General features: G+C 37.3%; 1 protein-coding gene across 1 annotated transcript; it reads right to left on the reverse strand.

The window, feature by feature from the left end:
• Nucleotides 1-4,188: 4,188 nt before the first annotated feature.
• On the reverse strand, nucleotides 4,189-15,322 carry LIPF (lipase F, gastric type). Its single transcript, XM_005897707.2, has 9 exons — nucleotides 15,221-15,322; nucleotides 14,888-15,005; nucleotides 13,941-14,139; nucleotides 12,733-12,842; nucleotides 9,780-9,916; nucleotides 7,770-7,916; nucleotides 6,522-6,593; nucleotides 6,031-6,102; nucleotides 4,189-4,425 (listed from the first exon to the last, which is right to left on the reverse strand). Exons 1-9 carry the CDS (start codon nucleotides 15,320-15,322, stop codon nucleotides 4,189-4,191), a joined length of 1,194 nt encoding a protein of 397 aa, XP_005897769.1.
• Nucleotides 15,323-72,089: the final 56,767 nt, after the last annotated feature.

Here is a 72,089-nt window from a genome sequence, read left to right on the forward strand (position 1 = left end):
AGATGAGCTCGATGAAGGACAGAAATGGTATGGACCTAACAGAAGCAGAAGATATTAAGAAGGGATGGCAAGAATACACAGAAGAACTGTACAAAAAAGATCTTCACAACCCAGATAATCACGATGGTGTGATCACTGACCTAGAGCCAAACATCCTGGAATGTGAAGTCAAGTGGGCCTTGGAGAGCATCACTACAAACAAAGCTTGTGGAGGTGATGGAATTCCAGTGGAGCTATTCCAAATCCTGAAAGATGATGCTGTGAAAGTGCTGCACTCAATATGCCAGCAAATTTGGAAAACTCAACAGTCGCCACAGGACTGGAAAAGGTCAGTTTTCATTCCAATCCCAAAGAAAGGCAATGCCAAAGAATGCTCAAACTACCGCACAATTGCAGTCATCTCACACTCTAGTAAAGTAATGCTCAAAATTCTCCAAGCCAGGCTTCAGCAATATGTGAACTGTGAACTTCCCGATGTTCAAGCTGGTTTTAGAAAAGGCAGAGGAACCAGAGATCAAATTGCCAACATCTGCTGGATCATTGAAAAAGCAAGACAGTTCCAGAAAAACATCTCTTTCTGCTTTATTGACTATGCCAAAGCCTTTGACTGTGTGGATCACAATAAATTGTGGAAAATTCTGAAAGAGATGGGACTACCAGACCACCTCACCTGCCTCTTGAGAAATCTGTATGCAGGTCAGGAAGCAACAGTTAGAACTGGACATGGAACCGCAGACTGGTTCCAAATAGGAAAAGGAGTTCGTCAAGGCTGTATATTGTCACCCTGTTTATTTAACTTCTATGTAGAGTACATCATGAGAAATGCTGGACTAGAAGAAACACAAGCTGGAATCAAGATTGCCGGGAGAAATATCAATAACCTCAGATATGCAGATGACACCACCCTTATGGCAGAAAGTGAAGAGGAACTCAAAAGCCTCTTGATGGAAATGAAAGTGGAGAGTGAAAAAGTTGGCTTAAAGCTCAACATTCAGAAAATGAAGATCATGGCATCTGGTCCCATCACATCATGGGAAATAGATGGGGAAACAGTGGAAACAGTGTCAGACTTTATTTTTCTGGGCTCCAAAATCACTACAGATGGTGACTGCAGCCATGAAATTAAAAGAGGCTTACTTCTTGGAAGGAAAGTTACGACCAACCTAGATAGCATATTCAAAAGCAGAGACATCACTTTGCCAACAAAGGTCCGTCTAGTCAAGGCTATGGTTTTTCCTGTGGTCATGTATGGATGTGAGAGTTGGACTGTGAAGAAGGCTGAGCGCTGAAGAATTGCTGCTTTTGAAGTGTGGTGTTGGAGAAGACTCCTTAGACTCCCATGGACTACAAGGAGATCCAACCAGTCCATTCTGAAGGAGATCAGCCCTAGGATTTCTTTGGAAGGAATGATGCTAAAGCTGAAACTCCAGTACTTTGGCCACCTCACGTGAAGAGTTGGCTCATTGGAAAAGACTCTGATGCTGGGAGGGATTGGGGGCAGGAGGAGAAGGGGACGACAGAGGATGAGATGGCTGGATGGCATCACTGACTCGATGGACATGAGTCTGAGTGAACTCTGGGAGTTGGTGATGGACAAGAAGGCCTGGCGTGCTGGGATTCATGGGGTCGCAAAGAGTCAGACACGACTGAGCGACTGATCTGATCTGGTCTGATCATGGATCATGCATTAATTATATTAAACTCTCTGGCAGAGAGAAGACGTTCAACAGATAGTTGTTTAAAATGAATACAGAAATCCTCACAATGCTCTGAGGTTGAAATATAGATCCATATTTACTGTATACCTTGCTATTTTACCAACCTGTTATACATAGTTGACTTGTTTATAGTTTATTTCAGCTATAATTTAATATCTTTGATGAGGTTTTGCATACACTGTTATTATGAGCAACCCATCTAAAAGCTACTTAAGGTGGATTACCTAAGCAGACAGTCCTCATCTATATTTTAATTTGTTTCCCTAAGTGACTGCAGCCATGAAATTAACAGACGCTTACTCCTTGGAAGGAAAGTTATGACCAACCTAGATAGCATATTTAAAAGCAGAGACATTACTTTGCCAACAAAGGTTCATCTAGTCAAGGCTATGGTTATTCCAGTGGTCATGTATGGATGTGAGAGTTGGACTGTGAAGAAGGTTGAGTGCCAAAGAATTGATGCTTTTGAAGTGTGGTGTTGGAGAAGACTGCTGAGAGTCCCATGGACTGCAAGGAGATCCAATCAGTCCATGCTGAAGGAGGTCAGCCCTGGGATTTCTTTGGAAGGAATGATGCTAAAGCTGAAACTCCAGTACTTTGGCCACCTCATGTGAAGAGTTGATTCATTGGAAAAGACTCTGATGCTGGGAGGGATTGGGGGAAGAGGAGAAGGGGACAACAGAGGATGAGATGGCTGGATGGCATCACTGACTCGATGGACATGAGTCTGAGTGAACTCCGGGAGTTGGTGATGGACAGGGAGGCCTGGCGTGCTACGATTCATGGGGTCGCAAAGAGTGGGACAAGACTGAGCAACTGATCTGAATCTGATCTGAAGTGCTATTTTCAAAATAGGAAATTTTCAATATAGGAAATTCTAGAGTGGCATCCTCCTTGTATGCTTTAAATAATTTTTCCTGTTTTGTTTAGATTATACATGGCTTTTGTGATCTGACTTCTTTGAGTGGGGCTGCAAAAATGACCAGCTGAGACACAGCAAAGTAAAAAGTTTTGCATGTGAAAGCACAAATCCTTTCCTGTGTCTTCCATTATTTTCCATTCTTTACTTTTTTCTTGCCTCTATTCCTTCTCCTCCCTTCTAACATCTACTTAGCTACTTCTACCTTCTTTCACACTAGAAGAGAAAACTCCCATTGAAATGGCATTTTTCCCTTACTAGATGTCTATGTAGAGCCTAGTAACTCAGATATCCAGTAATAATCTGAGTAATACTTTATAAAATCCTAAGCATCACCTTGTTCCATTTCCCCTCTTAGATAACTCTAGAAATATTTAATTTGAAAATGCAACAGAGCTGTGTAATTAACTTTGTGCAGAAGAGTATTTGAACTAGAATATGTGGTTTTCAGCTCTGACAATGCCAATCACATATCCTTTATTAAAGTGCTCAACCTTTATGAACTTCAATATCCTCATTTGGAAAATGATAGGGATTAAACTAGGTAATGCTTAGTATCTTTTTTTTTTTTTCTTTTTTTTTAAATTGTATTTTATTTTTAAACTTTACATAATTGTATCTTTTAATTTAAGATTATCTTGATTTTTAAAAATATGAATTGCATCATATCTAATAAGTTTTAGATCACAACACAGTTCAGATATATTGGTCTTCCTGTGAGTTATACACAGAATATGAATACATACTTGTAACCCCAAAATAAATTAGACCAAATTTTGGAAGGGGATGTGAGCAACAATATGATGGTGCAAAGTAAGATGTATGTATGAGGCACAACTCAGGGAGGGTCTCTACTCAAGGCATCTGGGCAGTAGAGCCTAGGGATGGTGCTAAATATCCCAGAATGCCCAGGACAATAAAAAGAAATCTGTCCCAAAATGTCAACAATATTGAGGGTAAGAAATCCTTTACCTCCCAACTTCCTGAACTCGGGTTGCCAGTTGCTTCCTAACCTACTTGTGTTTTTTTCTCCCTAGAAAGGGAAAGTGAACTGACCTCAAGTCAACTCACAGTCTATTTTGCCCTTTCATGGAGTGTAACAGTCAAAAGAGCAAGTGATAGCCCCACTGCACAAATGAAGAGACTAAGCTTTAGCAACAGAAGATGATAGAAAACAATCTACTCAATCTCCAAGCGTGCCGAAGAGGCATCAGTAGTCAACCCCAGGACTGTCTCTTGGCAACACTCATGATTCAAGGCTCATTGTCTACCTGGAGTTTAGAAGAAACCTGAATGGGAGGATTGGAAGAGAAGTTTCTCCTCTCTGAGTTCACGGTCTCTCAAGAGTTTCTAGATACATTTCCAAGGGAAAAAATAATTTTAAAGCATTTTTTTCAATTAAAAATGACCAATGAAAAGTTTGTTGATGCTAATATATTTTGAAAGTCAACATTACAGAAAGAAGCATTGCATTTCAAACAGTACAGAAATCATGTAAGCGAGAAGAAACTATTTTGGAAAAAGTAAATGAAAAATTCTCTAAATCCAGAACTACTTTTTGTCTTCGGCCATCAAAGAAACAATTTCATTGTAAACTTCTTGAGGTGCATCCATTGCCCAGATAAAGTCCAAGTGATTGTAATTTGGAATTTCCTTGTGGTAAATGAGATTAGAGAGTTTTGAAAGCAGAAGGTCAACATCCTGAGGGTCAGCCAACAGGTCATTGTCAGCACTCCATACTGCAATTGGGACATTCATGGCTGTTAAATTGTAGATGGGAGGTGTGGGCTAAAACACAAGAGGAAAAGAATCAGAATTTTCATAAGTAAATTCACTTTAAACTCAATATCTTATTCAGTGGGTAAATCAGATATCACTTAAAAATTGAGATAATTTATAAATAACATTATATTTGTTGCAGGTGCACAGCAATGATTCCACACGTCTACACTGTGAAATGATGACAACAAAAAATCTAGTTAACATCTAACACCGTGTGTGGTTTTATAAAGATATATATATATATATATAATTATATATACTATATACATATATATATATATATAGAGAGAGAGAGAGTGGGAGAGAGAGAAAGAGAGAGAACTTTTAAGATTTACTGTCTTGGCAAGTTTCAAACGTACAGTGCAATATTAGTAACTGTAGTCTCCACACTGTAATTGCATCTCCAGGTCTTACTCATTTTATGACTGGAAGTTCATACCTTTTGACCACCTTCATCCATTTTGCCCACGTCTCTAGCAACCACCAATCTGTTTTTTGTATCTATTAATTCCAGATTTTTCATGTTTTAGATTCCACGTTTAAGTGAGATAATATAATATTTATCTGTGTATGAATAACTTATTTCATTTAGCATAATATTGTCAAGGTCCATCGTTGTTACAAGTGGCATGACTCAGTTTCATAATTAAATCTTAAGAATTTAAAGGCTCTAAAGGTATAAGCTTCTCAAAATGGGCTGAGTCATTTATGTTTACTTTGTCTGACTTCCTAGTATAGTCATTGGAAAGGTAGTCAGTTTGTTAAATGAGTTGTATTTTAAATACTTGCCTGATTTTTACTAAATATAGGTTCAAATTCTTAGAAAATCTATCAGTAGCCCCATTTCCTGTTTTGACAAAAATCACCATTCGCACAGATTTTAAAGGCAGACCAATGGGACAAGAAAATCACTACTAATTTTCCCACTGTTCACAGAGAATTTTGTTAGTTTTTAAAGATGATATTCTCAAGAATTCTGATTTAATACATTAAAATTTCTTTACCCTTATGTCATAGCCAATTCACAAAGAAATGTTTTATTATATGTATTTTTCATAATATTTTAATACTTTATTATGCTCCTTTATATGTTGGACAGAAGGGAAAAGTGTGGAGAATGCCCATGAGAATAAATCCACTTTTCTTCACTCATATGCCAATGTTAGAAGTGTTTTCCAGGACCAGCTTCTGGATCTTAAATCATCATCATTTCCCCAGTTAGCTGACACCATCCTGAGTTGTGTTTGGCTTGGTTGCAGGGAGCATGGTGTTGGGAGTGGGTGTTTCACCTGCTTCCCCGCCCAGGATGGAGTCTCTGGTTACTAGTGTTAAGAGCCCAGGACAAAGACAGCATCTGAGGTGCTGCTGGTTTCCGATTCTTCCCCAGAGCCTTCATGCTCTAGTGTCTGTGCTCATTCAGCTGCCCTCAAAGTACCACACAACTGCAGTAAGAAACTTCCAGAACTTATCACCCCTGGTGGCATTAGACAGACTTCTGAGGTCTGGACAACAACTTGACTTTGGAAAATACATGTAAAGTTATTGCAATTTCATCTTTAACCTTTTATATCTTTGTCTTTCAAAATGTGAATAACTACTAAAGATGCTTACCTGATGATAATGCATTAGGTTCTGATATGGGGCTCCCCAGTCAAAAGCTTGGAATTTCCCAGACTTAACAGCCTAATGGAGAGAAATTAAAAACACTAAGAAATTTTAAAAAGTTACTTGGCTGTGTGGATAATAACATACCAACATTTCCAAGTAGTTTACTTTTAATTTAAATATTATTTATTTTTTTCTCATTCCAAGAATGAAGACTATTAATCCTAGAGAACAATTTATTCAAGTTTAAATGCAGCTCTCCTTTAAATAATTTTTCTTGCCACTCAAGTCGTGAAAACCATTTATTTCTTGCTACCCAAAACTCCCATAGGTGCTTTTATAGGATTTTCATTCACATGGATTGATAATTTCACCTGGTAGTCCCAGGCCAGAAAAATTCCCTGCTAGGAACCTTTGAGAGACTATTTTAAGACTTTGCTTTAGGTAAATTGGTGATGGTTGAGGCCCACAATAGTTTTAACAGCTTGAAATGATACCTGTCTCCAGTGGAGGGTGTTTTGAACAGAAGTTCCTGCTGGATTATGTGCTATATACACATCTAAGCGACTCTAGAAAGCAAGCACATAAGCACACACACACACTTAGATATACGTTCAGTTTCTTGAAAACACCTAAGACTTAAATTTTTCTGATCCATATCAAGTTTTACCAGCAGCATTGCTGGCAGGATATGAGCAAAAGAGTTGTACATCACTTTATGACTTGCAAACTCTGATTATATGGGCTAATTTCAAGGATGTATAGCTAAACTAAACAATTTTGAGTGAGAAGAGTTGTCAATGTATAATATAAAACATGAAAAATACGATATACTTTGAGCTAGATTGTTTTGTTCTATGATCTACATATGTTGGGGCTTCCCAGGTGGCGCTAATGGTAAAGAATCTGCCTGTCAGTGCAGGAGACACAAGACACAGATTCAATCCCTGGGTCAGGAAGATCCCCTGGGGTACAAAGTGGCAACCCACTCCAGTATTCTTGCCTGGGAGATTCTATGGACAGAGGAACCTGGTTGGCTACAGTCCATGGGACTGCAAAGAATCAGACATGTCTGAGCACAGTACATACTTTACATATGTTAGCTCACTTAATCTTCACAATGACTCATTTCATGGATAAGGAATCAAAATGAAGGAGTTCAAGTGTGTTGCAAAGGTAGGATCTGAATTATGCTTTTAACCTGAATCCATATTTTTAACTTCTTTGCAATACTGCATTATGTTTTTAAGCATCCACTTGGTGCAAAGCAAATGAAATAGAAGGTAAAGAGTATGGACAAGATCTTACATAAAGAGTTGCTCTGAAAGAAGTTTTGGAAAGTTTATAGGGTTGACTATCGGCATTAAAATATTTTAAATACTATTCATCTAACATCTAGACGTATTTTTCCTACAGAGGAACTTGACAACGTGGTTCCATACCTCACCTCACAGAATTTAAATGTCACAACGATTTTCAGGTGATCAGAAGTGAGTGGCGAGTTTTCTGTTTTTATTTTTTCTACAAGCTGTTTACTTCAGAGCACAATGAGGTTATGGAAGGGACCTGGAGGCAACAAAACTAGGAGCCATGACTTGTGACTTCTCTTGGGCTTATCTGCATATTGGACAGAATTTTGAAGTGACTCCTGGTTCTAATAAAGTACCATTCCTAAGTGATGATAAGACAAGGAATTAAGAGTGTTGCTCAAAATAATCAGAATAGAAATTTCAGGGCATACAAACCATGTTGAAGTTTTTATTGTCAACTCCAGTAATGGCAAACAAGGCATTCTTACAAAGGACATCCAGTGTCTCACGGGAGCACATTTCAACACCAAGAAATTGTTCCAAAAAAGTGTGTGGGTAGAACATTTTGTCACCAAATATAATCTGAAAAATAAAAGCATCATTACAGATTTGCAAATAACAAGCTGCAGAAAAGACTTCTTAATTTGTATAGTTTACTGACAGAATATACATTATAATGTCTGTTTCAGTATTTCTATATATTGTCTTAGGAAGTTTAAATACTTTCTCTCACTGAATCCCAATGATAAAGATGTGGAATGGGCAGGGCAGATATGAATACTAGGTATTTTTTGTTGCATTGAGAACTGTACTGGCTGATGAAAATTGTAATGTGTAAAGAGGTACAGTCTAGTTAGGGTAATAGGAGCTATGGGATTAAATCATAAAACAACACTGTAGAATATCAAAAGTAAGTTCCAAGATGTGTGGTTTCAGCAATAAATGACAAAAAATCAGCAGGGAAAAGGATGACTTCAAGCCATATTTTCATGAAAACATTAAAAAGACAAAGAGGTTTGGTAGCTTAATAATTGAAAGGACTCACCCTCATTATTCTTGAGGAAGGTTGACACTTGGTTACCCCCATTTTATTTTATTCATTTTTTATTGAAGTATAGTTGACTTACAATATAATATTAGTTTCACTTATACAACTTAGTGACTCCATATTTTCAAAATTACACACAAAGTTTCAAAATTATACACATGCAAAGCTATTATAAAGTATTGACCGTTTTCTCTTTGCTGGACATTTTATCCATGTGACTTATTTATTTATTACTGGTAGTTTGTACTCTGTCATCCCCATTTTATACAGGAGAACAGAAAGCTAATAAATAGTCAGGATCTGGTCTAGTGAGAACTGGATTGCAGAATCCTGATCCAAGCCTCAAGGTTCAGACTTAATGTCTAATACTATCTTTTTTTAAACCCCTCTCTACACTGCCTGTCAGAAATTCTGAATACAAGTAAAAAATAAACATGTTCTGAATCTGTGCAGCCTGTAAATATATTCAGGGTCATCACACAATTTTACATTTTGAGTAAAAGTTTTACAAATATAGTTGCAGGTAAAAATCTTTTAGGTTTTAGACACCTGTGTTAGTTTAGTGAGAAAAAAATGAACAGCACACACCTGAGTGAAAATAAAAAATGAACAGCACACAACCATAGAAGACAATGGCAGCATTAAATTTTGTAGCCTGAGACAAACTGTTCTCCTAATGGAATGTACGTGTGTGTGTGTGTGTGTGTGTGTGTGTGTTGGTTTCAGTGGGTGGGAGAAGTTGGTGATTAAACTTTGGATAAAGGAAAGATTATTAAATCCCTAACATATATGCCTACATAATATCTACAGTTTATTGAAATCTATTCTACTGCCCTATGAAAGCTCTATTTAAAGAGTAAAGACCTCTTAGGAATAAGACTTGGAAAGCCAAGGGTATTTGATGAGGGCTCTCCAAGTTCTTGCTTTACTTCACCACTATCTTACCCTTTCTCTCCTTTTCCTTTCCCTTCCCTTTCTTTCCTGTTCTTCCTCTTCCCACTTTTCATGGACTAGGTAGTATTTTATTAATAAAATACTAGGAAGTATTTTATTTGATTCTTTTGTGTTGCTTTTAGCTCCTCTTCCCCATGCTGAGGGTGGAAACATAGCCTTGAAGACTTGTGTGGATACTTGGTAAAGAAACATCCATGAAGGAGCAAAAACACTCCCAGGTGTTGCTAGCACACAAAGAAATGGAGAATTAAAAAAAGTGGGGATCTCTTAAACTATAATGGGGATTCGAACATGGTGAGTGCTATTCAAAATATAATATAAACACATTCGTTTCCATTCTTGGATATAAACATGATTGTCCACCAGATTTTTTTTCTCTTTCTATCACTTTGAAATCCACAAACAATTCAATATATTAGATCCGGGTAAAGGGAAACACATACCTTGAAGAGGAAGTGAGGAATAAGTGCAAGTTTGTTAAACAGGCTCTTGGTGTACTTCACTGTGGCAACTGGGGCTAATGCATAGAAGACTTTGATTTTTTCAGCCAATGTGGGATTGGTAGAAAAGGCGATAAAACCTGAAACAGAACAAGGAATATGTGTAAAGGTAGGGATGTGTGTGTGTGTGTGAGCTTTACAAGTAGGACATCATTACTTTGGACTTACTAAGGGACAACCTGAAATCAACAAAATGGTCAGATTTTAGTATATTTTATTTTCGTAGAGTCTCTGGGGACATGAGGTTTGCTATTGTTGTTTAGTTGCTAACTCGTGTCTGACTCTTGCGACCCCATATACTGGGGCCCAGCAGGCTCCTCTGTCCATGGGATTTCCCTAGCAAGAATACTGGAGTGGGCTGCCATTTCCTTCTCCATGGGATTTTCCCAACCCAGGGATCTAACTCACATCTCCCATTTGGCAGGCAGATTTTTTACCACTGAGCTACCTGGGAAGCCCTGGACATGAGGTTAGAACTTTCAAAAGTTACATTTAACTCTTTTATCTGACTTTTGAAAACAAGCCAACTTTAGAATAATCACGTGGTAATAAAAGTATTATAACTTATATTACAACAGGTTTGGTTCAGTTTAAATTTATCTCATCTCATAAAAATGAGATAATTAACATTTAACATGAATAAGGTATATAAGTGGAAAGGTTAAAGCACAAATTTGAACTGTTGTTGAAACAGAGTTTGAAACTTAGTTCTGTGGTTTATTAGCTTTGTGACCTTGGAAAAGAGACCTAAATTCTAAAAGTTTTAGTTTCCTCATCTAAAAATAGGTATAATAATGAATACTTCCTTAGGTTGTTTAGGAAATAATTAAGTTGAATCGTGTAAAATATTTACCAGGAACTAGTCACATAGTAATGCCTAATAAATGAGTGGCTGAGATAATTCCAATATTTGTATACAATATTTTCAGCCCCTATCTACTTTTAATTGTTTTCATGAACAGTACCATATAAATAGACTGGGTTCTAATCAAACAATTATTAACTTAAATTCTTTACAGTTGAATTTCATAGGACAATCTCTCCTTACTGTTAATAATGGCATGTTGACTAGACTTAAGAGCAGCTTGAAACAAAACTTTTCAGATTTGTGCAAAACTTAAATAAAGCAAAAAAAAAAACCCAAAAACTTTTCAGGTTTATGCAACTCAGAAATACCAGCCTGACCCCACTGGAAGAAGAACATTCTTTCCAATAGCACTGTGTTGATTAAGGAGTTCTTTATCTGGCTTCCTAACTCTGAAGATAAGAGCCAGCAGGTCACCCAGAGCACGCAGGAATCATTCACAAGGAGAGTCAGTCTCCTCCTGCTAGAGTATTAGTAGCAGCATTACTGACACTGAGTGGGAGTCAGTAGGTCCATATAGGGTCGGACAGGTAATTTCTCAAAACAAGCTTAATCCCATTGTAGATGCAGTTCCATCAAGGATACTTCACTAAACTTCATGTACACAGCAGATTCACTGGTAGATATAAAATAGAAGGCGGAAACAACTTCCTGAAATTTATGAGTATGGTGACACAATGACAAACTGTCGACTGGTGAGTAAGAAGAATGGAAATGTTCAAAATTTAAATAGTCAAACGACCAGTAGCTTGGAGTGATTTTCTTTCAGGACAAGCGGTTCTATTTACCTCAATAAATCTTAAGGACATTTCTGCATTTCAGCTAAGTGCAATAATTGTATAACCCTGAATCATTGAGAAAAGGTTAAGTTTGTTCAACATGTTCTGTAATAAAGCATAGGAGTCAGTCATAAGCACCCCTCTGACGCTCCCCAATCTGACTCCATGATTTATTTTTCTCTTCATAGAAAATGCTACCATTATCTAGCATCGTATGTATTTACTTATCATTTTCTCTGCCTCCACCTGCTAGAGTATTCGTAGTAAAAAGACAGAGATTTTAAACTATTTACTTTTTTGCTGTAACCTTAGGATATCTTATATGAGACCCATAAATAGGATTGACTGAATGAAATAAACTGAGACCAGAGACCATGTGGTACAAAGTTTCAGAGCATTGGTTTGGATGTCAGATTTCTGGACCTGGCATCTGAGCTACCCTACTTATAATAGCTATGTTATCTTACACAAACTATTTCTTCACCCACTATTTGCTTGCCTATTTTTGGGCTCCAAAATCACTGCAGATGTTGATTGCAGCCATGAAATTAAAAGACGCTTACTCCTTGGAAGGAAAGTTATGACCAACCTAGATAGCATATTCAAAACAGAGATATTACTTTGCCAACAAAGGTCCATCTAGTCAAGGCTATGGTTATTCCAGTGGTCATGTATGGATGTGAGAATTGGACTGTGAAGAAAGCTGAGCGCCGAAGAATTGATGTGGTATTGGAGAAGACTCTTGAGAGTCCCTTGGACTGCAAGGAGATCCAACCAGTGCATCCTAAAGGAGATCAGTCCTGGGTGTTCATTGGAAGGACTGATGGTGAGGCTGAAACTCCAATACTTTGGCCACCTCATGCGAAGAGTTAACTCGTTGGAAAAGATCCTGATGCTGGGAGGGATCAGAGGCAGGAGGAGAAGGGGATGACAGAGAATGAGATGGCTGGATGGCATCACTGACTCGATGGACATGGGTTTGAGTGAACTCCGGGAGTTGGTGATGGACAGGGAGGCCTGGCGTGCTGCGATTCATGGGGTCACAGAGAGTCGGACACGACTGAGTGACTGAACTGAACTGAACTGATACATACAATGGGAATAATAATGGTCTTATATCAGTGGGCTGTTGTAGGCATTGCATTATATAATGAATGGAAAGCAATTAGCAAGCATGAAGACCAACATAACTGCACGACCACTGGTAAAGGATCTATACGAACTACACTATTTGCTAATTGCTTTTACCTACCAATGGTGGTGCCTTGGGAATGGCCAACATAGTGTAGCTTCTTCTGTCCTGTTCTCCTTAAGATGAAATCAATTGTAGATGGAAGGTCATATTCAGCCATTTCATCAAAGCTGTAAAAAAGACAAAATAAACTAAATACACATCTTTGTTATAATTTCTGTAAGTCAAACCTATTTAAGCTAAAGCTTCCTTTGAAAAATAGAAAACTGGATGCTCTAAATATTGCTGCTTATAGACTATTTGAGTGTCAGGGCTCTTTGGGGGTGACTTCTTTAAAGAGCTGACATTATTTCTAAAGCACAGCATGGTAGCTGCAATTTGATCCAATGTGAAACACCATAGTATTTGTAGTTGGGGACTACTTCCATCCCTGAGTCTGACTGTCAGATTTAATAATGATTTAATAATACACTAAATAATTGTATTTAGTGTTCCACTACCGTGAAATATGAATAATTTCTCTATTGTATTCTTTACAAGTCATCCAGAATAATTTTTTGAAAATGAGAACAGGCTATGCCCCTCCCTGTTAAAACGTTCCAGAGGCTTCTTACACTTAGAACGAGCTCCAAGGCCCTCATGGTGACCTACACTGCCCACCCTGATCCGGGCTTGTCAGCATCTCTAGTCTCCTCTTCTCTTGGTCTTCCTCATCCTCACTACGCTTGGGACAGATGAGCTTCCTTTCAGTTCCTAGAATTTTTAGAGCGCTTTTGTTTCTCAGTTCCATCAACCAACTTCTCTTCTGTTCTCCACTTCCACTAGTAATTCCCAGAAGTAAGGCACCAGAAGGCCAGTAAGAGAAAATCTTTGATAATCTCTCCATGGTGTCTGAATTTCATTGTCTCCCCCTCCATTTCATTATTGCTGATGAGAGATGTTGTCCATGAACCCCAGCTGGGTTTAAATCCATGTGGATGTTCCTTTAGAAATAGCTGAGGGTAACAAATTTCCTTGCTTACTCATTTTGCTCAATCCTTGTGGAAAAGCAGATTCAGGGAATCTTGTAATAGTGGGCACTGGGATCACAGTTAGGAGGAAAACGACCCTTGGAATGAGGTGTATGAAAAATCTAAGATAGATTAGCATCAAAGGACTTCCTTCTCCTCCTACTTAAAGTGTGATTTGTTAAGATACGACTGGATTGAAAGCAGCGAATACTGATGATTTTTAACTCAATGTTTATTTTTAATTCTCCCTTTCTTTACCTGAAAGCCCAGAATTCCGGGGAGTCTGGTGAATAGTATAAATGTTCCTGGGCCCAGGTGTTTCCTCTGCTGTTCCCCAGCCACACGTCATAACCAGCATCTGCCAGGAGGAAGCCCAGGCTGTTCTTGGGCAGGTTGGAAATCCAGTTTGTGGCTGATCCAAGAAGACCATGCTGCAGAAACACAACAGGTCTCTGACCTAAAGAAGAAAATTATTCAAACCTTTATAAACTCACTCCTTATTCTTAGATAAACATGAATATAGGAAGACTATAATTAAATAAGTTTGCTTGGTGAGGTGAATATTTTTTAAATTGTTATCTTAATTGCCGTGATATTTTCTCAGATGACAAAATATGTGCACCTGTATACTTTAAATTGGGTGCAGTTGGTTGCATGCCAGTTAAACTCAAAAAGCTATTGAAAAATTATATTATAAAGAAATTCAGCATACTGTTAATTAAGTGGATTTGTTATTCAGGGACTCTGAGTTCCCACCCAGCACAACAAACTAAAATTGTGGGCCAGTGTGCTTCACATCATAGAAGCCAATGTAAATCTGGTGTCACTCAGACCCTCAGCTTAATCTCAGAAGTTCAAGGTGGTTCAAGGATTTTTTTTCCCTGTGAATAACTTAATCTCATGTTTTAGAATTAGAATAAATTTGACTGGAACGTATTTGATTCAAGATTCGAGACACTCATCTTTCCCCTCATTCCAGTCCCCCCAAGCTTCCCTGGTGACTCAGTGGTAAAGAATCTGCCTGCCAACACAGGAGGTGTGGGTTAAGTCCCTGGGTTGGGAAGAGCCCCTGGAGAAGGAAGTGGCAACACACATCAGTATTGTTGCCAGGATACTCCGTGGACAGAGGACCCAGGCAGGCTACAGTCCATGGGGTTGCAAAAGAGTGGAGCACAACTTAGTGAGTGAACAACAGCCAGTCCTACCTAAATGATTAGCATTATTCTTTCCATGAGGAATCCGATAGACCTGAAGGATATAACCATCCGCAGTTATAACTTTATGCATCTCACTTGGGTAGCCCCAGTAGGAAATCATCTGACTCTGAATGGAGGAAAAAAACAAAAATTAGCTTCATGAGTTTACTGGGCCATTTTTATGATTCTTATCATAAAACTTCTTATTGATTGTTAACATATATTATGTAAAGAAATATTTCAAACTTTATAATGAAATATATTTTAAAAGAATTAATGAGAGCAAATAGCATTAATATCTTTGGAAGTGTTTTTAAAATATTAGTGATATGAATAACTTACAACATTCATACTGGCTTCAGGGTTCTTAGCAATTTTTCCAAGGAAACAAAATGCATTTCCAGACATGTGGATGAAACATACTGTTACAAGTAGCCACCACATTTTCAACCTACTAGGGGAAAAAAGTTATTACATTATGTGGTAAATACTACTATATAACATGAAGTCATGATATTGAGCTGCCTTGCTCTTTTATTCACATATTTTTCACTTATTACCTTCTCTGTCATATCGTTCTCCTGTTTCTCATCACTTTGTCAATTAGAAGACTTTTATAACACTTCTGCTATTCTGGTAATTTATTCAATTATGTACATGATTCTAGTTCTCCAAAGGACCTTATATCAACCTACCCTTGTAGATATTTGCTATTTACCATCAGTTATGGTTTGAGTTGGTCTCCCACTGACACCCCCAAAATAGATATATTGAAGTCCTCAATATCTCTGAATGTCACTGCATTTGGAAGTAGAGTTATTACAGATGAAATTTAAGTTAAGATGAGGCCATCCAGGAGTAGGGTGAACCCTTGATCCCATATGAATGGTCTTCTTCTAAGAAGACGGCCATGTGAAGGCAGAGAGAATGGAAGCCAAGGGGCAAAAGAGATTACTGGCAAACTACCAAAACCTAAGAAGAGACATTGAAAGATTTCTTTATATGTTCCAGAAGGAGCATAGCCCTTCAAACACCTTGGTTTTAGATTCACAGATTCCACAAATGTAAGATAATAATTTTCTGCTATTTTAAGCAACCCGCTTGTAGTACTTTGCTCCAGCAGCCCTAAGAAAATGATACGCCATCTGTCAGAAAAGGGAGAGAAAGCTAACACTCAGAATGGTTGTCTTTCTTGAAACTGTAAATAAAACAAGGAAGTCTGTCTCTTTTGTATGTGAAAACTTGCTTTAATCCCCTCAAAATGGCAGACCAAATGTTACTCAAACATTGACAATACAGATAAATTTTTATATTATTGTTTTAAAATATCTGGATTCAAAGATGACCTACTTAATAGCTCTTTTGTTCACCCACTGTATCTCACATGATAAATATGACAATCAATAACCACTGCTCTATTTTTAACTTTAGGTGTTCTGATTCCTCTCCATTCCTATTACAAAGATCACCATCAACTCTTCCCCTTTCCTAATGAATACTTTTCCCAAGGGATGCCTGCACTAACATACCCCTGCTCCCACCCCTACCTTGCAAATGCTCCATTGTGTTCCATTTGCAACCATGTAATTTTTTCAGTTTCAGACTTAACATTTTCCCCTAGGCTCTGTTCAAATACATCATAGCCAAATATGGCTGTAGGTTTCCACAGCTGCAGTCTTCTGCTCTAAACTTGACATGATCATTTGACCAAAAAAAAAAAAAAAAAAAAAAAAAGTGGCCCAAGGAAAACATGAAGGAAGGGCATGTTCTCTGCCTTCAAGGAACTTACAACCTAGTGATAGTTCAGTGGTACCAACTCTTTCTACTTGCTCTCTTGCCTGTACTGCCCATGCATTTCTCAGTCCCTTTCACTTCAGGTCAACTCAGGGCTTGCTTGCTTGCTCTTAAAATCCCATAGGTAAACTAAGGCTTTAGACTTTGTCAAACAAAAGGATGGCTGGGTAACAAGGTAGCTATAGAGCATCCTGCTCAGACCTTGGCTCAATAAGCATTTGTTGCTCAATAAATGAAAATTAATCATACTATTAGCAGCACTTTTCAAACCTAACTTTTTGTTAGCTCCGTAAGTGATTTCTAATAAGTGGGATTCCCTTGTGGCTCTGCTAGTAAAGAATCTGCCTGCAATGGGGGGGACCTGGGTTCAGTCCCTGGGTTGGGAAGATACCCTGGAGAAGGGAAAGGCTACCCATTCCAGTATTCTGGCCTGAAGAATTCCATGGACTGTATAGCCCATGGGGTCGCAAAGAATCAGACACAACTGAGTGGCTTTCACTTATTAGAAGTCATATATGTACTAACAGATAAAATAAAATTAAAAATGACTGACCTTACTATTCTTAAGAGCTACCTATGTCCCTTTATCTTTTATCAGAAATTAAAATAAATATTCTATCTCATTCACTACATGAATCTCTTCAAGGTTTATTAGGGTTATTTTTTCCTAAAGAAATTAATTTGTGTATGTTCTCTTGATCAAGGCTGTAGAGAGCTCAATTCAAAGCTTCCAGGTCTTAATGGTAGAGGTAGCCTAGGAGAGAAGGCAGAGGGAAGGAAACAATTAGAGCTGAGAGGGAGAGAACCAAAGAGAAAGATGTCCATAGGATATCAAGACTGGTGACTGTGAGGAACCTAAGCTGGTCTTTTTTGATAGCTATAAGCACTAGACATTCCTTGAATATCATTTGAATTGCTAAAATAAGTGAGCTTTTCCAGAAGACCCCACAAACATTGTTAATAAAAACTGAATATTTTTCCAAACTCCTACTACTTCTCATAGAGATTGTGAACAGAGTACCATTCTACCCATGTTGATTTGAAAATCAGTCAGGTTTTATTTCAAGTTCGAAACTGCACAGTGAGGAGATAGAGCCCAGTGGACATATGGCTTGTACCTGTTACACATTCAGAGCATTGCTTGTTCTTTCCTTTTCCCAAATCATTGAAATCAAGCCCCAAAGAAGGAGAAAAAGAAGAAATCTCCTAGAAAAAAACTATATACATATTATCAAGGTTTAAAAGTTCAATGGAAAATTATATTTTTTAAGGTAGAAATAAATTTCACACATAGATACATTACTTTTGAAGTATATTAAATAAACTTCATAATACCAGAGAGTCATACTCACTGTCACCAAAGTGAATGCCTTCTAGTTTCTTGAAGGTAAATGAAAAACCTAGCTCTCTTCGTCCTTCTTTCTCTTGCTATATGTCTCTCTCTCTATATATAGATATAGTTATAGATAGGTGTACATGTGTATGTTTTGGGTGACCTTTCCCAAAAACGTACAGTCACTGCATTTCCAGTGAACTCCAATATTTGCCAAATAGCAAGTCAAATATTACATAAGCGGTAAACCCGCAAAAGGATATAGTTCGAAAACATCCTTAGAGATTCATTCTTCTTGATTTATCACCTGCTGAAATTCTGCCTCCTGCTTCCTTGTTCTTTGGGTTTTCTTAATCCTAGCAATTATCAAGTCTTCTCCCACACTTGGGTAGGAACACTTTAACTCATAAAGAATCACATATATATATTAAAACAAGTCAATATGTCCCACTGGAATAATTTTCAAAATTTGAGAGCAAAATAATTTTTATCACAAGCTTTACATGGTTGCTTTGCCTAAGTTAAGAAATAACTAATGCCAAATATTGCACATGTAAACAGAATGAAATTTTATCTATTTACGTATTGAGATGGTATTTTATTATGTTTTGAACATTTAATATGAGAAGAACTGTACAAAAAAGATCTTCACAACCAAGATAATCACGGTGGTGTGATCACTCACTTAGAGCCAGACATCCTGGAATGTGAAGTCAAGTGGGCCTTAGAAAGCATCACTACAAACAAAGCTAGTGGAGGTGATGGAATTCCAGTTGAGTTATTTCATATCCTAAAAGATCATGCTGTGAAAGTGTTGACTCAATATGCCAACAAATTTGGAAAACTCAGCAGTGGCCACAGGACTGGAAAGTTCAGTTTTCATTCAAATCCCGAAGAAAGGCCATGCCAAAAAATGCTCAAACTACCGCACAATTGCACTCATCTCACATGCTAGTAAGGTAATGTTCAAAATTCTCCAAGCCAGGCTTCAGCAGTACGTGAACCATGAACCTCCTGATGTTCAAGCTGGTTTTAGAAAAGGCAGAGGAACCAGAGATCAAATTGCCAACATCTGCTGGATCATGGAAAAAGCAAGAGAGTTCCAGAAAAACATCTCTTTCTGCTTTATTGACTATGCCAAAGCCTTTGACTGTGTGGATCACTAAACTGTGGGAAATTCTTCAAGAGATGGGAATACCAGACCACCTGACCTGCCTCTTGAGAAACCTATATGCAGGTCAGGAAGCAACAGTTAGAACTGGACATGGAACAACAGACTGGTTCCAAATAGGAAAAGGAGTACGTCAAGGCTGTATATTGTCACCCTGCTTATTTAACTTATATGCAGAGTACATCATGAGAAACGCTGGGCTGGAAGAAGCACAAGCTGGAATCAAGTTTGTCGGGAGAAATATCAATAACCTCAGATATGCAGATGACACTACCCTTATGGCAGAAAGTGAAGAGGAACTATAAAGCATCTTGATGAAAGTGAAAGAGGAGAGTGAAAAAAGTTGGCTTAAAGCTCAACATTCAGAAAACAAAGATCATGGCATCCGGTCCCATCACTCCATGGGAAATAGATGGGGAAACAGTGGAAACAGTGTCAGAATTAATTTTGGAGGGCTCCAAAATCACTGCAGATGGTGATTGCAGCCATGAAATTAAAAGACACTTACTCCTTGGAAGGAAAGTTATGACCAACCTAGATAGCATATTCAAAAGCAGAGACATTACTTTGCCAACAAAGGTCTGTCTAGTCAAGGCTATGGTTTTTCCAGTGGTCATGTATGGATATGAGAGTTGGACTGTGAAGAAAGCTGAGCGCCGAAGAATTGATGCTTTTGAACTGTGGTGTTGGAGAAGACTCTTGAGAGTCCCTTCGACTGCAAGGAGATCCAACCAGTCCATTCTAAAGGAGATCAGTGCTGGGTGTTCTTTGGAAGGACTGATGCTAAAGCTGAAACTCCAGTACTTTGGCCACCTCATGCGAAGAGCTGACTCATTGGAAAAGACTCTGATGCTGGGAGAGATTGGGGGAGGAGGAGAAGAGGACGACAGAGGATGAGATGGCTGGATGGCATTACCGACTTGATGGACATGAGTTTGTGTGAACTCCAGGAGTTGGTGATGGACAGGGAGGCCTGGTGTGCTGCGATTCATGGGGTTGCAAAGAGTCGGACACGACTGAATGACTGAACTGAACTGAACTACCATCTTAAGGGCTTCCCTTGTGCTCAGTTGGTAAAGAATCCACCTGCAATGCAGGAGACCTGGGTTCAATCCCTGGGTTTGGAATATCCCCTGGAGAAGGGAAAGGCTACCCACTCCAGTATTTTGGCCTGGAGAATTCCACGGACTGTATAGTCCATGGAGTGGCAAAGAGTCGGACACAACTGAGCAACTTTCACTTCACTACAATCTTAAGAAAATTGTATGTGAACAGTACAGTACTGGCAGAGCACTGGTACACCAGGATCTTCATCAGTGCTTTAAAACTTGTAATTTTTTCCTCCAGTGATGTGCTAGAATCCCTTCCAGATGGCTGGACTTCTGCAAAATTCTTCTCATCGATAGGTGCCGATCCACATCAGCATCCCGCAGGTTTTCTCAGTTGCAGCTGTGAATAGTTGTGTTAGTGACTGAACAACAGCAACAGTTTCAAAGGCTTCTGCTGGTTCCACAGCCCATATAGAGGTGGCTTAGACTTTTCTTGGGTCTCTTGTAATGAGGTGCTGGATTCTACAACTCCCAAAGAGATTTTCTTGTTTATGATTGGTATTGATTTTTAGTTGTTAAACAGGGGAACAAAAAAGAGGAACATTTTATATTTCCTTGATGTTGAGATTATTTTAGTATTATTAAGATGTCAACTATCTCAATTTTTTCTATATATTCAATAGATTCCAGTAAAAAATTTTATCAAACTCTTTGGTAAAAGTTAACAAGCTGACACTAAAATTAATGTATAAAGCAAAGAATCTAGGATATTAAAAGAAAATATAAGAAAAAAAAAAACAATGTTGGAGTATTTCTTCCTGATTTGACTTAAGTTATCATAAAGGTACTCTCACTAAGAGAGTGTCATAAACAAACTATTTCTCTATCCATTTAATAGAATTCTACTCAGTAATAAAAGTGAGCAAACATGGATGAGTCTCAAGTCATTCTGTGGAATGAAAAAGAGAAAAAGACATCCAAATCATAAAGAAAAAAGTAAAATTTTAACTATTGGCAGATGACATATTAAATATGGAAAATCCTAAGGACTCCATCAAGGAAAATTAAAGTAAACAAATTCTGTAGAGTTTCAGGATACAAAATCAATACACAGAAGTCTATAGCATTTCTATTCACTAAAAATAAACTATGAGAAATATAGATGAAAAAACCAATCCCTCTTACAATTGCATCAAAAAGGAGAAAATACCTATAATAAATGTAAACAAGGAGGAGGAAATGGCAACCCACCTCTGTCTTCTTGCCTGGAAAACCACATGGACAGAGGAGCCTGGCAAGCAGTAGTTCATGGGGTCACAAAGAGTTGGACACAACTTAGCAACTGAACAATGATAATGAGGTGAAATACTTACACACTGAAAACTGTAAGACATTAATGAAAGATATTGGAGAAGACATAAATAAATGTAGAGATATTCTGCACTCATAACAGAATGAATTAATATAAACTTTTCATCTTACCTAAAGTAATCCATAGGTCCAATGCAAGTCCTATCAAAATTCCAATAGCTATCTTTTTTTAAAAAACAGAAATAGAGCCTGAAGTCAGGCAGGTTGATGCCTCCAGTTCCATTCTTCTTTCTCAAGATTGCTTTGGCTATTTGAGTTTTTTTGTATTTCCATACAAATTGTGAAATTATTTGTTCTAGCTCTGTGAAAAATACCATTGGTAGCCTGATAGGGATTGCATTGAATCTATAGATTGCTTTGGGTAGTATACTCATTTTCACTATATTGATTTTTCTGATCCATGAACATGGTATATTTCTCGATCTATTAGTGTCCTCTTTGATTTCTTTTCATATATATATATATATATATATATATATATATATATATAAAATTTATAGTTTTCTATAAAACTTTAGTTTCTTTAGGTAGATATATTCCTAAGTATTTTATTCTTTTCTTTGCAATAGTGAATGGAATTGTTTCCTTTATTTCTCTTTCTGTTTTCTCATTGTTAGTGTATAGGAATACAAGGGATTTCTGTGTATTAATTTTATCGTGCCACTTGGCTGTATTTATTGATTAGATCTAGTAATTTTCTGGTGGTGTCTTTAGGGTTTTCTATGTAAAGTATCCTGTCATCTGCAAACAGTGAGAGTTTTACTTCTTCTTTTCCAATTTGGATTCCTTTTATTTCTTTTTCTGCTCTTATTGCTGTGGCCAAAACTTCCAAAACTATGTTGAATAGTAGTGGTGAAAGTGGGCACCCTTGTCTTGTTCCTGACTTTAGGGGAAATGCTTTCAATATTTCACCATTTAAGACAATGTTTGCTATGGGTTTGTCATATATAGCTTTTGTATGTTGAGGTATGTTCCTTCTATTCCTGCTTTCTAGAGAGTTTTCATCATAAATGAATGTTGAATTTTGTCAAAGGCTTTCTCTGCATCTATTGAGATAATCGTATGGCTTTTATTTTTCAATTTGTTAATGTGGTGTATTACATTGATTTGTGGACATTGAAGAATCCTTGCATCCCTGGGATAAAGCCCACTTGGTCATGGTGTATGATCTCTTTAATGTGTTGTTGGATTCTGATTGATAGAATTTTATTAAGGATTTTTGCATCTATGTTCATCAGTGATATTGGCCTGTAGTTTTCTCTTTTTTGTGGCATCTTTTTCAGGTTTTGGTATTAGGGTGATTGTGGCCTCATGCACAAAGACAGAAATATAGATCAATGGAACAAAATAGAAAGCCCAGAGATAAACCCATGCACCTATGGACACCTTATCTTTGACAAAGGAGGCAAGAATATACAATGGAGAAAAGACAATCTCTTTAACAAGTGGTGCTGGGAAAACTGGTCAAACACTTGTAAAAGAATGAAACTACAACACTTTCTAACACCATACACAAAAATAAACTCAAAATGGATTAAAGATCTAAACATAAGACCAGAAACTATAAAACTCCTAGAGGAGAACATAGGCAAAACACTCTCTGACATACATCACACCAGGATCCTCTATGACCCACCTCCCAGAATATTGGAAATAAAAGCAAAAACAAACAAATGGGATCTAATTAAACTTAAAAGCTTCTGCACAACAAAGGAAACTATAAGCAAGGTGAAAAGACAGCCTTCAGAATGGGAGAAAATAATAGCAAATGAAGCAACTGACACAACTAATCTCAAAAATATACAAGCAACTCCTGCAGCTCAATTCCAGAAAAATAAACGACCCAATCAAAAAATGGGTCAAAGAACTAAATAGACATTTCTCCAAAGAAGACATACAGATGGCTAACAAACACATGAAAAGATGCTCAACATCACTCATTATCAGAGAAATGCAAATCAAAGCCACTATGAGGTACCATTTCACGCCAGTCAGAATGGCTGCTATCCAAAAGTCTACAAGCAATAAATGCTGGAGAGGGTGTGGAGAAAAGGGAACCCTCTTACACTGTTGATGGGAATGCAAACTAGTGCAGCCACAATGGAGAACAGTGTGGAGATTCCTTAAAAAACTGGGAATAGAACTGCCATACGACCCAGCAATCCCACTGCTGGGCATATACACCAAGGAAACCAGAACTGAAAGAGACACATGTACCCCAGTGTTCATCACAGCACTGTTTACAATAGCCAGTACATGGAAGCAACCTATATGTCCATCAGCAGACGAATGGATAAGAAAGCTGTGGTACATATACACAACGGAGTATTACTCAGCCATTAAAAAGAACACATTTGAATCAATTCTAATGAGGTGGATGAAACTGGAGCCTATTATACAGAGTGAAGTAAGCCAGAAAGAAAAACACCAATACAGATTACTAATGCATATATATGGAATTTAGAAAGATGGTAATGACAACCCTGTATGTGAGACAGCAAAAGAGACACAGATGTATAGAACAGTCTTTTGGACTCTGTTGGCGGGGTGGGGGGGGATGACTTGGGAGAATGGCATTAAAACATGTATAATATCATGTAAGAAATGAATCGCCCATCCAGGTTCGATGCAGGATACAGGAAGCTTGGGGCTGGTGCACTGGGATGACCCAGAGGGATGGTATAGGGAGGGATTTGGGAGGGGGTGTTCAGGATGGGGAACACGTGTACACCCGTGGTGGATGCATGTTGATGTATGGCAAAACCAATACAGCATTGTAAAAAAAAGTAAAAAAAAAAAAAAAAATATATATATAAAGTTAAAAAAATAAAACAGAAATAGAGCACACAATCCTAAAATTTGTATGAAAACATAAAAGACCACAATGAGCCAAAGCAATCTTGAGAAAGAAGAACAAAGCATCTCAGTTTCTGATTTCAAACTATGTTTCAGAGCTATAGTAGCCAAAACAGTATGATATTTACATAAGAACAAACACATAAATCAATGGAAGAGAATTGAGAACCCAGAAACAAATGTCACATGTATGGTCAGTTAATTCATAACAAGAGAGCCAACAATGTAAGTGGAAAAAAAAGAGACTCTCTTCAATAAATGGTGCTAGAAAAACTGGGCAGTCACATGCAAAAGAATGAGACTGGACCACCATATCCACTGTTGTTCAGTCACCCAGTCATGTCTGACTCTTTGTGACCCCATAGGTTGAAGTACCCCAGGCCTCCCTCTTCCTCACCATCTCCCAAAGTTTGCCCAAGTTTATGTCCATTGCATTGGTGATGTCATCCAGCCATCTCATCCTCTGATGCCCTCTTTTCCTTCTACCCTCCATCTTTCCCAGCATTAGAGAATTTTCCAGTGATTCAGGTGTTGGCATCAGATGACCAAATACTGGAGTTTCAGGTTCAGCATCAGTCCTTCTAATGACTATTCAGGGTTGATTTCCTTTAAGATTGACTGGTTTGATCTCCTTGCTTTCCAAGGGACTCTCAGGAGTCTTCTCCAGCATTACAGTTTGAAGGCATAACTTCTTTGGTGCTCTACCTCCTTTATGGTCCAGCTTTCACAACCATTCACAACCACTGGGAAGACCATAGCCTTGAGTATACGAACCTCTGTCAGCAGTGTGGTCTCTGCTTTTCAACACATGGTCTAGGTTCATCATAGCTTTCCTGCCAAGAAGCAGTCATCTTCTGATTTCATGGTTGCAGTCACTATCCACAGTGATTTTAGAGCCCAAGAAGAGGAAATCTGTCACTACTTCCACCTTTCCCCCTTCTATTTGCCATGAAGAAATGGGGCAGGATGGCTTCATCTTAGTTTTTTTAATATTTAGTTTTAAGTCTACTTTTTCACTCTCCTCCTTCACTCTCATCAAGAGGGTCTTTATTTCCTCTTAGCTTTCTGCCAATAGGGTAGTATCACCCACATATTGAGGCTGTTGATGTTTCTCCCACCTATCTTGATTCCAGCTTGTAATTCATCCAGCCCTGTATTTCTCATGATGTGCTCAGTGTATAAGTTAAATAAACAACTGAACAGACAGCTCTGTCATCCTGCTTTCTCAATCCTAAACCAATCCACTGCAGGAGGGAATGGCAAACTTGCCTTGAGAACCTCATGAATTGTATTTAAAAAAAGACCAATACTATATATTTCAAAGTTGCTAAGAGAGTAGATCTAAAATGTTCTCATCAAAAGAAAAGAAATATGTAACTATGTGTGATGATATATAGTAACTAGATTTATTGTGGTAATCATTTTGCAGTATATACAAAAATCAAATTATTATGTTGTACATCTGAAGATACTGCAATGTTATATATCAATTATACCTCAAAAATTATCTATTTAAAATTAATTTCTTAAAGAGTAGCATCAGCTTAAGGAAAGTTCATTTTGACTTCACAACTTTATAATTAGCAATACCATAAGGCTTTTTTATCATTGCTGTCAAATCTGGAAAGCCCTCTGTCAAGGTTCTGTCATATGTGTGTTTTAAAATTTCAGGACATTTCAAATATCCCTAAATACTAGTACTCTCTACACTGACCACATTATTCCTAGAAGTTTTTTAAGACTTTTATAAATAATTTACTTACACATAAATTACTACAAACTACAAAAATACATTATTGTATATTTAGACTCTGTAAATTTTCAGTTACGTGTCCATAGTCAAATTCCAAAACTTTCCATGGCCATGCCAACAGTCCCTAACAGAAGGAGAACAATGACAGAGAGGAAATAAAAGTGGAAACATCCAATTGTCTTCATCAGTTGTGGTTAATACACATGGATTCTTCAGATTTCATAAAAATATATCACCTTGTGAGTAAATTAGAGAGCCCTGGAATGGACTTATGCAAATGAGGGTCTTGAAGTTTAAGCTTCATGACTCTCCACTATCACTGCAGGTTGGCTTGGATAGAAGTACTCAAATTTACAGAAGAGCAGGGGAAAAGGTATATCTGAGAGAACTGAACATTCTAACAGAAAATGTGTAAATTTAAAATACATGGACTCTACTATAATGGATAAATGTTACCATATTAGAATAAATTTATTATTCTGCACTGGCCTCCACCACCTTCCTTTGCCCAGACACCTGGGGTGGGGGCTCAGATGAAGACTGCATTTTTTAAGGAAAATAAAGAAACTCTGTTTTCTTTGTGCTTCTGAATATAATCTGAATAAATGAAAGATATTATTTTTAAAAAGACAAAAAAAGAATATCTACTGTATTATTTGACATATAAAATTATAGAAAGTGAAAACTGATTTATGATGACTAAAATGAGATCAGTGTTTGGCTATGGAAAACTATGAAGGGATAAATTAACAAGAAACATGAGGGAACTTTTTGGGGTGATGACAGTGTTTGATATCTTTATTAGGATGTTAGTTTTCTGCGTGTACACATGTAGTAAAACTCATAAAGTTGTAACTTTCAAATATGTATAAATTAATGTATGCCAATTATATTTCAAGGTAGACAGAATAAGAGAGAAGTCCTTCTTACAGAATGATCTTCACACTCATTCCAAGGGTGTAATTCAAGCAGATAGGGTGAGTGTTATGAAACCTGAACCTTAGTTTTACCTTTTTTGGAATTCCTGGTCTTGATCTTGTTTTTCCTAAATTAACACCTACTCAAACCATCTGACTTATTCGGCCCTAAGAGAGGCATCATTTACTTGGTCTTGAAGATTATGGTTTAAACCCCTCTCTGAAGTTTATTTTAGCACAACTCCCAAACATCTATTATGGTGATCTTTCTAGACCTAATTTACATATGTCATATTTTCATATAAACTCCCAATATAAAGAGACCACATTCTTCATGACCATGAAGTTCATTGAACTTATTCATTCATTTTTAAAAGGATAAGCCTACAGAGAAAATATTTTACTGGGCTATGGATAGCAATATATCTATGAACTCTAAAGACATTATACTTTGAATTGTGTGATTTACAAACATAATGGTGATTAATAATTTAAGGTCTTGTCAAGGACTAAACAATGAAAGAAAGCTGTTATTTTGGGAGAGAGGTTAACATATCATTCTTTCATTGATCCATATTCTGGTTTTTAGAAAGGATACTTAGCAGAAAGGTGAGGCATGACATGTGTGTTTCTACAAAATGGTAGACTTGGGCAATTTGCACTACCAGTTTTGTGGCTTGATAGTGCTCAGTAGATGAAGATCAAGCTGCTTCTCAGGTTTAAAAGTAGTATCTAAAGATTGTCATTAACTCATCTCTGACCTAAGGTATCTATAGCTGTCTGATCCTGTACTCAGATGCACTCAGCGTACCCAGGGTTCTGTGCAGAAGTGAATATTTTCATGTTTCTACTTAGCCAGGGCTTTCTGAGCGAATAAATGTTCAACCTGAATTAAAGTACAATCCTTGAAAGTTAAAAACTCTTAGACCTAGAGTGATTTTCTCCCATTCAAAGAGTAATAAATCTTATTTCCCTGGAATCAATTTCTTTCATTCTGTGATAGAGACTGCCTACTTTCTCTTCCAGAGAGGTTGTTCACATTCAAAGAGGGATGAAACTCTGAGTCATGGAGCTAGCCATTTACATTCTAGTGGAGCAGTTTTCTTTTTCTCTCCCAGAAAGTGAGGTGACAAAGAGCTCTCCTATTCCTATTTAAACTGCAGGATTCATAAGTCTAGGGTTCTTCTCCTATGGCACAAGAGAAATCCTTTGTGCCTCAGGCTTAGTCACCCTGCAGTTTCAGAAGGGGAACAGATTAAGGCATGAGGAACTGATGTGTTTATCGCTACAATAGTCTTGCTGATACAGAAACTTCGTGTTTTCTTATAGGATGAAATAAATGAATAAAGATATTAAAAACTATCAGCATAGTTTCAATTAATATCTAGTCTGACTAATATCAGAAAACAAGTACACTAAAAGCACTTCAATACTTCAGTTCAATAGACAGGATTTTCAGATTACTTGAAAATGCCAACTAGGAAGAAAAAAAAAAAACTAGTATGTGGGAAAAACCTCACTGTATCTCAATGGGATCACATGCAATTTTTCTAAAGAAGCTATTACCATACAAAATAAACAAATAGATTACCAGTAATATGAAGAGTCTTTGTACTGTGTAGTTTAGACAACAGTGTCTTTAGGAGCTAAAGGTTAGGATACTCACGAATGCATGGAAATGTCTGGAAGGCTTTTACAACTGTTCAAACAACTAGAAAATAGCTAATGAGAGTTCCTGCCAGTGCTGCCATTCATGGAGATGCATAATGCATGAAGTGAGTTCCGGAGCTGTTGAAAGAGGGAAGAAGAGGTAGGGAAAAGTAAAATAGAAGGTGATTCAGAAAATACAAAAGGTTGAAAGAAAGTTTTCCAAGCACCTGTGGGGCAGGGTCTAAACAAGTAAAATGAAATATTTTCAACAGCTTTAGCTAAAAGTAGTTGATGACAATGTAATAGAGGATAATGTCAGTTTATGTAACATTTTGGCATAGCTGATATATTTTGACATAAATTCTTTGTTGGCAGGGGTGAAACAACATAATCCCATTGGGATTTTATTTTTAACTGTACCAGAGGACATGTGCATTCCCTGACCATAGACTGAACCTTTGCTCCTGGCAGTGGAAGCACGGAATCTTAACCACTGGACTGCTAGAGAGTTCTCCAAAGTTTTTTTTAGTTCTTAACATAAGGAATCTCATTCCTTTAATGGAATTTAATGGAATCTCATGGTTCCAAGAAAAAAAAAAAGAACACATAAATTCCATATGGCATCTGTTTTATCTGGATATAAATTGATACTACGTGTGTAGAAGAATATGGACTCCTGTTATATTTGATAGTGTAAAATCAATATTGATCTCTAATTATGGTATTGCTAACTACATTCTATTGATATAGTCTTATAGAAATCCTACAATATAGAAATTATAATGAATAAACACATGACTTTTTTTGCTTTGTGCCTGCTCCACATGGAACAGTTGAATGAATTGGGATGGGACAAATCGCATTTCAGAGATCTTCAGTTCAGAGTACAGATGAAGGTCAATGAATGAAAGTCATGACCCACTTAGTTACCACAAGAAAATATCAAATACCCCTACTTCAGTCAAAGGCCAGCTTTAGAGAACATGGAAATGGGAGGATATCTGAAAGGATGCATTTTTGTCCCATAGACTAAGTTACCTAAAATACTGTACTAATTATGAGATCAAGAGCTCCAGATTGTTTTAAAGTGTACTTCTGTCAAGCAGGTTGAGACTCACAGGTTCATAAGGAGATCCTCCTATTAGTTATAGTAACTCAAACTATGTTTTCTTTGTATATTAACAGTTTCAAAAAAACTAAAATATCTATAAAATCTAAGAGACACGTTAAATGCAGCCCTGTAATTATGGCAGTATGCTATAGTAAAGGGCCTGCTGTCAAGGGAGTATGGTGATCTGCAGGGAAAGAGCCCAAGTACAGCATCAGGAGTCGAGTCATGCATTAGTGGTAGGAGCTTCAGTTTCATCCTTGGAAGGACAGGCAGAGGAACCAGAGATCAAATTGCCAGCATTTGTTGGATCATGGAGAAAACATGAGAGTTCTAGAAAAAACTTCTGCTCCATTGACTACATTAAAGCCTTTGACTGTGTAAATCACAACAAAGTGTGGAAAATTCAAAGTGTGGAAGATGGGAATATCAGAGCACCTCACCTGTCCCCTGAGAAACCTGTATGTAGGCCAAGAAACAACGGTTAGGACTGGACATGGAACAAACAACTGGTTCAAAATTGGAAAAGAAGTATAACAAGGCTGTATATTGTCATCCTGCTTATTTATTTTTTAACTTTTTATTTTGTATTGGGATATAGCCAATTAACAATGTTGTGATAGTTTCAGATGAACATCAAAGGGGCTCAGCCATACATATACATGTATCCATTCTCCCAAACACCCCTCCCATCCAGGTTGCCACATAACACTGAACAGAGTTCCATGTGCTACGTAGCAGGTCCTTGTTGGTTATCCACTTTAAATCTAGCAGTTGTCACCCTGTTTATTTAACTTATATGCAGAGTACATCATCCAGCTGAGCTGGATGAGTCAGAAGCTGGAATCAAGGTTGCCAGGAAAAACATCAACAACTTCAGATATGCAAATGATATCACTCTAATGGCAGAAAGGTAAGAGTAACTAAAGAGTCTCTTGATGAGGGTAAAAAGGGAGAGTGAAAAAGCGGACCTGAACTCAACATGAGAAAAACTAAGATCATGCCATCTTGTCCCATCACTTCATGGCAAATAGAACAGGGAAAAGTAGAAGCAGGGACAGATTTTATTTTCTTGGTTTCCAAAATCACTGTGGACAGTGACTGCAGCTCTGAAACTAAAAGATGCTTGCTCCTTGGAAGGAAAGCTGTGACAAATCTAGACAGCTTATTAAAAAGCAGAGACATCACTGCCAGTAAAGGTCAAAGCTATGTTTTTTCCAGTAGTCATACACAGATGTGAGTGTTGGTCCATAAATAAGACAGAATTCCAAAGAATTGATGCTTTTAAATTGTGATGCTGAAGACGACTCTTGAGGGTCCCTTGGACTGCAAGGAGATCAAACCAGTCAATCCTAAAGGAAATCAACCCTGAATATTCATTGGAAGGGCTGATGCTAAAGCTGAAGCTCCAATACTTTGGCCACCTGATCTGAAGAGATGATTCACTGGAAAAGACCCTGATGCTGGCAAAAACTGAAGACAAAAGGTGAAGGGGGCAGCAGAGGACAAGATAATTAGATATCATCATTGACTCAATGGGCATGAATTTGAGCAAATTCTGGGATATAGTGCAGGACAGAGGAGCCTGGCATGCTACAGTCCATGAGGGTCACAAAAATCAGACATGACTTAGTGACTGAACAACAACAACAGTTACCATTGTAATCATTGTTCAGATCCTATTCACCCACATGCCTGAGACTAGTAATAACCTTTTAGCTATGATTGATGGCTTTATTTAAGATTTAAATATAAATCTTTAATTTATATTTTATTTAATTAATATAATTAATATTTAATAAGCAAACACTAAAAGTTTACGTACGTATATCACATAATTGCATATGTAACTACACGTGAATATGTATATGTAAAATAAGTAAAATAATTGCGTGTGGAATTTACATATGTAAATCTTAAATATAAGATTTAAATCAGGATTTAAGTTTTAAATTAAGAAATTTCATGATTTAAATCAGGAAAGTGTCAGTAGGGATCTTAAAAAAATTACTTACATTGATTATATGTAAACAAATCAAAGATAGTGATAGATCCTTAGGATGGCATATTATGCTTAATAGATCAGAGAAAATTATCTGAACTATTAGAATACTCCTCTACTTATTCAATTCTTAAATGTATAACAAAGTATGTCTGAAGGAATTTTTTAGAGCAGTGTTTCTAAAGACGAATGATTGTGACATTTAATTGAAAACCCTTGGCTTCTAAAAGTTTTAAAATTTGAAACAGCTTTCTCATCTTACATTTCTTTCAGATCTGGGACCTCAGCAGTGTTTGAAGAATGTGTGAAAGACCAATTTATGGTGTAGAATATAATTCCTAAATGGATTTTTCATGAGTAAATGTCAATTCTGGAATACTTCTGTGGCCATTTACTGAGTGCAAACCCATATTTAATCTACAAAATATTGTGGATACTTCAGGTATGGATTGAGTGAAGGATAAATAATATACAAATATTTATTGAGTAGATGTCAGGGGACTAGGTTGCACAGTAAGACAGCCTCAGGGTTCAGAATTACAAGAGATCAAAAATTATCTATACAGAAAGTTCATCAAGATAAGAACAAAGGATGAAATCACCTAGACACAAAGCACAGTGGGGAAGTGTCAAGGACTCAGTATAGAGAGATGAGCAATTAGAATACATGAAAGTAGATAGAGGACAAAAGAACCAGAATAGGAGAGTGTAACCTGGGTTATAGGGCCGCAGGGGTAGAAAGGAAATGATAACAAATAGCCATAAATGTAAGAGATGAGAACTGAAAGTCCATTGATGAACTTGCTGAGCAGGTTTAGTAATATGATACAGGAACCACTTCAATTAAAAGACAGTTGGTTGAGGACTTCCCTAGTTAATTGCTTAAGACTTCACCTTCCAATTCAGGGGGTGCAAGTTTGATCCTTGGTGGGGTAGCCATGATCCCACACTACTTGCAGTCAAGAAACCAAAACATAAAAAAAAAGAAACCCAGAAGCAATATTGTAACAAATTTAATAAGCATTAAAGATCAGATTAGATCAGATCAGATCAGTCAGTCGCTCAGTCGTGTCCGACTCTTTGTGACCCCATGAATCGCAGCACGCCAGGCCTCCCTGTCCATCACCAACTCCCGGAGTTCACTCAGACTCACGTCCATTGAGTCGGTGATGCCATCCAGCCATCTCATCCTCTGTTGTCCCCTTCTCCTCCTGCCCCCAATCCCTCCCAGCATCAGAGTCTTTTCCAATGAGTCAACTCTTCGCATGAGGCGGCCAAAGTACTGGAGTTTCAGCTTCAGCATCATTCCTTCCAAAGAAATCCCAGGGCTGATCTCTTTCAGAATGGACTGGTTGGATCTCCTTGCAGTCCAAGGGACTCTCAAGAGTCTTCTCCAACACCACACTTCAAAAGCATCAATTCTTCGGCGCTCAGCCTTCTTCACAGACCAAATCTCACATCCATATATGACCGCAGGAAAAACCATAGCCTTGACTAGACGAACCTCTGTTGGCAAAGTAATGTCTCTGCTTTTGAATATGCTATCTAGGTTGGTCATAACTTTCCTTCCAAGGAGTAAGCCTCTTTTAATTTCGTGGCTGTAGTCAACATCTGCAGTGATTTTGGAGCCCAGAAAATAAAGTCTGACACTGTTTCCACTGTTTCCCCATCTATTTCCCATGAAGTGATGGGACTGGATGCCATGATCTTCGTTTTCTGAATGTTGAGCTTTAAGCCAACTTTTTCACTCTCCACTTTCATTTCCATCAAGAGGCTTTTGAGTTCCTCTTCACTTTCTGCCATAAGGGTGGTGTCATCTGCATATCTGAGGTTATTGATATTTCTCCAAGCAATCTTGATTCCAGCTTGTGTTTCTTCCAGTCCAGTGTTTCTCATGATGTACTCTGCATATAAGTTAAATAAACAGGGTGACAATATACAGCCTTGACGAACTCCTTTTCCCATTTGGAACCAGTCTGTTGTTCCACGTCCAGTTCTAACTGTTGCTTCCTGCATACAGATTTCTCAAGAGGCAGATCAGGTGGTCTGGTATTCCCATCTCTTTCAGAATTTTCCACAGTTTATTGTGATCCACACAGTCAAAGGCTTTGGCATAGTCAATAAAGCAGAAATAGATATTTTTCTGGAACTCTCTTGCTTTTTCCATGATCCAGCGGATGTTGGCAATTTGATCTCTGGTTCCTCTGCCTTTTCTAAAACCAGCTTGAACATCAGGAAGTTCACGGTTCACATACTGCTGAAGCCTGGCTTGGAGAATTTTGAGCATTACTTTACTAGCATGTGAGATGAGTGCAATTGTGCGGTAGTTTGAACACTCTTTGGCATGGCCTTTCTTTGGGATTGGAATGAAAACTGACCTTTTCCAGTCCTGTGGCCACTGCTGAGTTTTCCAAATGTGCTGGTATATTGAGAGCAGCACTTGCACAGCATCATCTTTCAGGATTTGGAATAGCTCAACTGGAATTCCATCACCTCCACTAGCTTTGTTCATAGTGATGCTTTGTAAGGCCCACTTGACTTCACATTCCAGGATGTCTGGCTCTAGGTCAGTGATCACACCATCGTGATTATCTGGGTCGTGAATATCTTTTTTGTACAGTTCTTCTGTACACCTCTCTTAATATCTTCTGCTTCTGTTAGGTCCATACCATTTCTGTCCTTTATTGAGCCCATCTTTGCATGAAATGTTCCTTTGGTGTCTCTGATTTTCTTGAAGAGATCTCTAGTCTTTCCCATTCTGTTGTTTTCCTCTAATTCTTTGCATTGATTGCTGAAGAAGGCTTTCTTATCTCTTCTTGCTATTCTTTCATCCACATTAAAAAAAGAATTTTTTTTAAATGTAGGTGGTTGGTAAATATAGAAATTGAGCATAAACTATTGAGTTAAATTCAGCATTAAAGGAAATGACAAAAACTAAAGCAGAAGAGGAGTTACAGAAGGTAACAAAATGGGATAGTCTTTCATTTAAGTAATTTAAGACCCACTGTTCACATCATGGAAGTGTGACCTCTACAATGACACAGGGCTCCATGTTGAAAAAGCCCATCTTTGATCTAATACTTTACTATAATCATATCAAAATAGTAATTTTAGAAAAAGGGGCCTTGCGTTATCATTTTGCTCCTTGGGCTCAAAATTCATTGTCTCCTTGAATTATGTCACCAGTCCTGTGAAAACCTAAGTGTATCTGTTGAGAAGAAGAAGGCCTAAATTATGGTAGTACCTTCAGGATATGTTCACAATTCTACCAATCACTATGTATTGAGTATATAATGTAGGATAGATACTTTTATAATCAGTATTGAGTTGCATCACATAATGTGGTCCTTTGAGGGTATCTGCATATTTCCTGTGAGGATCAATAAAAATTAAGACTCTATCTATGATTTTGGAAAGGCTTTTGATACCTGAGTCAGTGGCAATGCCCAACAATTTGAATTTTTGTGGCAGTGTTTTCCAGTCCTTTGTAACTAATATTATAAACCATCTGTTTTTTTTTTTTTTTTTCTGCTTCTTTTGTGGGATATTTTGTGGAATGTTCTAAACCTTGATAACTCTACTGTTTGCAATCCCCGTGTTTTGCTGTCTTCCTTTTCTAGGACTTTTCAACAGAACTTTATGTAGTAAGGAAGTGTTCTCTATCCATGCTTTCCAATATGGTACCCAGTAGCCACATATAACTATTGAGGACTTGAAATGCAGCTAATGAGATTGAGAAACTGAAATTTTAATATAATTTAATACAGGAGGAAAAGAGGATGACAGAGGATGAGATGGCTGGATGGCATCATGGACTCGATGGATGTGAGTCTGAGTGAACGCTGGGAGTTGGTGATGGACAGGGAGGCCTGGCGTGCTGCGATTCATGGGGTCACAAAAAGTCGGACACGACTGAGCAACTGAACTGAACTGAACTAAACGGAATAAATTTTGATTTAAATTTAAATAACTACATGAGGCTGTTAGACATCTAATTTACTGGACAGCTCTCTGACAAATACATGAAAGAAGCCAAAGTATTTTGGTAAGTCATGTTAATCTTGGGCTATCGATACATCTGGAATGACTAAATCCTACTGCATCATATGTTAATACTTAGAGTCTTTTACATCAATTTATGACTGAATAAGAATGGAAACAGGGGTAAATAAAACATCTTTTGAGCTTTTGAGACTTTATATTAATTACCAATTAGCAAACTTTTCTCTGGGACAAGCATTATCCATAATAAAAAATAATGCTTAACAAATTTCCTCTTTTCCATACTAGGTAATACTAATATATTGAGTTTCTTTGAAATAGTTCCTGGTCCATATAGCTGGTGCGACAGGATAAGACTTGGTTTCGTGGAGTTACAGCCAAGAGGACTAACTGAAAAAGTTCCCATTTGCTTTCTTGGCCAAAACGTATGACTGACTCAAAATTCATTTTCAGATTAATCTAGTTTATATTTTCATTCATAATTGGTATGCAGAAAAAGATCTTACCTTTATGTGGAATTTTCTTTTTATGAAAATACCTCCTTGATACTCCGAGACAAAGAATTTTTGCAAAATAGTAAGAAAGATTTCTGTTGCAAAAGATTCTGATGGACTCATAATTGTAAGGACTAAGAAATGGGCTTTTGTGGAAATATAATTTTCAAGCCTAAGTACTTCAAAGATTATCTCTTCTGAAAAAAAGGAGTGGCTAGGCAGTGGAAATATGCTAAATAAATGTCTGCAAAAAAAAATGAGATGAGGCATCTCTTCTTGGGATGTGATATATGTTGCTTTGTTTATTATGAGTCAATGGAGTAAAAACTTTCACGGCAATGAAGGTACATGGAATCCAATAGTACCATTCATCTATGGATTTCAAGGGTATGTGCCTTGGAATAAGATGCTCTTGTACCCTGTGTTCAGGCAATAGCTTACACATTAGCAAATGGTATTAATAATGTGAGATTACTTTGTCTCCAGTATTTCAGCCATCACATGATAGGCTTCTAGAGTGCTAAGAAAGAAAAGTTAGAATTTACACTCATATCTCAAAGGTTCCTAAAATTTCAATCTATCATCAAACTCCAGTGATTGCAAAAACTGATAATAAAACTCAGCAATGGACACAGGACCAAAAAAGTCAGTTTTCATTCCAATCCCAAAGAAGAGCAATGCCAAAGAATGTCCAAACTATGGTACAATTGCTCTCATTTCACATGCTAGCAAAGTAATACTTAAAATCTTTCAAGCTAGGCTTCAACAGTATGTGAACTAAGAACTTTCAGATGTACAAGTTGGATTTAGAAAAGGCAGAGGAACCAGAGATTAATTTGCCAACATCCAATGGATCATAGAAAAAGCAAGAAAATTCCAGAAAAAATGTACTTCTGCTTCCCTGACTACATGAAGACCTTTGACTGTGTGGATCACAACAAACGGTGGAAAATTCTTAAAGAGATGGAGATAGCAGATCACATCATCTGCCTCCTGAGAAAAAACTTGTATGTGGGGCAAAAAGCAACAGAACTGGACATGGACAAAGAATTTGTCAAAATTGGGAAAGGAGTACATCAAAACTGTATATTGTCATCCTGCTTATTTAATGTTTATGCAGAGTACCTCATGCAAAATGCTGGGCTGGATGAATCACAGGCTGGAATCAAAACTTCCAGGAAAAATATCGACAACCTCGGAAATGCATATGATACCACCTTAATGGTGGAAAGTGAAGAGGAACTAAAGAAACTCTTGATCAAAGTCAAAGAGGTGAGTGAAAAACCTGGCTTACAAACCAACATTCAACAAACTAAGATTGTGGCATCCAGTTCCAACAATTCATGGCAAATAGATGGGGAAAAATTGGAAACAGTGGCAGATTTTATTTTCTTGGGCTCCAGAATCACAGCACTTGGTGACTGCAGCCATGAAATTAAAAGACTCTTGCTCCTTGGAAGAAAAGCTATGACTAACTTAGCATATTAAAGAGCAGAGACATCACTTTGCCTACTAAGGTCCATCTAATCAAAGCTATGGTTTTTCCAGTAGTCATATACAGATGGACATGGGTGATGAAGAAGGCTGAGCACTGAAGAATTGATGCTTTTGAACTGTGGTGCTGGAGAAGACTCTTGAGAATCCCTTGGACAGCAAGAAGATCAAAGCAGCCAGTCCTAAAGGAAATCAATCCTGAATATTCATTAGAAGGACTGATGCTGAAGCTCCAACACTTTGACTACCTGCTGTGAAGAGTTGACTCATTGGAAAAGACCCTTATGCAGGAAATATTGAGGGCAGAAGGAGAAGGGGGTTACAGATGATGAGATAGTTGGATGACATCATCGACTCAATGGATATGAGTTTGAGCAAGCTCCGGAAGATAGTGAAGGATGGGGAAGCCTGGTGTGCTACAGTCCATGAGGTTGCAAGAGTTGGACATGACTAAGTGACTGAACAACAACAAAAATACATTTTTACCAGTTTTCTGTTTTGAATAGAGAAGAAAGCTGTCACCTTTGAGGATAAAAGAAAAAATTCTACCTTTACCACATTCCTCCACCCATTCCCGGGCTTCCCTGGTAGCTCAGATGGTAAAGAGTCTGCCTGCAGTGTGGGAGACCTGGGTTTGATCCCTGGATCAGGAAGATCCCCTGGAGAAGGAAATGGCAACCCACTCTAGTATTCTTGCCTGGAAAATCCCATGGACAGAGGAGTCTGGCAGGCTACAGTCCATGAGGTTGCAAAGAGTCGGACATGACTGAGCAACGTCACCCACTCACTCACTCCACCCATTCCCCACAGGTCAATAACTATTCTTGGCATCAAAGGAATTTCCTTTTATCATCTCAAAGCAGTGTAATACCTTTGCTAGAGAAAAGAGAAAAGGAGGCATAGAGGGAGGGAGACAGAACAAGGGAAGGAAGAAGGGAGAAATGTTCAAGAAACTTGTTATTTATTATTGTCATCTGGTTGAAAATAGGTTATATACATAATTATTATTTTTAATGATACTATTTTGCTAAAAACTCAAACTACTTCCTTTCTTTATGGGATAAGAATTTGGTTTCCCAGTAAAATACAGGATGCAAAATTAAATTTAGAATACTATGGTGGACGTAGTTATATAAAATTCATTTATCTTAAAATTTAACTGATGTCCTCTTTCCTATTTATGGAATCTTATTTCCTAAACCCTAAATAAATGTCACTTAATTGAAATTTAAGTTCTACAGTAATTCTGGAAAAGAAGATAGCTACCCACTCCAGTATTCTTGCTTAGAGGATCCTATGGACAGAGGAGACTGGCAGACTACAGTCCATAGGGTCGCAAAGAGTTGGACACAATTGAGGGACTTTCACTATCACTACAGTAACTAATTCCAATCACCAAAATATTTTTTCTTACTCCACCACATTACAGAATCATGCTTTTCAATCCTTATATTTTTAATAGATATTAGATTTAGATATTAGATAATAGATTTAATAGATATTAAATAGATATTTCTAATATCTATTCAGTATCAGTATTCTAATATCACTCAGTATCACAAATACTGAGTGATAAAATTTGAAAAGTTGTTCTTGAATAATGTGAAATGGATTTTGAAATGAAATTCCTGCTGGATTCTGTGTCAAGTAGACATCAAGGCGACTCTGAAAGAAAGAAAAACAACATATGCATTTGTCAATAATTAGTTTCTTGCCAAGAATCTTTCAAAATAGTAAAATTGTGTTACTTCTATGACTCAGATTCCTCTTCAATAAGTTTAGAAGAAAGCATATAATTTTATCTAACACCAGAGGAATCTGTCTCTTTGTCTTATATGATAATGTTTGATTAAATTTTTCCATAGAAAGAGTATGAGACTGAATAACCAGTGCCCAGATACATTACAATAGAGTTTTTAAAATGAAACAGAGGAAAATAAATTAAAATTCCTTCACATATGATATTCAGATATATATTCACATATAATGTCAAGGCTTATATTTGACTTTTCTACCTAGTCATACTGATTACTTCATCTCAGAAATACTGAACTTTAGAAATTATTTGCAAAATACATCCTGGATTATAATAATTTACCTGTAGTAAACAGGTTAGGATATACATATATTGGGTAAGGCAATTGTCCCTGGGTCTTAAATTTTGCCCAGTAAGGTAATGATACATCACCACAAAGACATCATCAAAAGTTTTTTTACTTTAAATCATGAATGACACCTACCTCATTTAAATTTTGGGGCTCATATCCATATGCCAGTGTAAGTAAATTATTACAGATTGTACCAGGCACCTCACAGTGACACACTTTTTGACCGATGATTTTATTAATATATGTATTGGGCAAAATTTCTTTTTCACCAAACAGATCTGAAAATGACATATTTGAAAGAGTACTTTTGTTAGAAAAAACTTTTGTGTCTAATATAAATCAAGAAAGATAGGATAAATAAAGGATACAGAATTGCAATGTATGTCTGAATGGTAGAATGAGTTAGTTCACTGTGATAGTCTACAAATTACATAAAAAGAGTTGCCTAATAAAGTAGAATATGTTAGAAATTTTTCAATTAATTCAACTAGAATAAACACTTTGGCAAGTAATGGACCTGACTTCCCTTCAGAAAAAGACAATAGAATTTACCTTCATAGAAACAATGAAAATAAAAATTTAAGATTTTTTTGGTATGTGCGACATAAAAAGGAAATATCTGCACTTAAAAGGCATACAAAGGTAAGCAGATACATTTTGTTCACATTAAGATATGTCCATTGTAAGAAAAAATAGCAAGATGGGATTTACAAACTGAATTTTTTTAAAAAGAAAATAAATTTCAAGAGATACAGTAGCACAGGAGAAAAAATAAGCTAGAAAAAGTAATGATATTCTAAAGATGTGATAATAAAATATCAAGTAGACACTGAAAAAATTTAAAAATTTAATGATAGAAAAACATATTTTCTCCAAAATCTTTCAAAAAGAGGATAGTAGAAGTATAGTTAGCTAAATTAATGCATTAAAAACAAAGGATATTAGATAGAAATTTATTTTTAGATGATAATTTAATTCTGTCTCAGACATAGAGATTGAAAGAGAGGAAGATAGAAAATTTGTGGATAAAAATGAAAAAAAGTTCATCAAAAAGTAAAGCACAAAATCATACTTAATGTATGATTTCATTTACCTGAATTTCTAAAAATGTTAAATAAATCCTTAGTGTCAGAAAGCATAATTACTATATTTCAGGTTACTTTAAGGAGTGAGAGAATGGCAAACCTCAGAGGGACAAATGGAAATTATCCAGGATGATGAAAATATGATATAGCTGTATTTTGTGGTTATATAGAATTACACACTTATCAGGCTTCTTGGAAAATATATTTAGAATGTGTGTATTAAGTTGTAGGTAAATCATACCCACACTAATTAATTTGAATTTTTTTTGAAGTTACAAATATGGCAAACATAAACTTTAAAGGAGCATCGTACAAAATAGATGTTAGAAGGAAAACCTACAGAACAGAGATACAACCTGTGGTTGTTAAGAGAAGATGTTTTGTATGCATTTTCTATGAAAGAGGTAAAGCTAAAGAATGAGTGAAATCAATCCACAGACAAGGGTTTCATCTAGAGTACACCTGGGTTATATGTAAAGCAAATGAAAATTACTACAAATATGGGGATTTTAAACAACACAAATAACTAGATTTTTTTGAAATATTTGTAACATGGGCTGGGAACATTCATTGGATCATGAGAAAGCAAGGGAGTTCCAGGAAAAAAATCTTCTTTTGCTCCATTGGCTACATTAAAGCCTTTAACTGTGTGGATCACAATGAACTGTGGAAAATTCTTAAAGAGATGTGGGTACCAGACCACCTTACCTGCTTCCTGAGAAATGTAGGTCAAGAAGCAACAGTTAGAACTAGACATGGAACAAAGGACAGGTTCAAAATTGGGAAAAGAGCACATCAGAGTTGTGAATTGTAACCCTGCTTATTTAACTTCTATGCAGAGTGCACATGTGACATCCTGGGCTGGATGAATCATAGTTGGAATCAAGATTCCCTGGAGAAATATCAAGAAACCCAGAAATACAGATGATACCACTCAAAGGGCAGAAAAGGAAGAGGAACCAAACAGCCTCTTGATGAAGGTGAGGGAGAAGAGTCAAAAAGCTACCTTAAAACTCAACACTCAAAAAACTAAAATTATGGCATTCAGTCCCATCACTTCATGGCAAATAGATGGGGGAAAAGTAGAATCAGTGACAATTTTTTTTTCCCTTGGGCTCCAAAATCTCTGTGGATGGTAACTGTAGCCATGAAATTAAAAGACACTTGCTCCTTGGAAAGAAAGCTCTGACAAACCTAGACAGTATATTAAAAATCTGAGATATCACTTTGCTGACAAAGGTCCATATAGTCAAAGCTATTGGTTTTCCAGTAGTCATGTACAGATGTGAGAGTTGAACCATAAAGAAGGCTGAGTGCTGAAGAATTGATGCTTTCAAATTGTGATGCTGGAGAAGACTCCTGAGAGTCCCTTGGACTGCAAGGAGATCAAACCAGTCAATTCTAAAGGAATTCAGTCCTGAATATTCACTGGAAGGACTGTTGCTGAAGCTGAACTCCATTACTTTTGCCACTTGATGTGAAGAGTTGACTCATTGGGAAAACCCTGATGCTGGAAAAGATCGAAGGCAAATGAGAACAAGGCAACAGAGGATAAGCTGTTTAGATAGCATCACTGACTCAGTGGACATGAATTTGAGCAAATTCTGGAAGATATTGAACAACGGGGAAACCTGGCATGCTGCAGTCCATGGGGTCACAAAGTGCTGGACACAATTCAGCGACTGAACAACACCATAAAACTGGATTAAACTTTCTAATGAAAATACAGAGATTAGAAAAAGTGATTGAAATAAAACTCATAATCCCACTACAGATTCAATTCAAACCTTATAGAAAACCCATCTGATATTTTTGAAGAAATTTGTAAGCTGGTCCTAAAATTCATATGGAATATAAGGTACCTAATGTAATAAAATCATTCTTGAAAAAGAAGTACAAATTTGGAGGACTCAATAGTTTTGATTTCAAACTTATTACAAAGATAAAGAAATCAAGACAGAGTGGTTTCAGCATAAAGATAGAAATATATAGGTAAATGATACAGCATCAAGTGTTCAGATGTAAATTTATACATCTATGGTCAATTGATTATGAATAAAATTCAAAGTAATTAAATATGGAAAGAATAGTCTTTGGAAAAACCAATGGAGCTGTGACAATGGATGTCTATATCAAAAAGTATAATTGGCCTCTTTCCTCATGTCATATAAAAAAATTAATTTAAAATGTGTCATCATTCAGTTCAGTTCAGTCACTCAGTCATGTCCAACTCTTCATGACCCCAAGGACCACAGCAGACCAGGCCTCGCTGTCCATCACCAACTCCCAGAACTTGCTCAAACTCATGTCCATTGAGTCAGTGATGCCATCCAACCATCTCATCCTCTGTCATGCCCTTCTCCTCCTGCCTTCAATCTTTCCCAGAAATAGGGTCTTCTCAAATGAGTCAACTCTTCGCATCAGGTGGCCAAAGTACTGGAGTTTCAGCTTCAGCATCAGCCCTTCTAATGATCTCCTTTAGTATGGACTGGTTGGATCTCCTTGCAGTCCAAGGGACTCTCAAGAGTCTTATCCAACATCACAGTTCAAAAGCATCAATTCTTTGGTGCTCAGCTTTCTTCACAGTCCAACTCTCACATCCATACATGACCACTGGAAAAACCATAGCCCTGACTAGACGGACCTTTGTTGGCAAAGGAGTAAGTGTCTTTTAATTTCACGGCTGCAGTCACCATCTGCGCTGATTTTGGAGCCCCCTAAAATAAAATCAGCCACTGTTTCCACTGTTTCCCCATCCATTTGCCATGAAGTCATGGGACCAGATGCCATGATCTTAGTTTTCTGAATGTTGAGTTTTAAGCAAACTTTTTCACTCTCCTCTTTCACTTTCACCAAGAGGCTCTTTAGTTCTTCTTTACTTTCTGCCATAAGGGTAGTGTCATCTGCATATCTGAGGTTATTGATATTTCTCCCCGAAATCTTGATTCCAGTTTGTGTTTCATCCAGCCCAGCATTTCACATGATTTACTTTATATATAAGTTAAATAAGCAGGGTGACAATACTCCTGATGTACTCCTTTTCCTATTTGGAACCAGTCTGTTGTTCCATGTCCAGTTCTAACTGTTGCTTCCTGACCTGCATTCAGATTTCTCAAGAGGCAGATCAGGTGGTCTGGTATTCCCATCTCTTTCAGAATTTTCCACAGTTTATTGTGATCCACACAGTCAAAGACTTTGACATAGTCAATAAAGCAGAAATGTATCATAGGACTAATATAAGAAGTAAACTTTAAAACTTTTAGAAGAAAGAGCTGGAGGAAATCTTATCTTGGTTTAGGCAGTGATTTACTAGTTATAACACCAAGGTCACAAAGTACAGGAAAAAGATAAAATGGACTTCACCAAAATTGAAACTTTCATGCTTCCAAGAACATCATTAAGATAGTGAAAAGACCTGGCATAGAATAAGAGAAAATATTTGCAAGCTATATACCTAATTAGAGATTTGTATTCTGAATGTATAATGAACTTAGAACACAACAGAAAATAAAGAACCCAGTAAATAAATAGGTCTGGAAAATCCCATGGACGGAGGAGCCTGGTAGGCTGCAGTCCATGGGGCTGCGAAGAGTCGGACACGACTGAGCGATTTCACTTTCACTTTTCACTTCTATGCATTGGAGAAGGAAATGGCAACCCACTCCAGTGTTCTTGCCTGGAGAATCCCATGGACAGGGGAGCCTGTTGGGCCACTGTCTATGGGGTTGCACAGAGTTGGACACGACTGAAGTGACTTAGCAGCAGCAGCAGCAGCAAACAAATAGACAAAGAACTGAATAGATATTACTCCAACAAAGAAAGAATGCTTAATATCATTATTCACTAAGGAAATGCAAAACAAAAATGCAATGATTTACTTGGATGGCTAAGAGTAAAAGACAAACAATAACAAATGCTGACCAGGAGGTAGGATGCCCATACTCTGTTATTGTTGCTGAGTTGCTAAGTCGAGTCTGACTCTCTTTGATGAACTGCAGCACACCAAGCTTCCCTGACCTTCACTGTCTCCTGGAGTTTACTTAAACTCATGCTCATTGAATCAATCATCTCATCCAATCATCTCATCCTCTGTCACCACCTGCTCCTGCCCTCAGTCTTTCTCAGCATCAGAGTCTTTTCCAAACACTCTGTGAATGGGAAAAAATGGTGTAGCTACTTTGGAAAAACCTTAGAAATGTCTTAAAAATATTAAACATAGTTATCATATGACCCACATTCTATTCCCAAGTATATACTTAACAGAAATGAAAACATTATGTCCACATTAAAACTTATAAACAAATGTGCATATCAACATTACTCATAATACATATATATAAACTAGAAAAATTACCAATGTGTACTAATGGATGGATAAATGAATATACAAAGTGTGGTATATCCATACAATGGAATATTACTCTGCCATATAAAGGAGCAAAGTACTGAAACATTCTACAACAAAGATGAACTTTGAGTGAACATGAGGAATTTATGCCAAACTAAAGAAGCCAGATACAGAAGACCAGGTATTGTATGATTCTGTTTATGTGAAATATCTATCTAGAGAAGGCAAATCCATGGAGAAAGAATGTAAATTATTTGTCACCAGGTGCCAGAGCAGGGAGGCAATAGGGTGTTCATTTTTGAGAGTATGATTATGTCCTGGAACCAGATAATAGTCACAGTGGAAACAAAAATCTATTAAACAAGAGATTTATAACACTGAATATCAGGCAGTACAGTGATCCCTGAAAAAAGTAAGAGGTGAATCAAATTGAGCCCCACAGTTGCTCATCTGCTGCCTGAAGAGAGTTCTCAGGCTGTGGTATAGAAACCTAGGCAAACCTGTATAAACTACCCAAATATTGGGATAACGTTGAGATTTTGGAGAAGCTCAATGTCTCTAAAGAACACATATTAAAAATGGGAGAGAAAGAGATAAAAAGAGTGATCAGAGAGACTTACAAAAGTTTCATATGGATTCATTTAGTTAGAATAAAACGACCTGTATTTGAGCAAACTTACTCAAGGCCAGGGAATGATCCACTTGAAGAGTTAGCAATTACAATCCATGAGGTTAGAAGGTCTGATATTGTGCCTGTACCCACTAATCAGATTTGAAAATCTGATAATAACCTGAAGGTAACTGACTCAGAGGAAGGAAAAATTAGACCTAAACTAAAGGCTTTTCTGGCTTCTACCAACAAAGCAAAGAACAAGACTCAAAATGATCTGTAACCAGGTTAAATTAACTTCATTCTAAAAGAATAGTTCATACTGTTTCCAGGAATACAGGATCATCCAACAAGAAAAATGTCACAAAGACTGACAATTAATTAAAAATTATAAATAACAAAGAAGGAATAGGCCCATATAAGGAGAGGAATGAATCAACATAAAGAATGCAGATGATATAATTGGGAAACAGAAATATTAAGTTATTTTAACTATATTCCATATGTCTAAGACAATGGAGGAAAAAGTGAGCATGTTAAATAGAAATATACTTTTAAATTTCACTTTTAAAACTGCTAAATCACTTCAGTTGTGTCCGACTCTGTGTGACCCCAGAGACGACAGCCCACCAGGCTGCCCCATCCCTGGGATTCTCCAGGCAAGAGCACTGGAGTGGGTTTCCACTTCCTTCTCCAACTTTTAAAACTATATACCCACAAATCCAAAAATCATAATTAATTCCATACATAAGAATCATAAAAAAATACACCAAAGCACATAATTTTAAAAACTTCCTAAATCTTTGAAAGAAAAAAAAAGTGCCTAAAGTGGGCAGAAAAACAGAAATTACATGCAAAGCAAAAATTGTAAAAATAAAGGACTTCTTGCTGGAAACAATGAAAGCCAAAACATGGAACAATATTTTTAAAGTACCAATGAAAAATAAAACACTATAAACCTAAAATTCTATCCCCAGTGAAAATGTATTTTGGAAACACAGTAAAATAAAGATATTCATAAATAAAGTAGCTGATATAATTAATCATCAACAATATAAGAAGTGTAAAAAAAGTCCAATAATCCAAAGAAAAAAATGATGCCAGATGAAAATCTGGATCTGTACAGCGACATGAAGAGTACAAGACATAGCACATATACAGGAAAATATAAAACACAACTTGTATTTTTAATGAAAAAATAAGTTAAGCATAAATTACTATTCAAAGACTAATAACAATGTATTTTTGTTTAGATAGTATATACCAACATAAAAAGTATGACAAAAATAGCAGAAATGCTGGGAGAGGGGCAAATGAAAGCTGAATGTGTAGTTATTATACTATGTGATAAGTAATAAATATTACTTTATTAGCATAGACTGTGCTAACTTAAAGAAATATACTATAAACCCTGAAAAAAACATGAGAGAACAAAACAAAATAAAATGATAAATTTAAAAAGCCAATGATGGAGACAAAATGAATCCATAAAATATACAAAATTAATCCAAAATAAGGCTAAAGAAAGAGAACAAAAAAGATTGGACAAACACAAATACAAGATTTAAACCTAACTATACTAATTATCATATTAAATGTAAGTGGTCTAAACTCCATGATTAAAAGGGACTGTTATTTAGGATTAAAATGCAAGGTCCAACTCTGTGCTTCCTAATAAAAATCCACTTTACATGTAAAGACAAATAGGTAGAGAAAAAGGATGGAAAATATAATAATATTAATATATTATGAATAATATTAATCAAATAGATTAATAATAAAGTAACCATAATAATATTGATCAAATAGGAACTTAGAATGGCTATATTAACATTAGACAGTCAATTTTAGAACAAAGAATGTCAACAAGATAAAATGAATTATTTAATGACAAGATCCCTTCATCAAAAGAACATAAAAATCCTATGTATTTATGTAATTAAGAAAGTTGCAAATTGCATGAAGCAAAAACTGATAGGAGAAACAGGCAAATCTATAATTATAGTAGGAGACTTCAGAACTCTTTTTTCAATAATTTACAGAGAAAAACACTTGACCAACATGATCTAACTGACATTTAAAGGACACTCTACTCAATGGAAGTAGAAGCACATTCAATGCACATTCTTCTCAATGCATATGAAACATTTATCAAGATAGATCATTCTTAGCACTGTAAAACAAGTCAATGAATTTAAAAGTATTCAGATCACGCAAGCTATATTCTCTGGACAAAATAGATTATAAATCAATAACAGAAATCCACCTGGAAAATGTCCATATATTTGGAAGTTGTATAATATACTTTTAGGTAGCAAAGAGTACATTAAGATGTCAAAAAACAACCCCAAATATTTTAACTTGAGGAAAATATAAATCAGAAACATATTCAAAAGTGTTTGATATCCTTAAGGCACTACTTAGACAAAAATATATAAACATAAATGCTTAAATTTGAAAAGAGGAAATTTCAAGAAGCAATTATCTAAGAAACCCATGAAATGAAAGAAACTACTAATTCCAAATTTAGAAAAAGGAAATGATGAAGTTCAACTGAAAATCAGTTCAGTTCAGTGCAGTCACTCAGTTGTGTCCGACTCTTTGTGACCCCATGAGTGGCAGCACGCCAGGCCTCCCTGTCCATCACCAACTCCCGGAGTTTACTCAAACTCACGTCCATCAAGTCGGTGATGCCATCCAACCATCTCATCCTCTGTCGTCCCCTTCTCCTCCTGCCCCCAATCCCTCCCAGCATCAGAGTCTTTTCCGATGAGTCAACTCTTCGCATGAGATGACCAAAGTACTGGAGTTTCGGCCTCAGCATCAGTCCTTCCAATGAACATCCAGGACTGGTCTCCTTTAGGATGGACTGGCTGGATCTCCTTGCAGTCCAAGGGACTCTCAAGAGTCTTCTTCAACACCACAGTTCAAAAGCATCAATTCTTTGGTGCTCAGCTTTCTTTATAGTCCAACTCTCACACTCATACATGACCACTGAAAATCAATGAACTATTAAAAAAAAAAAAAAAACACAGAACAAAAAATATCAATAGAACTAAATGCTAGTGTTTCGAGAAGATTAATAAAATTAGTAAGTCTCTAGTCAGACTGATCAGGACAAAAATAGAGAGGCAAGAAATTATCAATATCTGGAACAAAAAATGGGACATCACTACAGATTCTATAGATATTAAAGAAGCAGTCAGAAAATATTATGTATAATTTTATGGCAACAAATTCAATAACTTATAAAATCAGCATATTGTTTGAAGAGAGATTATCACTGTTCATTCACACAAAAATAGACAACCTGAAGAGACATATGTCCATTAAAGAAATTGAAATTCCAGGCCCAGATGGCTTTTTAAAATGAACTAGACCAAATATATTTAAAGACTGAATATCAAGTTTACATAGTCCCCTCCAGAAAAGTGAAGTAAAAAGACTATTTCCCAATTCATTATATGAGGCCAAGCATTATACCAAAATTAGAAAAAGAGATTTACAAGAAAAGAAACTATAGCTAATAGGTCTTATGAATATAACTGCAGCAATGTTCAACAAAATTTTTGCAAATTGAGGCCAGCAATATAAAAAGTCTAATATCAAGAAAAAGTGAGATTTATCCCTGGAATAAAAATTCGTTTAACACTCAGAACATCTTTCATTAGAAAAAAAAAATCATGAAATCCTCTCAATAGGTGCAGCAAAAGCGTCAAACAATGCCCCCAAAACATTCCTGAGAGACATTCTCAACAATCTAGGACCAGAAGTTAACATCCTTAAGCTAATAAAGTGGGTCTATGAAAAACCCACACCTAATATCACGGAATAGGGAAAGGCTGAATGCTTTCCCTGTGAGCACAGAAAACGACGTCTGCCCTTTCTATTTATATTCAACATTGCCATGAAGGTTTTAGTCAGTGCAATAAAGCACACATACAAACTTAAGTTAAAAAAAGTATTGAAACTAAAAAAATAAAGTAAAAGTGCCTTTATTTTTAGAAAATGTGATCTTCTAAATAGAAAATCATAATTCTACAGAAAAGCAATTAGATCTAATATATGTTTACAAAGGTGTAAGGTATATACCAATATATAAAAATCAACTTTTGTTCTATATATGTGTAACACTCATAATTTAATTTTTGAACTCAAAGAAATGTTTAATAAATGAAGAGAGATACTGTTTTTATAAATCGGAACATTCAAGACCTCAACAAAGTTTTGTTTTGTTTGCTTAAGAGAAATTGGCAGCTAACTTTAAAGTTTAGTGCAAGAAGATATCATTGGAGAATAATTTTGAAAAAGAAGAATAAATATGGAGAACTAAGAATTACTGTCTTTCAGAATTACCATAAAAATCTTCATAAAATTAAATGTCTACCTACTCTACACAATAATATTAATTGGATGTTAGGAATAAGATTAAGAATGTAGTTGATTCTATTTAATGTTTTACCTAAACCCAGTTTGATAATTAACACTTTTTATACAAAAGGGAGCAAAACAAATTCATGCCAACATTACCTATATTTTTAACAGTACATAAATGCATAAAACTAGCTGGAAATACAAATGGTAAGAGAGTTAAAATTATAAGCTATGAGGAGTGGAGATGGAAGGCTGTAAATATATACATGAAAAGATGCCCAATCATTAGTCAATAGATCAAGGCAAATTAAAGCCACAAGGAAGTGCAACAATTACAATGGCTAAAATTTTAATCTGAAAATATCAACTGATGGCAAGGATGCAGAGGAACTAGAACCATGACATTTTATTAGTGGTTCAAGATGGAGTAGATACTCTGAAACACTGGTATTTTTCATCAAGGTAAACATCAACCAGGGCTTCCCTGGTGACGCAGGTAAAAAAATCCACCTGCCAATGCAGAGACGCAAGAGACGTGGGTTTGATCCCTGGGTAGGGAAGATTCCCTGGAGAAGGAAATGGCAACCCACTCCAGTATTTTTGCCTGGGAAATCCCTTGCATAGAGGAACCTAGCAGGCTACATCCATGGGGCCACAAAAGAGGCAGACACAACTTAGTGACTAAACAAAAACAAATGTAATTGACCACAGGACTATTGCTATTACCATGAACAGTAGGATTTCCAATCATTCCATTTATCTCTCATTATACCTTCAAAAGGAGAAGGCAATGGCAACCCACTCCAGTACTCTTGCCTGGGAAATCCCATGGATGGAGGAGCCTGGTAGGCTGCAGTCCGTGGGGTCGCTAGGAGTCAGGCACGACTGAGCGACTTCACTTTCACTTTTCATTTTCATGGATTGGAGAAGGAAATGGCAACCCACTCCAGTGTTCTTGCCTGGAAAATCCCAGGGACAGAGAAGCCTGATGGGCTGCCGTCTATGGGGTCGCACAGAGTCAGACACGACTGAAGTGACTAAGCATACCTTTAAAAAACTTGCTACCCTGATGCTGGAAAAGACTGAAGGCAGGAGAAGGTGACGACAGAGGACTAGGTGGTTGGATGGCATCACCGACTCCCAATAGACATGAGTTTAAGTAAGCTCCAGGAGGTGGGACAGACAGGGAAGTCTGGTGTGCTGCGGTCCATGGGGTTGCAAAGAGTTGCACATGACTGAGTGATTGAACAACAACAGCACAATATTTCTACTCTAAATATATCATTAAAATAATGACTGCAAGTACAATATAGAGACCTTAGTGTAGGCAGGGACAAAATGATGGAAAACAGAAAGGAAGTTGAAAGGAGAAAAAAAATTAAAATCTCTGTGTACAAATTTAAAAGGAGACCAAGATAGTAAACTTGAGGGAGAAATACAGATTGTGGAATTTGTATAAGAAGAAACTATTAATAATGATTTCAAAAGATAGGCAATGCATATAAGTAAAAAAAGAAAAATATACTTAATAAACTGGGTAACGCAAGGCTGAGCACCGTGCACAATGCAGCATCGAGTTTAGGGGAGAGCTGCATTGCAGTCAAGTCAGCAAGGGAAACAGAGCATTTTGATCCAGCAGGAGGCTATGTCAGTTTCATTTTTTAATGTTTTGTTCACATTCCCACCTTTTGAAAACTATAAGCGTGTGATATAACCAACCACAAACCTTGAACAATGTTGGTTCGATGTAAGCAAGACCACGAACTATACTTGTTATACACCTATTAGTATTGACTGGAGCCAGGGCAAAATGGATTTTAATCTTTTCAGCCAGTTGTGGATTTGTTGCAAATGCTCCAAAAGCTAAAGTAAACAATAGACTAGTTTACTTGAATTCCGTCTTGCTTCAAATTTCCATTGTTATTTGACTAGTTCACCTGAGATTACATAATAGAGCTGTTATCTTTTCATCAAACTGGTCTCTTGAGATTTTCTCTACAATTTACCCTGCACATCAACACCAGATTAATTTCTTGAAATTCAATTCTATTTGACTTTTTTGCAATCACTATGAGTGCTTGCTGATTCCATTACTAACCTTCAGTGACCCTTGGTGTTTTATTTCATTATTAAAACATTTAGAAAATATAGCCCATCCCTCCTATCAAAAGGCTGTTCCATCTGCTTCTGTCTCTACTGATATCCTTGAATCTGATTAAACGTACTGAGGGCCTAGATACATCCTCTACTGTTTTGGCCTCTTTTCCAAAAACGAGGCTGAGCCATCTGTCTTTCAAAAGACCATCAACATTCAAAGTACAGTTTACCATTCTTTTTTTTGTCCTCATAAAATCTTCCCTAATAACTGTGTTCAAAGGAAATGTTTTCTTCTATGGTCACATGATGCCTTTCAACGCCCCAGATACCTTTGCCTTCACAGGTCCCTTCCTACACACACAGACACACACATACCTGCACACACACATAAATCTATGTAAAACTATATTTTGTGACTGATATAAAGATGAATATAATCTGAAATGAGTTATATTTCTTTATTCTTCTAATTTTAAAAGAAATGAAACATTTTGAGGTGTCTCTAAAGTATCATGAACTCTAGAAGAGGGGCCTTTCAGGCTTAATTGGCTGTTTAACTCTCCTCTCTGCCAGCCTCCTTCCTGTTCATCTGACTGACCTTAAGCCTGCTGGAAATATCATCCCTTTTGTAGCAGTTCTCCAATAGCGGTGATTTGCAACCCTCAAGGGACATTTGGCAGACTCTGAACACATTTTTTTTGTTGCAACTCCGAGTATGCAAAGGGGGTACTACTAGAATCTGGTGGCTAGAGACCAGAGATACTACCAAACATCGTATTATGCGCAGGACTGCTCACCCTCCACATCCCCTGCAGCATAATACCAGTAGTGATGAGGAAGAAAACTGCCTTCTTAGATCACAAGCTTGAGATTTCTTTAGCGTACAATATACATTGCAAATGCCAGGCAACAAAGTATATTTCAAATAGTAGGTACACTGTACATTGAAACGATGAATTAATTAGTTTTTATATATCAGCTGAAAAGTTTGGAAGCATTTAGTCTTTATAGGATTTTCAGTATGAAAATTGATATGCCTCATACTACCCTAGAGGGATCCAGGCAAAGTTCAAACAAAGCTCACTGGGCAGCAGAATGTCACTGCTCAGAGAAGCCATACCAACCAAACTCCAGATTTCTCCTAAAGAGTATCAACACATCAACTTTCTATTAAAAAAACACTATAAGGAAAAATTTAAAAAAACACACACATGCCAAGTCCTCATTAAAGAAGATGTATATGCAGAGAGTCACCTGAGACTCTCTGTAGCTAGAATTTCTAAGACTGAGGACTTGGCATGTGTGTGTTTTTTAAAATTTTTAATAAATCATTGGCATTTAAATGTGTTCCTTTTCAGATTGTCTGTATGTTCTAAATAATCATAGCTAATATGTATGATTTCCAAAATTCTTTTTTTTTAAAATGTTTTCTTAAATCTTTAAAACAAAAATTATACCATGATCAGTTTTTGTATTTCTTACCATATCTATAGTTGTTCCCGGGGAATAGCCTACATAGTAAATTTATTTTTGTCCTGTTTTCTTCACAACAAAATCAATGGTGGCTAGAAGATCATATTTTATCATTTCATCATAACTTCATGAAATAAAAATGTATGAAACCTGTTTTAATTCTGTAAAACTTAAAAAAATTATGTTTTCTAATAAAATTTTAATTTTATATTGTAATGTAATTTATTAACAATACTATGTTAGTTTCAGGTATATAGCAAAGTGATTCAGTTATACATATACATGTATCTATTCTTTTTCAAATTCTTTTCCTATTTAGCTATTATAGTATATTGAGCAGAATTCTCTGTGCTATTAGTAAATAAGAAACTTATCCTCTGTTTAATGGACTTAAGAAGGGTCATAAGACCTAGCACTAATTCCACACATCTTGTTTGTTACCAGGGCTTCCATGATGGCTCAGATGGTAAAGAATCTGACTGCAGTGCATGGACAGAGGAGTTCATGGGGTCACAAAGGGTGATTAAGTGATTAACACTTTCACATTTGTTACCTGCTAATATGTGACTTTTTAATACCGTTCATGGGGTTCTCGTGGCAAGAATGTGTATGTTAGTCACTCAGTCATGTCCAACCCTTTGCGACCCATGGATGGTAGCCTGCCAGGCTCCTCTGTAAATGGGATTTTCCAGGCAAGAATACTGGAGTTGTTTGCCATTCCCTCCTCCAATGGACCATGTTTTAGTGGAGGACAGGGAATTCTGGTCTGCTGCAGTTCATGGTGTCAAAGAGAGTCAGACATGACTTAGTGACGGAGCAACAACAATATATTACCTAGAGCTTCCCAGGTGGCTCAGTGGAAAAGAATCTGCCTGCCAATGCAGGAGACGGTAGTTCAATCCTTGGGTCCAGAAGATCCCCTGGAGAAAGAAATTGTAACTCACTGCAGTATTCTTGCCTAGGAAATCCTACAGACAGAGGAGCCTGGTGGACTATAGTCCATGGGGTTGCAAAGAATCCGACGTGACTTAGTGACTAAACAAACAAGCAAGCAATATGCTACCTGCTTCTAATCACCACTTCATTCCTAGTTCACAAAATTTCTTTGAGGTAAATATATGACTACACACATTCTAGAGCTGAAGAAGCAGAAAATGTGCCTGTGAACATAGCCAATAAGTGACGGACTAAATTTCAAAGTGCTCTGGCTCTAGATCTTAAGATCTAAGATATTGCATTTTATGGTTTTCCCATAAGAGAAATATGAACAATATACTATTTAAAAATCGCAGACAAAAACCGCTGCTAGGGGTATAGAAGCGAAAGTAGAAAATCAATTTTTTTTTGGCAATTGGTGACAGCAGATGCTTTACATTATTCTACTTTTCCGTTGCAAAAAGTAAGTAACCATGTACATTTTTTATGCTTGTCTTCTCCTCCCTCCTCCACTTTTCCCCCCTAAAAACAGCAGTATTGACACACAAAATAAAATGTAGTGGAAGGTTGGTAACATGACTAATATTTGGTGGGCTTCCCTGGTGGATCAGATGGCAAAGAATCTGCTTGCAGTGCAGGAGACCCGGGTTTGATCCTTGGGTTGGGAAGATCCTCTGGAGAAGGGAATGGCTAGCCACTTCAGTATTCTTGCCTACAGAATTCCAAGGACAGAGGAACTTGGTGGGCTGTAACCATGGAGTTGCAAAGAGTCAGACATGACTGAGTGACTAACACTTTCATTTTCTTTCACTTTCAATTTGAGGGAAGAAGAGGAAATAATGTCTCTTTGACATATTTTCATCTTAATTCTTAGCTCATTAATAACAATATAAAAAGTCTAGGGCAGTGTTCTATATAAATCCTTAAAAATATTTTTGAGTTACCTATTTTAAATGAAATACCTTCATTTCAGTTTTAGAAATTTATTTAAATATGATAATTTAAAAAGCACATTTTAAAGTCAAAATACAACAATACAGATTTTTTCCTTCCTTACCTGAAAGCCCAGAATTCTCTGGAATCTGTTTTCAGGTATAAGTGTTTCTGGGACCACCTACTTCCCCTGCTGTTCCCTATCTGCACATCATACCCAGCATCTGCCAGAAGGAAGCCCGGGCTACTGTTGGAAAGATTGGAAATTCAGATACTGTCAGTTACAAACAGACCATGCTGTAAGTACACAACTGGTTTTTGGACTGAAAAGAAGCAAAGAAAATGTTTTAAACAAGAAACTCTATTGGAAAGTACAACACAGGTTTTCAAAGCACCAGCTATTGTTAGGATTGTTTGGTTTGTATGGCAAAGAAATGAGTTAACAATTTATTAAGGTTATTTTATACTAATAATAGAAATGCTATTCTCTAATTCTCAGTGCAAAAAAATAGCCACATCTATGGGGTCCTATGTCCTCTTTTTGCCAGACCTCCTTAAATTAAATTTCATTAGTGAAAGTTTTTAATTTCTAGGATTTACAAGTTAACATTCTTTCTATGTGAAGAATTTACACTTCATGAAAAGTTGAAAGAAATATCCAGAAACAGGAATGTTTTGGGTCTTAAAAATCCATGTGCAGATTATTAAAGAAAAAAGTTACCCTTCTGAACTTAGAATAGCATCTGCTTATTCTGAGCACTTGAGATTCCCTGGTGGCTCAACAGTAAATAATCTGCCTGCCATGCAGGAGACACAGGACATGTGGGGTCAATCCCTGGGTCAGGAAGATAACCCTGGAGAGGGCATGGCAACCCATTCCAGTATTCTTGCCTGGAGAATTCTGTGGACAGAATTCTGGGTGACCTACAGTCCATGGGGTTGCAAAGAGTCAGACATGACTGAAGTGACTGAGCAGCCACATTCTGAGAACTTAGGCAGAAAGTGAGACTGAACCAGATCTCTGCTGTTATACCAGGAAGAGCAATGCTAATATACACTTGGGCAAGTGCAGAATCCCAGAGAAAATGTGGTTGAAAGTCCTGGGGCTTCTATTCAGGGACTCTGAATTTCCACCCAATACACCAAAAGAAATTCATTGGCCAGTCTGTGCTTCTCCAGGTGGCACTAGTGGTAAAGAACCCACCTGCTGATGCAAGGACGTAAGAGGCTCAGGTTCACCTCTGGGTCAGGAAGATCCCCTGGAGGAGGGCATGGCAACCCACCCAATACTCTTCCCTGGAGAATCCCTGGACAGAGGAGCCTGGAGGGCTGCAGTCCATAGGATCACAAAGATCTGGACATGACAGAAGTGACTTAGCACACACATACGTGCTTCATTTTCACATCTTAGAGATCAATGTAAATTAAGTGTCAACAGACCGTCAACTTAATCTCAGAAATTCAAGGTTCATTTTTTAAGAGTAACTTAATCTCACATTCTATGATTAGAATGACTGGAATGTGTTTGACTTGGACTTAATGACTTTTACTTTTCCCCTCACTCCAATCCTATCTAAATGTTTAGCATCATTCTTCCCATGAGGAATCCGGTTGAGCTGAAGGATGTAGCCGTCTGCAGTGATAACTTCATACTCTTCACTTGGGTAACCCCAGGAGGAAATTATCTCACTCTGGAGAAAAAAACAAAATATTTAGCTTCAAGAGTTCACTTGGCCATTTTTATGACCATTAAAGTGAAAATTATGGGTTGATATAACATATACAATATAAGGAGAGCTTTCAGATTTTATAATAAAAGAAATTTTAAAAGAATGATTGAAAATAATAGTGCCAAATATTTTTTTAATTAATGATAAAAATAACTTACAATATTCATATTGGCTTCAGGGTTAATGGCTTTTTTTCCTAGTAAAGAAAATGCATTTCCAAACATGTGGATAAAACACAGCCATCACATTTTGAACCTACCAAGGAAAAATTTATTAGCATGACACAGTACATGTTTCGTTGTAAAGTCATATTATTTACTGCCTTGCTATTTGCTTCACGGATATTCCATTTGTCACCGTATCTTCCGGTTCTCCTGTGCCTTATCGCCACATCTATCATACAGCTTTTACACTTGTATTACTCTCATTATTGCTTCTCATTGTGTACCTCATTCTGTTTCCCCACAGATTGTTTCATATATTAACCTACTACAGAGGACGTTTTTACATAGCTACGTTTTACCATCTGTTATGGGTTGAATTGTGTTTCCCCACCCCCAATGCCTCTCAAAAAAGACTTGCTCAAGCTCTGACCACTAATACCTTAGAACGTCACTGCATTTGGAAATAGGGTTATTACAGAAGAAATAATTTACATTAAGCTGAGACAGAACTCAGAGTCTTGTAAGACAATGGCCTTTTGAAGAATAGAGCCACACAGAGAGAATGCCATATGACAATACAGGCAGAGACTGAAGCCATTCAGCTGCCAGGCAAGGAGCAAAAGAGACTTCTGGCAAACCATCATAACCAAGGAAGAGGTGATGAAGGATTTTCCAACAGATTTCAGAGGGAGCATGGCCCTTCAAACACCTTGATTTCAGATTTCCAAATTCCAGAAAGATAAGCCAATAATTTTCTGTTATTTTAAGCCATGCATTTTGTGGTAGTTTGTTAAGGCAGACCTAGGAAACTGATACACCATCTTTCAAAAGAGGGAAGGAAAATTGCTACCTGGAATGATTTTTTTTTTTTTAATTGTGAATAAAACAAAGCAGTCAGTGATTCAGGATCTGAGAACTTCCTTTAATCCTCTCAGAGTGGCAGGTCAAACGTGACTCAAACGTTGAGAATACAGATAAATGTTTGTATTATTGTTTTATATATCTGGATTCAAATATGGCCTATTGAATAGCTCTTTTGTTCAGTCATTGTACTCCACATGATGAAAATGACTGTATCAGTGACCACTGCTCATTTTCAAACTTTTAAGTGCCCTGATTGTTCTCCATTCCTACTGCAAATATCTGCACCAACTCTTGCCTTCTTCCTAATGGACACTTTTCATAAGGGACTCTTGCACTCACATAATCCTGCTCCCACCTCCACCTGGGAAACGCTGCATTGTGTACTGTTCACAACTTGCCAGTTTTTTCAGTTTCAGGCTTATAGATTTCCCTACTCTCTCATGAAACACTCCTATCCAAATGTGATTGTAATCAACCTCATCATCAAAGGCTTCTGAGGACTTGTCTGAAGGGACTAAAAATTAGTTTATGCTGTTTAAACTAAAGACTGTAAGAATCTCAATTCAAAGACCCCAGATTTTGAGTAGAGGTAGCCTGAGAGAAGGCCAAAGGGAAGTTAACAGTTGCAGTTGAGATGGGGAGAGCAAAAGAGGATGACATCCATAGGATACCAGGACTGGTGACTGTGAGCGACCTAATCTGGTCAAGTCTCCAACCTGGTCAAGTCTCCAACACCAAAATCATTCCTTGAATGTTATTGGAATTGCTAAAGTAACATTAATTTTTCAGAATACCTCACATACATTGCTAATAAATACTGAATATATTTTCAAACACCTTCTGTCTTCTCATAGGTATTCTATTAGTGTGCCATTCTCCCCTTATTGATTTGAGAATGTCAGATTTCATTCCAACTTAGAAATTAGGAGCTAGAACCAGTGGCAAAGCAGGCTGCTCCTGTTATACATTCAGAGCACTGCTTAGTTTTTCCTTTTCCAAATTCCCTGACCCACACTATTAGTGGGAATGAAAATTGATATGACCACTATGGAAGACAGTATGGAGACTCTGTAAAAAAGTAGGAATAAAACTACTATATGACCCAGTGATCTTACTACTGGGCATATACCCTGAGAAAACCATAATTGAAAAAAGGCACATGCACCCAATGTTCCTTGCAGCACTATTTACAATAGCTAGGACATAGTAGCCACCTAGATGTCCATCGACAGATGAATGAATAAAGAAGCGGTGGTATGTATATACGATGGAATATTACTCAGCCATAAAAGGAATTCATCTGAGTCAGCACTAAGGATGTGGATGAAGTTAGAGCCTATTATACAGAGTGAAGTAAGTCAGAAAAAGAAAAACAATTATTGCACATTAACCCATATATATTGAATCTAGAAAAATGGTACTGATGAACATATTTGCAGGGCAGCAATGGAGACAGATATAGAGAACAAACTTATGGATGTAAAGAAGGGGAGGAGAAGGTGGGATGAATGGAGAGAGTAGTGTGGAAACATATACACTACTGTATGTATAATAGCCTGTGGGAATTTTATGTATGAATCAGGGAACTCAAACCAGGGCTCTGTGACAACCTAGAGGCGTGGGATGGGGTAGGAGGTAGGAAGGAGGTTCAGGAGGGAGGGAACATATGTATACCTATGGCTGATTCATGTTGATGTATGGCAGAAACCAACACAACATTGTAAAGAAATTATCCTCCAACTAAAAATAAATAACTTTTTAACATCTGGGGAGAAACAAATTTTTTAAAAAAGATTTTGATGGTTGTTACAACATAGTTATAAAATGAATTATACCAAGTCTTGCTTACATGAATAAAATGAAGTTTTATTTGTTAATTGAAATATTACTTTATTGTGCTAAGAACACTTAACATGAGCTCTAACTTCTTAAGAAAACTTTGAGTGTACAATTTAGTACAGAGGCAACACTAGCAACATTCCTCTTACCCCACAGTATCCAAACCTTCATTTTTTTTCCCCTCAAATGTTGTGTTGAAATCTCCCTTCAGAATGGCTGAATCTGTACAAAATCTTTCCCATCAGTGAGTATCTGCCCAAGTCATTATCACCCAGGTTTCCCCAATCTCAGTTGAGAGGGACTATGGCAGCTTTGCTGTCTCCTGCTGGTTCCACAGCCCAGATGGAGGTGTGTCTGCCTATTACCATCTGCACAGATGAATTAGAATTTTCCTGGGTCCCTTGCATGTGGTCCTGGTTTCTACAACTCCAAGAAAGGTTTTATTGTTTATAATGGATATTGATTTTTAGTTGATAAAAAGAACAAAAAGGAAGGACAACTTACACCATCTTGATGTTGGTAACACCTCAGTATTGTTAAGATGTCCATTTCCTCAATTTTTTCTGTATGTTCAGTATAATTACAGTGTAAAATTTGACATGCTAATGTTAAAACTTATATGAAAACCAAAACAACTGGAATATTAAAAAATTTAAGAAAGAAGAATGAGTTGGAAAGCCATTACTTGATTTCAACACAGACAATCAAGTTACTATAGCATTACTATAATCAAGTGAGTGTGGTAAACAAACTTCAGTATGTATCCATACATTGAAATCTTAGTAAAAAAAGATGAGCAAACTACTATTACATGAAGCAACATAGATGAATCTCAAAGTCATTCTATGGAGTGAACAAAGACAAAGGCATCCAAATCAAGAGGAAAAAGTAAAATAGTCTGTATTTAAAGATAATATGGTTCAGTATCCTTCAGTTCAGTTCAGTTCAGTCACTCAGTCATGTCCGACTCTTTGCAACCCCATGAATCACAGCACGCCAGTCCTCCCTGTCTATTACCAACTCCCAGACTTTACCCAAACTCATGTCCATTGAGCCGGTGATGCCATCCAGCCATCTCATCCTCTGTGGTCCCCTTCTCCTCCTGCCCTCAATCACTCCCAGCATCAGGGTTTTTTCCAATGAGTCAACTCTTCGCATGAGGTGGCCAAAGTATTCGCATTTCAGCTTTAGCATCAGAGCTTCCAATGAACACCCAGGACTGTTCTCCTTTAGGATGGACTGGTTGGATCTCCTTGAAGTCCAAGGAATTCTCAAGAGTCTTCTCCAACACCATAGTTAAAAAGCATCAATTCTTTGGCCCTCAGCTTTCTTCACAGTCCAACTCTCACATCCATATATGACCACTGGAAAAACCATACCCTTGACTAGACGGACCTCTGTTGGCAAAGTAATGTCTCTGCTTTTTAATATGCTGTCTAGGTTGGTCATAACTTTCCTTCCAAGGAGTAAGCGTCTTTTAATTTCTTGGCTGCAATCACCATCTGCAGTGATTTTGGAGCCCCAAAAAATAAAGTCTGTCACTGTTTTCACTGTTTCCCCATCTATTTCCATGAAGTGATGGGACCAGATGCCATGATCTTAGTTTTCTGAATGTTGAGCTTTAAGCCAACTTTTTCACTCTCCTCTTGCACTTTCATCAAGAGGCTTTTGAGTTCCTCTTCACTTTCTGCCATAAGGGTGGTGTCATCTGCATATCTGAGGTTATTGATATTTCTCCCAGCAATCTTGATTCCAGCTTGTGCTTCTTCCAGCCCAGCGTTTCTCATGATGTACTCTGCATGTAAGTTAAATAAGCAGGATGACAATATACAGCCTTGATGTACTCCTTTTCCTATTTGGATCAGTCTGTTGTTCTATGTCCAATTCTAATTGTTGCTTCCTGACCTGTGTACAGGTTTCTCAAGAGGCAGGTCAGGTCATCTGGCCCATTCCCATCTCTTTCAGAATTTTCCACAGTTTCTTGTGATCCACACAGTCAAAGGCTTTGGCATAGTCAATAAAGCAGAAATAAGAAAACCCTTAAGACTACTCAAAAACCTGTTAGAACTTGTAAACAAAGTTAGTAAATTTACAGGACAAAAAAAACCTATATACAAAAATCTTTTGCATTTTACACACTATTAATGACTATTAGAGAAATTAAGAAAGCAGTCCTACTTACAATAGCATCAAAAAGAATAAATATCTAGAAATAAATTTAACCAAAGAGGTGAAAGTTCCTTTCACTGAAAACCATAAGATATTGATGAAAGAAATTGAAGGAGACATCAGTAAATAGAAATGTATTCTGTGCTTGTGGATTAGAAGAATTAATACTGTTAAATCTGTTAAAGAAGGGAAGGGAAAGGGAAGTCGCTCACTCGTGTCCTACTCTTTGCAACCCCATGGACTGCAGCCTACCAGGCTCCTCCATCTGTGGGTTTTTCCAGGCAAGAGTACTGGAGTGGGGTGCCATTTCCTTCTCCAATGCATGAAAGTGAAACGTGAAAGGGAAGTCGCTCAGTCATATCTGACTCTTCGTGACCCCATGGACTGCAGCCTACCAGCCTCCTCCATCCGTGGGATTTTCCAGGCAAGAGTACTGGAGTGGGGTGCCATCATCTTCTCCGAGTCAAAGAAGACTGCCTATTAACGTTCTAATGGTGTTTTTCACAGAACTGGGACAAACAATCAAAATTTGCCTGATATCATAAAAGATCATAATAGCCAAAGCAATTATGATAAAGAGTAAAAAAGAAAGAGGGATCACACTTTCTGAGTTTAAACTTTTTTACAAAGCCATAGTAACCAAAACAGTATGGTATTGGCAAAGAAAACAGACAAGTAGATTAATGGAACAGAATAGAGAAGCCAGAAATAAACCCACTCATATATATATGTTCAACTTATTTATGAAAAAAGAGCCAAAAATATATACAATGGGGAAATAAGAGTCTCTTCAATAAACACTGTAGGAAAAATTGAACAACCACATATGAAAGAATGAAGCAGGAGCACTATCTTACTCTGTACACAAAAGTTAACTCTAAATATACCTAAAGACTTGAAAGTCAGCCCTGAAACCATAAAACTTCTAGAAGAAAACATAGGTGATAAGATCTTTGATATTGGTCTTGGTGATAATTCTCTAAATTTTACACTGAAAGTAGAATCAAGAAAGAAAGAAAAAAATTAGCACTACGTAAAACCAAAAAGCTCTGCACACGCACACACACACACACACACACACACACACACAAATTAACAAACTGAAAAGTCTGCTTACTGAATGGAAGAGAGTATTTTCAAATCATACATTTGTCCACTGGTTTTTTTTAGGGGATTTGTACTAGGACCTGTGGAGGATATCCAAACTGTTGATAATCAAGGGAGGTATTAGTCCACCAGGTTGGCTCATGCTCACCTTTCTAGCCTTGAATGCAGGTCTGCAATTATGAGGATGGGAGGAGCATGTACTCTTAAATAATCCCAAAATTAATGTAACCCACTTTTTCACTTCTCACTCAGCAAGGTTTTCTGATTGAAGCATCATAAAAAAAAAAAAAAAAAAAAAAAGTTGGGCCTTCACAAACTCTTAGAAGCGTGCTCTAAGTTCCCTAAACAGGCATGTCATTTAGTACAGTGACTCCCGCCTATCATTTGACCCAACATTTCCCTGTAGATAGTCCTGTTCATAAGAAAGAACATTCAGGCTCAAGGCTATTGAAATGAGGCAATAAAGGGCTTTCTGAAAATGCTAAACAGTTTTCAAAACATCATCCAAATACTCTTTTTCAAATCTCTACATGCACAACTCCACAATAAGTTCTCTCACATCTTTAAAAGTATCTGTCATTAGCTTTTCCCAAGTACAGACTTCTGATAGATCGCTCAATATTCAGAAATAGGAATGCCTGCTTTGTAAATGCTACAGCTTTCTGAAAGGAAAAACTCATCATAACATGCCTGGAAAACTCTATGGCCTCTTTTCTCCATCTGGAGTGGTCACGTTTTACTCCTGCTGTGTCTTGCTTAACACGAGAGAATAAAAATATAAATATAATAATATTTAAAGTTCTGTACTTAAAAATATTTTCCATTTTTCACTAAAATAAGGAGAATTGCAAATAGATCAATGATTATTACCTGATCTCTGAAGTCTCTGGGAGGTGAATCCTCAAGTCCTGGGAGCTATGGATAGAATTCAGCTCTTCCCACAAGCAGCTGTCACTGGAACACAGTCTGTGTGAAGCATCTCAGAAGATCTTCCAATCATGGAAACAAATAAATCGTGGCTTCCAACATGACAGATGCTCCCCAACCAACTTCTTTAGGTGAATTTTTAGCCAATGAGAAAAAGAATATTTTAGTGGAAATTATCTTTTTAAATGATCAGGTGGTGACCCATATAAGCATCTCTGTAAGCACATAAGTATCTCTATAAAATACATAATCTTCCTGCATCTAACTGCAATGCCTGTAGGGTTTTCATTTATAATTGCTGTTTTGGCTTTCATAAATATCCTCCACCTTGTTGTGTAGATTGTTTATAGAACTGACAGGAAACAAAAGAAGATGTTGTATCCAGTTCTTTCAACTGAAGCCTAGAAAACGCAGTGTCTCAGTGAAGATCTCTAGCTAGAGAAAAACAAAAACGGGCTTTTTCTTACTCTTTAATCATTCTCTTTCCTACCATATAAGCAATTCTTGGGTCTGCGTTGGGCAGAGGTTTGGTGTTAGGCATCCTGTACAAAAATTTAGAACTACATCTCCATCATTACTGGGGTATGGATCTGATTTGGCTAAATGAAACTACCCAAACTTCTAAAATGATCCCAAACTAACATTTTACTCACTTAAAAGTAATCTGAAGAAGACAAAGAATATTCTTGAAATAATTTCTGAATTTTCATCACTGATTCAGGAATATCTGTGTCCACTCAGTGCATAGGAGATGCTGCAAACACTCTGTTTCAGAACTTGCATTTTGGTCAGGCAGCCAAAAATTAGCGGCATGAGACTAATTTAAATATCTTCAAGATTCTTCGGATTGTGTCAACTGGTAATTAAATTGCAGTTGATTTTTATTCAGATCTGTAGAGTTGGTTTTGCTTGTGTTACTCTGTTTCGGCAGTTTGATTAACACTGTTTGGAGATATATTTGTATCGCTATGTTTTTAACAGGTAAATACACTTTCAAGCAATACATTCTGCTAACATGCATTTTTGAGTCTCTGAAAGAAAAACAAAACTAACTGTAAAGATAGTTGGTATGTCGGCAATATATAAATACCTGGGATCAAAGGGCTTCTCAAGTGGTGCTAATGGTAAAGAACCCAGTTGCCTAGGCAGGAGACATAAGAGATGTGGGTTCGAAATCTAGGTCAGAAAGATCCCCTGGAGGAGGGCAGGATGACCCACTCCAGTATACTTGTCTGGAGAGTCCCATCTTCAGAGGAGCTTGGCAGGCTACAGTCCGTAGGGTCTTAAAGATTTTGACACGACTGAAGCAACTTAGCACGCATGCATAGTCCATGCTAGAAAATCAGATATCCTTGAGCAAAAAAAATGGGAAGAAATTTTCAAGTATTGCATAATCGATGTTGAATATCTTACCAAAGGTATTTTCTGCCGTGCATCCTTCATGCAAAGGAAATCCAAAAAAAGTTGAGAAATTTTTATAGTGCCTGAGTTATTCATCCATATAAAAGCTCTCTACTGTTTTGTTCTTATCTCATATAATTTGGCCTTAACCTTTGTCTCTGATCTTCACTCCCACATATTAAACCTCTTTTCTATCCCAAAATGTCATTGTAACATACCATTGTATACAAACTTCTCCTACAGTATTTTATAATATAATAAATCTCATTCTGTTTCCTACTTTCTTACTCTACACTAGTGATCAGAACTGGCTACAGTGTAGAATAAAAGTGCATGGTCCCTTGTAAAAAAATTGTTAAGAACTTCAAGATGGCAACAGCAGAGGATGAAACAAAGTGTGCGGCTCTTCTAGGTGCAGGGCTCTATGTTTGCATATGGCACACACTCTCACGTGAGCTTTGAGGACGCAGCATGTTCCCCTGTGTGCATGTGCTTTGTTTCTTACTGTCCCACAGAATTCTACAGTATGTGTCTGGTCCCTCAGGGACAGAAAATTTCATTTCCTCAAATTTGACACTCTTAAGAGTAGCGGCATTCCTAACTCACCTTTATAGAATAGTGTAAGAATGTCTTTGAGATGTATTTCCAGGAATGAGATCTTTGGGTCACATGTCGTATGGTTGCTCAGTTTTACTATATGCTGTCAGATGGTTCTAGAATAGGTTGTATACCCTGATCAACAGTGCTGAGTACCCCCCTTTTTTCTTTTTGTCTATTTAGTTTGCTAATTGTGATGTTGTAAATATCTCCGTCAGTATACCATTTCTCTATTCATTTCATCTGTGATTTAAATCATTGAATAGAAATCCATGTCTGTTTACACATCCAATTTCACATTAATTTTTGTGCATTTGAGGTCTCCTTTAAACTTAATTTCCCTGATGGCTCAGCAGTAAAGAATCCACCTGCAATGCAGTAGATGCAGATTGGATCCCTCGGTCAGGAAGATCCCCTGGAGAAGGAAATGGCAACCCACTCCAGTATTCTTCCCTGGAGAATACCATGGACAGAGGAGCCTCAAGGGCTGCAGTCCATTGGGTTGCAAAGAGAGTCAGACACAACTTAGCGACTAAACAACAACAACAGATTACAAGATAGCAGGTCAAAGTCGTTTTTCTGTCCCTTATCTTAGTACTGGTTTATGGCTTTGAGGAAGGGGCAATGCACATATTTCTCTTTTCCTTCTTCTCAATGCCTTATCACCTTGGAGGGGTAGGTGCAATTTCACAGAACACTTCTGTTACCAGAACCTGTGTCTGGCTGCTTGTCACTCAAAAGGCAACAAAGAGGCCATGTTTGTGGAAAGGAAAGTTTGCTTTATTTCAGATGCCAGCAACCGGGGTAGGGGATAGGTGTCTGTCCAAAGGCTGACATCCACCCCCACCCCCAATGACAATCAGTAGGGAAGAACTTTACTGACTGAGGGAGGGGGTTACATGCAGAAATAGTACAGTCAACTCTGATAGTCATCTTTAAATTGATCATTGGTGATTTGACCAGCATCATCTTGGTTGATTTAGGTTCAGTTAATCTTCAGTTCAGGGGCAGAAGCCAGGAGGACCCCATGCGTGAAGGGCGGCAGCCAAGAGGAGTTACCCAACATCTGAGGTCAGTGGCTGAGAGTGCCAGGCTTCCACGGTGCAGGAACGGCTGAGAAGAGCTACCCAAGTCCGAGGTCAGGGGCGGCAGCCGCGAGGAGCTACCCTACACCGGAGGCCAGGGGTGGCGGCTGGGAGGACCAACCCCACGTCCAAGGAGCAGTGGCTGCGTGGGCGCAGGAGGGCTTAGAGGAGCTTTCCCATGTTGAAGGTCAGGAAGGGCGGCGGTGAGGAGATACCCCTTGTCCAAGGTAAGGAGCAGCGGCTGCGCTTTGCTGGAGCAGCCATGAAGAGATACCCCATGCCCAAGGTAAGAGAAACCCAAGTAAGATGGTAGGTGTTGCAAGAGGGCATCAGAGGGCAGACACACTGAAACCATACTCACAGAAAACTAGTCAATCTAACCACACTAGGACCACAGCCTTGTCTAACTCAATGAAACTAAGCCATGCCTGTGGGGCAACCCAAGACGGGCGGGTCATGGTGGAGAGATCTGACAGAATGTGGTCCACTGGAGAAGGGAATGGCAAACCACTTCAGTATTCTTGCATTGAGAACCCCATGAACAGTATGAAAAGGCAAAATGATAGGATACTGAAAGAGGAACTCCCCAGGTTAGTAGGTGCCCAATATGCTACTGGAGATCACTGGAGAAATAACTCCAGAAAGAATGAAGGGATGGAGCCAAAGCAAAAACAATACCCAGCTGTGGATGTGACTGGTGATAGAAGCAAGGTCCAATGCTGTAAAGAGCAATACTGCATAGGAACCTGGAATGTCAGGTCCATGAATCAAGGCAAATTGGAAGTGGTCAAACAAGAGATGGCAAGAGTGAATGTAGACATTCTAGGAATCAGCGAACGAAAATGGACTGGAATGGGTGAATTTAACTCAGATGACCATTATATCTACTACTGCGGGCAGGAATCCCTCAGAAGAAATGGAGTAGCCATCATGGTCAACAAAAGAGTCTGAAATGCAGTACTTGGATGCAATCTCAAAAACGACAGAATGATCTCTGTTCATTTCCAAGGCAAACCATTCAATATCACAGTAATCCAAGTCTATGCCCCAACCAGTAACGCTGAAGAAGCTGAAGTTGAACGGTTCTATGAAGACCTACAAGACCTTTTAGAACTAACACCCAAAAACTATGTTGAATAGTAGTGGTGAAAGTGGGCACCCTTGTCTTGTTCCTGACTTGGGGAAATGCTTTCAATTTTTCACCACTGAGGATAATGTTTGCTGTGTGTTTGTCATATATAGCTTTTATTATGTTGAGGTATGTTCCTTCTATTCCTCCTTTCTGGAGAGTTTTTTTTTTTTTATCATAAATGGATGTTGAATTTTGTCAAAGCCTTTCTCTGCATCTTGAGATAATTATATGGCTTTTATTTTTCAATTTGTTATTGTGGTTATTACATTGATTTGCAGTTATTGAAGAATTCTTGCATCCCTGGGATAAAGCCCACTTGGTCATGATGTATGATCTTTTTAATGTGTTGTTGGATTCTGATTGCTAGAATTTTGTTAAGGATTTTTGCATCTATGTTCCTCAGTGATATTGGCCTGTAGTTTTCTTTTTTTGTGGCATCTTTGTGAGGTTTTGGTATTAGGGTGATGGTGGCCTCATGGAATGAGTTTGGAAGTTTACCTTCCTCTTCAATTTTCTGGAAGAGTTTGAAGAGGATAGGTGTTAGCTCGTCTCTAAATTTTTGGTAGAATTCAGCTGTGAAGCCGTCTGGACCTGGGTTTTTGTTTGCTGGAAGATTTATGATTACAGTTTCAATTTCCGTGCTTGTGATGGGTCTGTTAAGATTTTCTATTTCTTTCTGGTTCAGTTTTGGAAAGTTGTACTTTTCTAAGAATTTTTCCATTTCTTCCAAGTTGTCCATTTTATTGGCATATAATTGTTGATAGTAGTCTCTTATGATCCTTTGTATTTCTGTGTTGTCTGTTGTGATCTCTCCATTTTCATTTCTAATTTCATTGACTTGATTTTTCTCCCTTTGTTTCTTGATGAGTCTGGCTAATGGTTTGTCAATTTTATTTATCCTCTCAAAGAACCAGCTTTTGGCTTTGTTGATTTTTGCTATGGTCTCTTTTGTTTCTTTTGCATTTATTTCTGCCCTAATTTTTAAGATTTATTTCCTTCTACTAACCCTGGGGTTCTTCATTTCTTTCTTTTCTAGTTGCTTTAGGTGTAGAGTTAGGTTATTTATTTGACTTTTTTCTTGTTTCTTGAGGTGTTCCTGTATTGCTATGAACCTTCCCCTTAGGGCTGCTTTTTCAGTGTCCCACAGGTTTTGGGTTGTTGTGTTTTCATTTTCATTCGTTTCTATGCATATTTTGATTTCTTTTTTGATTTCTTCTGTGATTTGTTGGTTATTCAGCAGCGTGTTGTTCAGCCTCCATATGTCGGAATTTTTAATAGTTTTTCTCCTGTAATTGAGATCTAATCTTACTGCATTGTGGTCAGAAAAGATGCTTGGAATGATTTCAATTTTTTTGAATTTACCAAGGCTAGATTTATGGCCCAGGATGTGATCTTTCCTGTAGAAGGTTCTGTGTGCGCTTGAGAAAAAGGTGAAATTCATTGTTTTGGGGTGAAATGTCCTATAGATATCAATTAGGTCTAACTGGTCTATTGTATCGTTTAAAGTTTGTGTTTCCTTGTTAACTTTCTGTTTAGTTGATCTATCCATAGGTGTGAGTGGGGTATTAAAATCTCCTGCTATTATTGTGTTACTGTTAATTTCCCCTTTCATACTCGTTAGCATTTGTCTTACATACTGTGGTGCTCCTATGTTGGGTGCATATATATTTATAATTGTTATATCTTCTCCTTGGATTGATTCTTTGGTCATTATGTAGTGTCCTTCTTTGTCCCTTTTCACAGCCTTTGTTTTAAAGTCTATTTTATCTGACATGAGTATTGCTACTCCTGCTTTCTTTTGGTCTCTATTTGCATGGAATATCTTTTTCCAGCCCTTCACTTTCAGTCTGTTTGTGTCCCTTGCTTTGAGGTGGGTCTCTTGTAGACAACATATATAGGGGTCTTGTTTTTGTATCCATTCAGCCAGTCTTTGTCTTTTGGTTGGGGCATTCAATCCATTTATGTTTAAGATAATTATTGATAAGTATAATCCCATTGCCATTTACTTTATTGTTTTGGATTTGAATTTATACACCATTTTTGTGTTTCCTGTCTAGAGAAGATCCTTTAGCATTTGTTGGAGAGCTGGTTTGGTGGTGCTGAATTCTCTCAGCTTTTGCTTGTCTGTAAAGCTTTTGATTTCTCCTTCATATTTGAATGAGATCCTTGCTGGGTACAGTAATCTGGGCTGTAGGTTATTTTCTTTCATCACTTTAAGTATGTCTTGCCATTCCCTCCTGGCCTGAAGAGTTTCTATTGAAAGATCAGCTGTTATCCTAATGGGAATCCCCTTGTGTGTTATTTGTTGTTTTTCCCTTGCTGCTTTTAATATTTGTTCTTTGTGTTTGATCTTTGTTAATTTGATTAATATATGTCTTGAGTTGTTTTGCCTTGAGTTTATCCTGTTTGGGACTCTCTGGGTTTCTTGGACTTGGGTGATTATTTCTTTCCCCATTTTAGGGAAGTTTTCAACTATTATCTCCTCAAGTATTTTCTCATGGTCTTTCTTTTATCTTCTTCTTCTGGGACTCCTATGATTCAAATGTTGTAGCGTTTAACATTGTCCCAGAGGTCTCTGAGATTGTCCTCATTTCTTTTTGTTTCTCTTTTTTCTTCTCCGATTCATTTATTTCTACCATTCTATCTTCTACCTCACTAATCCTATCTTATGCCTCTGTTATTCTACTCTTGGTTCCCTCCAGAGTGTTTTTGATATCATTTATTGCATTATTCATTATATATTGACTCTTTTTTATTTCTTCTAGGTCCTTGTTAAAACTTTTTTGCATCTTCTCAATATTTGTCTCCAGGCTGTTTATCTGTGATTCCATTTTGTTTTCAAGACTTTGGATCATTTTCACTATTATTGTTTGGAATTCTTTATCAGGTAGATTCCTTATCTCTTCCTCTTTTATTTGGTTTGGTGAGCATTTATCCTGTTCCTTTACCTGCCGGGTATTCCTCTGTCTCTTCATCTTGTTTATATTGCTGTGTTTGGGGTGGCCTTTCTGTATTCTGACAGTTTTTGGAGTTCTCTTTATTGTGGAGTTTCCTCACTGTGGGTGGGGTTCTCTGGGTGGCTTGTCCTTGTGTCGGTGTTCTGGTGGGTGGAGCTGGATTTCTTCTCTCTGGAGTGCAATGAAGTGTCCAGTAATGAGTTATGAGATGTCTATGGGTTTGGAGTGACTTTGGGCAGCCTGTATATAGAAGCTCAGGGCTATGTTCCTGTGTTGCTGGG

The sequence above is a fragment of the Bos mutus genome, chromosome 26, assembly GCF_027580195.1.
Source record: "Bos mutus isolate GX-2022 chromosome 26, NWIPB_WYAK_1.1, whole genome shotgun sequence".
Classification (NCBI taxonomy): Eukaryota; Metazoa; Chordata; class Mammalia; order Artiodactyla; family Bovidae; genus Bos; species Bos mutus.

Excerpts from the sequence above, each read along its gene's own strand:
- LIPF (XM_005897707.2), bottom strand. The coding sequence starts at position 15,322 with ATGTGGTGGCTACTTGTAACAGTATGTTTCATCCACATGTCTGGAAAT. Across the intron at positions 15,006-15,220 it reads CTGAAGCCAGTATGAATGTT|AGTCAGATGATTTCCTACTG; the intron begins GTAAGTTATTCA and ends TCCTCCATTCAG. Across the intron at positions 7,917-9,779 it reads TTCCTCACTTCCTCTTCAAG|ATTATATTTGGTGACAAAAT; the intron begins GTATGTGTTTCC and ends TTTATTTTTCAG.